Source organism: Dioscorea cayenensis, chromosome 4, assembly GCF_009730915.1.
Source record: "Dioscorea cayenensis subsp. rotundata cultivar TDr96_F1 chromosome 4, TDr96_F1_v2_PseudoChromosome.rev07_lg8_w22 25.fasta, whole genome shotgun sequence".
NCBI classification, from domain to species: domain Eukaryota; kingdom Viridiplantae; phylum Streptophyta; class Magnoliopsida; order Dioscoreales; family Dioscoreaceae; genus Dioscorea; species Dioscorea cayenensis.
Genome location: NC_052474.1, coordinates 21,907,567 through 21,978,869, shown reverse-complemented (window position 1 = coordinate 21,978,869; position 71,303 = coordinate 21,907,567). Strand labels below are relative to the sequence as shown.

The window sequence follows — 71,303 nt, the reverse complement described above, 5'->3', positions numbered from 1 at the left end:
GGCTAAAATGTGTTGTTTCTTTAGAAGGTTTGTGCTACATTCTACATTAAAGAATTTTGGGGGAATGATACTAGTTCATAATACAGTAACACTTGCATGACCTGGTTTGACTCAGATGGCTGATTGTATGTCAGCAAGCTATACGTGGATGCTAATTAAGAATTGTTTCAAAAAATTATTATCAATTAACCACAAGATGATTGTAGCATCCAGTGAAGTCATTCATGTCTGATAACTTGGGAATGCTTGGTGAACTGTGAATCCTTCAATTGCTGTTTGAAATGAAATTGGTCTCTAGTGTTATTATTATTTCATTGTCTTCAGGTTGCATCAAGTGCATTGGGTTTGGGACCTCACACAGCAATGCAACTAGCTGAGCGGTTGTACACTCAAGGTTTTGTCAGGTCTTCATCTCACTCAGTAACTAGTATACTATCGCTTCAGCTGCCTGTCTGATTTAAATGCTTTTTCAGTTTTCAAGTATCAATATTGAAAAAATTCACATTTTAAGATATGGCCTAGGAGTTGCATACATAGGCACAAAAATCTTCCTTTCAGCTCTTTTTTTTCAGAATTTTGCCCACATGAAGGTCCTGTTGGATATCAAAAAACACATAAAATATGTGAATTTTTTTGTGTTGCTTCTATGTTTAAAGTTTTCTTTCTTTTCACAAGAATCAAAGCAGCAAATTTCTAATTTGTACAACTTTTTTATGTAACTATCTGCCGAATTTGTGTGAGCAGGATACCTTTAATTTGAATGTCTAATCTTCATATAATACCATTTTTTTGAGTTCCCCACTATTGTTTGGCTCATAGTAAGTTGTGAATTGTCTAAATTCTTGACTGTTTTGTGTCTTGGTTTGAAGTGATCTTGGTCTTAAACTTACACTTTCTCTTCTGGGATGACATCTTTAGTTATCCACGTACAGAGAGCACAGCATATCCTGCTTCATTTGACTATAGAGCCACTCTTGGAGCGCTACAAAACAATCTTTTATGGGGCAGTGATGTGCGTGCACTACTAGCTGATGGTTTCCATAAGCCACGATCAGGTTCTGATGCAGGTGACCATCCTCCCATTACTCCAATGAGGTCAGCAACTGAAGATATGCTTGGAGGTGACTCTTGGAGGCTTTACCAGTATATTTGTCAGCATTTCATTGGTAGCTTAAGTCCTGATTGCAAGTACACAAGGTTATTTCTGTTTCTTCACCTGCACAATATTAGATTACTTTACAAATATCTGCAATGTTTCTTAATTGTCACAACTACTCTGATTCTTTTGGGTTATTCTCTGTCCATTGTTGTTATTTTTCTATTTAGTTGCCTGTACCATCCACACAAATTAGTCAAATCTAAATTCGTAGCATGACATGTGAATTAAGTTGAGTAGGGTACTGTCGTGCTCATAACTGACCATGATTATCAATAACTTCTTTTATGTAGATTGATTGTTGAAGGCTCATATCCAACAGAACCTGTTATTAAGAAAGCAATAAAAAAATCATAATTATCAGTGTTTGAGGCATGTGAGGGATTGAATACAGTAAAATCACATCATGCATGCTATTGGTCTACCAAATATTTTGGTATCTTTCTGATTTTTCTGTATGAGGAAAACACTTTTAACGAACCTCAAAATGTAGTTGCCCGTTCAATCTCCCAAGCTTGTTTCTTTATTTTTCCTTTGCCCTTTCTTGACTTCTCGTACCTATTTGCACGATTGCGAAATCTTTGCACCTAAAAAGAGAATTGGATCCCATTCAAGTGAATATGAGTAGGATTTAGGGATCTTCATATTCAGCAAGAAGAACTTAAATGCAATAGTTGGATGCTTTAAACCACAACTATAATCTAGGAAATCTGGCATATTCCAATAGAAAAACGATGACCAACAGAATCTAAAAACAAAAAAAGAGATTTCTAGCTGGGTACATCTGAACATAAAAATAAATTATCATTCTCATTTTAACAGTTTTCAAGACTTATTTTGCAGACCCATACCTTTCTAGACAAGGAATGTTAAATTGGGAGTTTATTTCGACTAATGAAGACTAAATTGACTTATTTGTTAAAAATCTCATTAACCAATTGATTGACATATCAGGAACAATCCAAACCTTTAAAGAATTATCTTTTTTTCAAATATTTACTACTGGACATATTCCAATCCTCTTCCCCAGACCAAGAAAACTTTGCTAACAAGATGAAAGATCAGTATGTATCATAAGTTGTTGGATTGAAGTGATGAAAATCTGAAATTAGATTATTTGTATACCTGTATCCAATTCTTTCTTATATTTTTGAGGTTTTTCCTCTGATATTTTACAAGTCTAATTCCTTGTAGCAAGAAAATGTTCATCATGTTGTTGATGTCATACACCTTCTTTTGGCACTTCTGATAGTTGGTGGTAGCCTCGTCCATAATCACCTCTAATCTGCATGCATTGTGAGAACTAATATCCTTATGTTAGTTTTAGGGATGATGCTAAGTTTATATTGGTCATTATTCAAGATAGTTTTCATTTAAACTCCATGAATATTATGAGTATGTCTTGAAAATTGTTTGTTTATTGTCCAAATCTAGTATGAACATGGCAAACTGCTAGGCCAATACAGGTTACTGTAGCTTTGGATTTGTGACAACATCAAAGGTAATTGAATTATGGTGTGTTAACATTAAGAACTAACAGCAAATTTCACTGCAAACAAAATCACATTCCATGTTAGCACCTTTCTTTTCCTCATATTGTCAAAAAAATTGCTTAAACATTGATTAATAAACCATTGGTTTGAGAATGGCAGGCTCTAGACAACTTTATGCTGTTACCCTTTAGTAGGTTTTCTGATGGATAAATTTAACACCACCCCGATAACATCTTGTTGTTAGTTTAATATAAAGGGAATATCTCTCTATCAATGTAATATGGTAGTGCAACTTGCATCTGTGTTGTTCCAAGAGTAGCCTTTTAATTGTTCATTGTCATGGTTCGAATTTTTTGTCCTGGAAACTATTCATTAACATCTTCTGTTTCACATGAGATTACATCTTTTATGATTATTTTAGGACAAAAGTAGAGTTTTCAGCCGGTGGAGAGCTGTTCCATTGCATTGGGCAGCATGTTACATCTAAAGGATTCACATCAATCATGCCTTGGATGGCAGTTAGTGAGAAACTTATACCTCGATTCACGGTGGGTGAGAAAATTGGTATCATAAAAGTTGAAATATATGAGGTAGATCTTCCAACTTTCTGTTTATGCATGGCCTTCTCCTTCAGCTTGAGCATTAATATTTCTAATTATCATGACTGTCTCTTCCAGGGAATGACGAGCCCCCCAGATTACCTTAGCGAGAGTGAGCTAATCTCTCTTATGGAAAAGAATGGTATTGGCACAGATGCATCCATTCCTGTACACATCAATAATATCTGTGAACGGAACTATGTTCAGGTTGTAAAATATGTGCTACTGGGAGTTCATATGTTAAATAAAGATGATTTATGAAACTTGGCTATAACCATTTAAATGTGCATTCATTTTGTTGGTTTAACGTAACCTTTTTATCTTTCATTTGCTCTTGAAGGTCAATTCTGGGCGGAGACTGGTTCCAACTGCCCTTGGAACCACACTGATTCGTGGGTATCAGTGCATTGATCCTGACCTTTGTTTGCCGGACATACGTGGCTTTATTGAACAGCAAATCACCCTAATAGCTAAAGGTCAGGCAGATAATACTCGGGTTGTGCAACATGTTCTTCGGCAGTTTACTGAAAAATACTCTTATTTTGTCAAACAGGTAATTGCCTTTAATTTGTGCGTGTAGTATCTATATTATTAACTCTATGCTTCTCAAGCTATGATTTAAAAACTTTCATACCCACTGAGAAGATTTTAGTGAGTAGATATTGGTAACTGAGCAAGCTTTGATTACTCAGTCTAAGTTTCAAGGCTTAGGAATGTGTATAAACAAAAGAGCATAACTACATGGAAGTTGCTTTTATAGAGTGCAGACGTCCTAGTATGCATGTGCAATATTATTCGCTACAAATGTGATGCATGGTATGCAAGTCCCTTGTAAGTTCAAGAAAATATCTTCTTTTATCCTATATTCTCCTTGCATTGATAGCTCATAGCAGCTCTCTTGAATTTGAAGTGAATGTCTATGGTTGGTTCATTCCATGTGACCAGAGAGCAAAGCTCTTATTACCCCTTAGTCATTTTTATTTGTTTAACTTAAAAAGAAAAGTAATTTATAGCCATCAGATAATGGAAGACTTAAACCATTTGGTCAGTTTGGATTTTAGTTGTAGTTCATTATTAGTGGGCAGGTTTTAATCTCCAATTTCATTCTCTTTCTTGACACTAATACTATTTATTTCACTTTTAGTCCTTTATTTTCATCTATCTTACCAACCAAAGATTATACCTATTATTTTTATTATTAATACAAAAATTTATGTTGCAGATTGAGAACATGGATGCGTTGTTTGAAGCACAATTCTCACCTTTAGCGGACTCAGGCCGTCTCCTAAGCAAATGCGGAAAATGCAGTCGGTACATGAAATACATTTCCACTCAACCAACACGATTATATTGTGTCACCTGTGAGGAGGTTTATTGCCTTCCCCAAAATGGCACCATCAAGGTAATTAATTAACTTTTAATAGCAATTCGTATTTTTCTGCTTCCATGTCTTTCCCATTTGTTCAGATGCATCAATATGCATTATCTGTTACCAATAGATGTGCATAATCTATATATATATCTATATATGTTGTTGTGCTTTTTTGAATGTGCTGCCATTGATTCTGGGTATCTTTCGTCTGCAAATTTAGTCATCTAATTTTTCTTTTATCTCTCAAATTATACAATTTTATTAAGATAGTAAATGATATCATTTCTTGTTTTGTGTGTGGGTATACTTATCACCTCATAAATAATGTTGAAATTTTACTTATCAGCCAAGCTTTTTTCATGCAGTAATTTGAGTATTTTTCTCTTAACGTTTTTTTATTTATTGTGAGATATTATCATTTTGCAGCCCTAAAGCTCTCATGAGCATAGGATGTCATTTTTAACAAATGTTGGAATAATTTCTAACTTTTGTCTCAAATTAAAATATGGAAATGAAGGGCATGCAGGGCAAAGATCTTATAATGCTGTTCTTTTTTCTATTTTTTGTCCTGCAGCTTTACAAGGAACTCACATGCCCTCTAGATGGCTTTGAGCTTCTACTCTTCTCCATGTCCGGCTCCGACGCAAAGTCATTCCCGCTTTGCCCTTACTGCTACAACAGCCCTCCATTCGAAGGGATTGACACTCTATTCGGCGCTTTCAAGGGCGGAAATTCTGTTAAGTTAGGTAAGGGAGCAGGCATGCCCTGCTTTCTTTGCCCTCATCCAACATGCCGACATTCTCTGATAACGCAAGGGGTCTGCGCATGTCCCGAGTGCAGCGGCACACTCGTACTCGACCCGGTCAGTGCCCCGAAATGGAGAATCTATTGCAACATGTGCAACTGTGTAGTCCTGCTTCCTCAAGGCGCTCATCGGATCTCAACCACTAATAAGAGGTGCCCGGAATGTGATTCAGCAATCATCGAAGTGGACTTCAACAAGAAGACAACACCACTTCCCGACGGTTCTACGCTGCATGCTGGTTGCATTTTGTGTGATGAATTACTGCATTCTCTGATAGAGATGAAGCACGGGAAGTCTTTTTACCGTGGTCGAGGTAGAGGACGTGGCAGAGGTCGGGGAAGGGGTGGCAGGGCAAGGGGCCGAGGCGGACCTAGAAACTCTGACCCGAAAATGAGCTTCCGGGATTTCTAATCAGGCTTCTCTTTCTCTACCAAGCATTTTTCTTAGTTGATGTAGATTATTCAACCCTTCATTACATTAAATATCTAACAGTAAGTATGTACATTATTCCAAACTAAATTTGTTATTGGTTTAAATGTCCTGATCACTTTCATATGTAATGTGGCTTTATATTTGATTGTAATGTTCATTTTGTTTCCTGTATTTTTAAAATACTCAATACAGCCTTGGTTATATGATTATAATTTGGCATGGACCATAATTGGAAAATGTTTGATCATGACAGAAAGCCTAGTCTGCATTGATCTAATAATCAGAAATTTCACAAACAAAACTAGCTATACTTTTATTTATCATAAAATTCTCAGTGAATGCCTGAACACATTGGTGAAGATAATAACTAGTTTCATGTGCTAGTTAAACAAACAAAGAAGGTTCCAAAATCCGGTTTCAGCTTAACATTAAAATAAACATCACATCTCAATATTTCAGGTGCTAAGAACATCAGTCCAACTATAAAATGCCAGCTTAATACAGTACCCTTGAAAACTTAGACAATGGCTCAAAACTATGAAAAGAATAGCTTCTGAAAAAGAAAATAAAAGGCAAGAAACAACAGAAGCCATTAAAGAGCAGTTCACTCATCCTCCTGGCTGCGCAGCCTGGCAAGCTTGTTGGTGACGACTATGTCAAGTTGAGCAGCTCGCTCTACGATCTCCTTACGTTTCTTTGTGGAGACATTGTGCGCAATTTCAGCACAGTAAGTCCTGGATTTTGTTCTTAATTAGAAGAGTATGATGTAAAAACCAACTGCGTTGTGATTGGGTAAGAGATGATAAACCTGTTATGCATCATGAGTAATTCCAACTCAGACACGTTGTGGACGACGAAACTTCTTGAAACGGTTTGGCAGATAGTGACGGGTTTTCTTGTCAGAACCATAACCAATATTGGGCATCAAAGTGCACCCCTTAAACTTCCGCCTAACTCGTGAATCAATACCCTTTGGTCGGCGCCAGCTTGGCTACAACAAGAGAGTTAAAGAAGAGGTTTATTATACACTGTGTGAATGCTTCCACAAAGCAAATGAGTGATAAAATTTTACATGATAAAATGTGATATAATGAAAGAATAATGCTATTTGTACAAACTAGCTTTTCCAAATGGACTTCCCAACTTAGTAAGTTGGGAAGTCCAGTTTGAAACAGATAGCATTACTCAAAATGAATCAACTAAAAATTTGGAAAACAATGTCTTAATAAGCCATACCCAAGCTGACATTTCACTAAATAAAAAAAACTGAACATTGGGATTATTACCCACATCTAACACAATTTAGTTGGTCAATAATGGAACTCTCGTACCACCATCAATTATGTCCGTTCTTCTCTTTTGATCAATGATGATGACCAGAAATAAGATCTTCATCCAATATCTGATTATTTTCGGCTGAGCCTAAAATGATGGGCAAAAACCGGGGATTCCTAATATCATGGTACAGAGGAGATAAACTAAATCTAAGTATTCCAAACCACTGATGCTCAGATGAATGACTCGACTTCTCACAGTCACAGCTCAGAAAGAAGCGAAGGACATGAATAATTTTCATAACTAATACCTGCCATACTATATGAGACTACTCATTCTGAAACAATTGATTCTTCTCCTCAACTACCAACAATTCACTCTTCTATTTTAATCTTTTCACTGAGCTTCAATATAACAGTACATCATCTGGCATAGCAACTTAAATCCTAAGAATATGATTCTTTCCACAACAATAAGAAATAAATTTCTCAATGAAACAAATGATTCTACTCAAGAAGTTTGCATTTGAAGGATGCCACTTTTTTCTCTAACTTTCACAAATCATAACTTCATATGCAAATTCACATTCCACCATCAAACAATTAGCATGCATTACCCTAAAGAGACAAAATCATACTGCTATAGATTGGATTGAGCAAAACCAAAAGAACAATCAATAAAATACTAAAATGAATGCAGCACTTTCTTCATCTGATGTTCCTAATAGAACCTCAATGAAGGGCACAAATTTGAGAATTTGAAAACAATCAACTACAATTGAAAAAAAAATGTAAATATAAAACAGTGAAATCATACATCTCATGCAACATTAATCAAGAATATACACATAAATCTAATCATGAAACACAACACATAAAAATCACAACTTGAAGTAAGAACAAACCTTGACGCAGATCTTGCGATCGCTCTGCGGCCTTTTGAACTTCTTCACCCTCTTCTTCACAATCTTCTTGGTGAGAAGTGGCACGGCCATCTCTCCTTCACAAAACCACACCAAACAAACATAAAAAAAAATTTAAAAAAAAAAAAAAGACAAATTTGAGAAATAAAACCTATAACAAACACAGATAATCTCAAGAACAAGGAATTAGGGTTCGAAGAAGATACCTCAATTGGGTGTTGAGAGCGCTGCGGTGAGATGAGAAGAAGATGGGCTCGTGCGGGGACTAGGGTTTTAAGGCCTTCGAGTGTTTGCGTGGTGTGCGATCCCAAATGACGGCCGTTGGATTCATGATCTGACGGTTCATAATTGGAGATAAAGAAATCCACGTGGAAGCATCATAGCCGTTCAATTCCTTAGCTTTTATCTGGATATTGGGTCCATTGGTGATTATTGTTTACGAATTCTTGTATTTATTCATTTAAAAACTTCCTAAAATTATTTTTAATGAGGAAAATACCTTTTACATTCACTTAAAAACCTCAAAATTTTATGTCACAACTGTCACTGTTAGATGTATAATTATAATAACTTGATGAATACTTTATTTTTATAAATAAAAATTATGAAAATAAATATATAATCAATATAGTTATTTGTAAAATATCAAATAATATACATACAAATTATATAAAAGATAATATATTTATTTCTAATTATTATTAATTGATGATAAGTAGTGTGGATGATTGGTGAAGTGAAATTAAAATTAAATTTATTTGTAATTTATAAATTTTCCGTTACTATATATATATATGTATAATAATAATATAATTTTTTTTGGATATTTTTCCTAGGGTCTGTAAGTAAGACGAAAAAAAAATACTCAGAAAAGATGAGGAGAGAGTGGACAAAAGCACCGAGTACAAATCAAAGTTGAACACTCTTGATTCATTGTATTATAGTTGTGAAACTATTGCTATTGTAAACACTGTTTATATAAATAGAGGGATGTCTATAGAATTATTATTTACGAACCGTCTCTAGATTTGTTATCTACAAAATATTCCTGGATTGGTTCTTTCTATACTTATATATACATATATATATATATATATATTGGCTCTGACCGTATACAAGTTCATTTTAGCCTCAACATTAGACAAAGATACACGACATATTTACATTAAAATTCATATAAAATAGAGGGACTAAAATAAATAAAATTGTATAACTGGGACTAAAATGATGTTTTATATTTGGACCACAAATAATAATTTAAAGCTTAGGGACTATTGTGATTATATATATATATATATATAAATGAAAACCAGTGAAGCGCGGTCGATAAAAGGGTCACAATTTGGAAAGCCCTCAACATAGAGAAGAGGGGGAGATGGAGGGGATCTGGGATTCCGGCCGGCGAGCGAGCCGGAATCTCCGCCGGAGCATGAGCAGGGAGATGAAGATGGGGGCGTGGGGAATGGAAGAGGTATTTGCGAGGAGGATGGTGGGAGATCGGCGTCATGGAGGTCCGATGAGGCTGACGACGAGGAGGCTCTTCGTTGGGCGGCGATCGAGAAGCTTCCGACCTACGATCGCCTTCGAACTGGGTTATTGAAGCGGATTGTGAAGGCTGATGATGAGGATGAAGATCAAAGGAGAAGAAGGAGGAGGATGATGAGGTATGAGCACAAGGAGGTGGATGTTCGGAAATTGGGAGAGGATGAGAAGAAGGAGTTCATTGATAGGGTTTTCAAGGTCGCTGAGCTTGATAATCTTCGCTTCTTGAACAAGCTTCGCAACCGCATCGATAGGTCTCTCTTCATCTCCTCTTCCTTCTCATCTCTCTCTCTCTCTCTCTCTCTCTCTCTCTCCTTCTTCGTTTCTTATTTTTGGAGATTTTTTTTTCTTTCATATTTTAACATACTGTTATACATTTATACAAATGTAACTATATTTACTAAAAAGGTGTAAATAGTAATAATCAGCTGGATTTAAGTTAGTTTATAATTTTTTTTTTTAGTATTTTTTTGATTGATAACCTGTTTTTTGAGAATTAGGTTTAAACTATTATAAGCTAAAATAATCTGTTTGTTTTGGTTCTCTCTCACTGCTGGTGGGTCTGTGTTTCAGTGTTGTTGTACCATTGACTTTTTAATAAATGTAATTTATCTATTTTTATAAATAATAATAATAATAATAATAATAATTGAAGTAGGCCGTATTTGTAAATATATATATATATATATATATTTGAATTTAAAACTATTTGTTTCAGTTATTTAAATTTAAATTTTTATTATTTTGATAAACTCTCATGATTTTTATAATTTTAGTTTATTAGGAGAAATGGTGGCAGTTTTTTTAATATATATATATATATTGGTAAGTTTACTGGATCTTATAGTGTTGATAATATACTGTTTTCCAGCGGGGCAGGAAGTTGTATGATTTCATATAAAGAAGACTTTTTTCAAGATTCAATTTGTGTTTATTTTAATTCAATTTGGTTGCTTACAGCGCCTACTGATTTCATCGGATCATTTTAATAATTTTATAAATATTATATATATGTGTTTGGAAACTTTCAAATATATTTATTTATTTATTTTGTAGATATATTGTTTGACAAATTCAATAAAAGAATTGGAATAAATTTTTAACTTTAATTTTTTTTTATAAACTATATGTTTTTAGAGCCAAATTAAAGTATAATTTGTTTGATTAAATGATTATTATTATTATTAATTTATATACTGATATACAGGGTTGGAGTCCAGTTACCGACAATGGAGGTGAGATTTGAGAACGTAACAGTGCATGCAAAGTGCCACGTCGGCAATAGAGCAATGCCTACTTTAACCAACACGGCCCGTGATATATTTGAATCAATATTGGGCTATTTCGGTGTGAATCTTAGTAAGAGAATGAAACTCACCATTTTAAATAATGTTTCAGGGATGATAAAACCAGCAAGGTATATATATATATTTATGTAAATTTATAAATATATATATTTTTTTTTAATTGTGTCAAATTTTAAATTAAGTAATTAATAATTTTTTATATGAATGGTTTTAGGATGACGTTGCTATTGGGCCCGCCATCTTCTGGGAAAACGACTCTGTTACTAGCTTTAGCTGGGAAGCTGGACTCTTCTTTGAAGGTGCGCAATATTAAATTACTTACATACCCTTGTTAATATAATTTTATAAAATATATTTATTTTATTTATATATGTATGGTATTACAGTTAAAAGTTAACTTACAAATCTAATAATACATGCATATATATATATATATATTATTATTATTAAACATCATGAAAGAGACGGATCAGATTAGGATTTAGAGAGAGCATAAAGAAACGATGTCTATAGAATACATGAGATATATATATATATATATATATAAAATTTTGAAACAAAAAATTATTGTTCAAAGACCAAAAATCTCTCTATATATAAATTTTTAAAATGATTAAATACACAAATTTTTAATTTATTTTTTTAATCAAAGGTATATTAGCAAATAAGTTGATTTATAAAAAAATATGTATTAATAATTATCTATTTTTACTGGGTATGTAAATAAAAAAAATTATTTATTACTAATGAATTAATTTTAGCAGATGTATGGAGACATAACATACAATGGGTACGGACTGAATGAGTTTGTCGCCCAAAAAACGGCTGCTTACATCAGTCAAAACGATGTCCACGTGGCTGAGATGACTGTGAGAGAAACCCTTGACTTCTCTGCCAGGTGTCAAGGTGTGGGCCCTAAGTATGGTACGTACCCTACCTTTGATTTGATGATGTTTGGTTACAATTAACAATATAAATATTTGAATGAGTTAGGTTTCAGTAGGGTTGTAAACGAGCCGAGCCGGGTATTACCATGCTCGAGCTTGGGTTGAGTATATTATTTGAAAGCTCGAGTTCAGTTCGAGCTCGTTCGAGCTATTTTTTTTGTGCTTGAGCTCGGCTCGTTTAAGTTCGAGTTAGGATAATATATATATATATATATATATGTAAGTAATTTAATATAGTTATATAATTATATATTTTTGTAATTAAATATAAATAATTTAATATTATATATATATGCTCGTTTAGGCTCACGAACTGAGTATATTTGGGTTCGAGCTCGGCTCGGCTTGTGAAAAATCGAATCGAATTCGAGCACTGACTTAGCCAATCTCGAGTAGCTCATGAGTAGTTTGGCTCATTTACACCTCTAGGTTTCAGGTTTGGTTATTTAAATTTATTTTGAAGAATTTTTTTTGCATGATATTAATACGTTTTAAATATAAACTAATAAATATAAATTTATTTTTATTAAAAATTTTGTAAATATATTTTCACGAAAATCATATTTATTTATATAATTTATTTCAATCAAATTACCATGCAGATCGCTATGAATATAATAATAAATATAAAATAACAATGATAATGTAGAGCTTCTATCTGAGTTAGCGAAGAGGGAAAAGGAAGCAGGAATCTTCCCAGAAGCTGAAGTGGATCTCTTCATGAAGGTAATGCAGACTAATCTTTTGTTATTCTTATTTTAATTTAATTTAATTTATTTATATTAATAATTAAAAAAAATTCAGGCAACTGCAATGGAAGGGATGGAGAGCAGCTTGCAAACCAATTACACACTCAGAGTAGGTATCCAACCGTTGACTTTTCAATTTTTATTTTCTCCAAGCCTGTTTGTCACGTTGACATTGAAAAAGTCAGCGTTTGGTACTGTTTCACAGCATCTGCTGCGCGTTGACATAGGCCCTACCCTACTTAATCTGTTAGGTTCAACTCCCATTTACACCACTAAATATTAATTTTTTTAATATATATATATATATATGTGTGTATCAACCCCACATGGCCACATATAATATTTAAATATATTATATTATGTAAATATTTATTTGTTATAATAATAATAATAGAATTTCATTTAAATTTCTAAACTATCTCTAACAATGTTAATTTTTATTGAGGAGTAATAAATAAAAATTAGTTTATTTTTTTTTTAAAGTATATTGACTCAATTACAATTTTGAAATTTTTAAGATTTAAATTTAATGAATAAAATGAGTTTTTTTAGAGGTATATATGGAAAAACATTAATGATCATTAGAAAAATTTTAAGAGTATATATGGATATTTTTTTATTATTTAATATGTAGTAATATATTTAAATGGTGTAAATGTGATTAAGGAGTATATATACAAACAAATCAAAATTTAAGGGTTATAGATGGTGTTTGGCTTTATTGAAAGTTATACACGCAATTATGCAAATATTTAGGTTAGGGCTATACATGCAAGAAAAAAAAACTCTATATATAATTAGTAATTTTAAAAATAAATTTAAACTTGATTTTTTTGTGCAACAAATTGGTAAAAAAAAATCCATATGTTACTAAGAAATATATTTAATTATGACAGATAAATTAAATTAAAAAATGGTTTGGTAAATATTTTAGCTATTTTTGGTGAGTAAACGCCTCACCCATTTATTTAGTAATTTATAAGTGAAGAATTATTGATTAATTAATGGTGTTTCAGATACTCGGGTTGGATATTTGCGCAAACACAATAGTTGGCGACGAGTTGCAACGAGGCATCTCCGGAGGACAAAAGAAACGTGTCACTACGGGTAATTTAATTTTTTTTATAAATTATTTTTTTATTCTTTTATTTCCGAGATACTTATTTTATAAAATTATATCAAATAAGAAAAAAAAAAATACTAAAACCACAAAAAACTATAGAAAATACAGCATCATATTGCAGGGTATTTTCTCTGTATATTCTGAAATGTTCTTTCAATTGTCTATTATTATTATTATTCATAAATGTAGGAAAACTATGACCCTTGTCCCTTGTTATTTGATTTTTGTCCATGTCCAAAATTTTCTTTTATACGTACCATTAACTTTTAATATAATAGTGTTTGAAAATTATATAAAAAGAAAAAAATGGGTGTTAACAACAATAGGATTTAGACCAAATGGTACCATGTTAACAAATGGTGTCCTACAATGCAGGAGAGATGATTGTAGGACCAACAAAGACACTCTTCATGGATGAAATATCAACTGGACTTGATAGCTCTACCACTTTCCAAATTGTCAAGTGTTTGCAGCAAATTGTCCATTTGGGGGAGGCAACAATTCTCATGTCTCTCCTCCAACCTGCCCCCGAAACATTCGATCTTTTCGACGACATTATTCTTATTTCCGAAGGTCACATTGTTTACCAAGGGCCGAGGGAATACGTCCTCGACTTCTTCAATGCATGTGGTTTCCAGTGTCCGGATCGCAAAGGCACTGCAGATTTCTTACAAGAGGTTCTTTACAATATTTCTTATTAGTTTAAGTTTTTGGGTTGAATTTAAGTAGTAACATAAGTGTACGTTTAAATAGGTAACTTCGAAGAAGGATCAAAAGCAATACTGGGCTGATAGAACTAAGCCTTATACCTACATTCCTGTGTCTGAATTTGCTGATCTCTTTAAAAGATTTCATGCCGGGCTTCGTCTGGAGAATGAGCTCTCTGTACCTTTCAACAAGTCTCAAAGTCACAAAGCAGCTCTCATATTTTCCAAGCAATCAGTCCAAATCTCTGACCTCCTCAAAGCCTCTTTTGCTAAGGAATTACTCCTCCTCAAGAGAAACTCTTTTGTCTACATTTTCAAGACAATTCAGGTACTTCTTTTCCTATCAACTTAAGGGGTAGTTTACTAGTTTAGATTTATTTAAGAAAATAAATGCTTAGCTCATGTTTTTTAGAAGTGTTTCTACCAAGTGCTTTTGTTTCTCTAGTTTATGGAACAAAAGAAACCAAAATTACATATAAAAATGATTTATTTATTTTTTTTCAAAATAAGTGAAACATTTTTTAGTTAAAAAAATTGAATACAAACAGTGAAACAGCTATAAACTTTTATGTTGGATTGAGCAAACCATCTTATAGTTTTTGTTTCTCTTGCATGTTGTTTGATCAAAGATCATCATCATGGCAATTGTGGGATCAACAGTGTTTATTAGGACAAGAATGCATACAAATAGCGAAGATGATGGTGCTAAGTACATTGGAGCACTACTCTTCGGATTGATAGTGAACATGTTCAACGGTTTTTTAGAGGTGCCTCTTAGCATCACAAGACTCCCAGTGTTTTACAAGCACAGGGACCTCCTCTTTTATCCTGCATGGGTCTTCACACTCCCTAATGCACTTCTCCGAATCCCCATTTCGATATTCGAGTCTCTTATTTGGGTTGGCATAACTTACTATGTCATCGGCTATGCACCTGAACCAGCCAGGTGATTATTCAACTCATTGATGGAGTGTTTTGATTATAAACGAGAGTAGATTGATTTTTTTGGGGATGTTTGTTCTTATCGGTTTTGCAGGTTCTTCAAACATATGCTACTTGTTTTCTTGATCCAGCAAATGGCAGCAGGTGTGTTCAGGGCTACTGCAGGATTCTGCAGATCAATGATAATTGCTAGCACTGGAGGGGCTATTGCTATTCTCAGCATGTTTGTTCTCGGAGGTTTTGTATTACCAAGAGGTAAGTTTCTCATTGATTTTTTTTCCGGAGTATATTACCTTCTCTCCCAAGGCTCTATTGTGAAATGGAAAAGGATCTAGGGTTATAACAAATCTTGTATTCTCTTTTATCTAAGTAGGCAACATTTTTGATGTATCAAATTCCAAAATGATTGACAAGAAATTTCTAAGTTTCATCGTTATCATACATACTCGCTATTTTTTCCTTTTATAGATCATTCTCTTGTGGCACTATTCTCAAATAAATCATGATCTTCAGTTCATAACAAATCTCATGTTCACTTTTATGCATCACTTTGCTAGTGCAACACAACATTCTGTAGGAATAAAAGACCAAAATGATGCATGTAGTTTACTAAGTGTTGCACTTAACATGAACTTTTGGTTTATAACAAGTCATGTAGTCTCTTTTCCCTCATTTTGCTTATCTGACAAAACAATATAACCAACTGATAAAATTCCAAAATGGTCTCAGATGAAACATGATCTCCATTTCATAATAAACCATGCATTCTCTTCACAACTTTGCTGACAGGTGAAATTCCAAAATGGTGTATTTGGGGTTACTGGGCTTCACCTCTATCATATGCATACAATGCTTTAGCTGTCAATGAATTCTTGGCTCCAAGATGGATGAACACAATGGTAAGCTTCCTCTTCCCTTGTTTTCTACAAATCAATCTGTTGATCTCATTCGTGAACTAAAAGATTATTGGCAGGTGACCAGACCAGATGGTACCACAAAGATTTTAGGAATAGCAGTGCTAGAGAATGTCCAAGTATTTCATGAGAACAAGTGGTATTGGATTGGAGTTGGTGCTCTTTTAGGATTTAGCATCCTCTTCAATGTTCTTTTTACCCTTTCTCTTATGTACCTAAACCGTAAGTTTTTCATAATTCTTGTTAAATCATGACGGGCATGGTTGTTGTCGATGCACACTTAACCTTTTTGCTTTATACCGGTTGATGATAGCTCTTGGAAAACCACAAGCTGTAATATCTGAAGTCAGAGACTCTGAAATCACAGCCGCAAGAAGTGAATCAAACAAATCTTCAAGGATCAATCAGGGTATGATACATTGGCATTCCTGTCACCAAATTTGCAATCAAATGGTTCATCATCAAACATATCTCTACAAATGCAGCTAATGGCGTTGCTCGCACGGGGAGAATGGTTCTTCCGTTTGTGCCTCTTGCTATGTCCTTTAATGAAGTAAATTACTTTGTCGACATGCCCGCGGTAAGTTCATGTCATCTTTGAAAAATAGAGAAAAGAATATTTCAATCTGCATCGCCATTTATCATGCAGGAAATGAAAGAACAAGGAGCTGCTGAAGATAGACTTCAGCTGCTAAGGGAAGTAACAGGCGCTTTCCAGCCTGGTGTTTTGACTGCCCTTATGGGTGTCAGTGGTGCAGGAAAGACAACTCTAATGGATGTCTTGGCAGGTAGAAAGACTGGTGGCTACATTGAAGGTGATATCCATATCTCTGGTTACCCAAAGGACCAAGCCACATTTGCAAGAATATCCGGTTATTGTGAACAGAATGATATCCATTCTCCCCAAGTCACTGTCAGGGAATCCTTGATATTCTCCGCCTTTCTCCGTCTGCCAAATGAAGTCACCTATGACGAGAAGATGGTGAGTTCATATTGCTCCTCTCGGTTTCACAAGAGGATAATAATTGAGATTTTGATGTTTCCTCTCTTGCCAAAAGAGATTTGTTGATGAAGTGATGGAGCTGGTAGAGCTTGATAATATCAAAGACGCAATTGTGGGACTTCCAGGAGTTACCGGGCTGTCGACAGAGCAAAGAAAGAGATTGACAATAGCTGTAGAGCTTGTTGCTAACCCTTCGATTATCTTCATGGATGAGCCAACATCAGGTCTTGATGCAAGGGCAGCAGCTATTGTCATGAGAACTGTGAGGAACACGGTCAATACTGGAAGAACTGTTGTTTGCACCATTCACCAACCCAGTATCGACATATTTGAAGCCTTTGATGAGGTAGCATAACACTTAGTTTTCTTATAATTTGTCGTCAATTGGTGTATATGCTAAAGAACTTCCGGCTTACAGCTGCTGCTGATGAAGAGAGGAGGCCAAGTAATATACTCTGGACCATTGGGCCGGCATTCCCAAAACATAATTGAATATTTCGAGGTGATATTTTCTAACATTGTCATTGAAGTCACTAGTTGCACAATTTCGATGAAACAGAATTTTCCAACTGATCATGAATGATGCTATCCTCCAGGCAATTCCAGGAGTCTCAAAAATCAAAGATAAATGCAATCCTGCGACTTGGATGTTAGAAGTAAGCTCAATGGCTGCTGAAGTTCAACTAGGAATTGATTTTGCTGAGTATTATAGATCTTCTTCATTACACCAGTAAGTAGGACAAAATGTCTCATTGTTACAAATCCTCCATTTCTGCTTTCTTGGTGATCAACTTTTTACTCATGATCACTAATTGTAGGCATAACAAGGCGCTTGTAAATGCACTGAGCAATCCAGCACCAGGAACAAATGATCTCTACTTCCGGACAAAGTACTCTCAATCTACTATTGGCCAGTTCAAAGCCTGTCTTTGGAAGCAGTGGTGGACTTACTGGAGAAGCCCTGATTACAACCTCGTTCGATACTCCTTCACTCTCTTCACTGCTTTATTGCTTGGGACCATCTTTTGGAAAATTGGCCAGAATAGGTATGTATATTCCTCTGCAGATAATAATCATCAACTGCCTAAAGCAAGGGTGAGTTTCATGCCATTGCAGGAACAGTGCTACTGATCTTAAAACCATCATCGGTTCAATGTATGCATCTGTACTCTTCATAGGTATCAACAACTGTTCCACTGTACAACCAGTTGTCTCAATTGAACGAACAGTTTTCTATCGAGAAAGAGCTGCCGGAATGTACTCTGCTTTGCCATATGCAATTGCTCAGGTAGGCTTAAGCATGTCGTCAATCCATAAGCTTTTATGCCACATTGGTCTAATCTAACAGTTCCAGTTAACCAACAACTGCTGCAGGTGGTGATGGAAATTCCATATGTATTCATCCAGGGAATGTACTTCACTGTAATAGTGTACTCCATGATGGGTTTCCCATGGACAGCAGTGAAGTTTCTGTGGTTCTTCTTCATATCGTTCTTCTCATTCTTGTACTTCACCTACTATGGAATGATGACCGTTTCAATTTCACCAAACCATCAAGTTGCAGCAATCTTCGCTGGGACATTCTATTCGATCTTCAACCTCTTCTCCGGCTTCTTCATTGCCAAGCCTGTAAAATACCTTCTCCTCTATGCTCATTGAATATAACTAAAATGTTCCATTTGCTGATAGTTTGTTTTGGGTGTTTGGTGCTCAGAAAATTCCCCATTGGTGGGTCTGGTACTACTGGATATGCCCATTGGCATGGACAGTGTACGGGCTTATCGTGACACAGTACGGGGATCTGGAGGACACGATTCAGGTGCCAGGTGAGGAAAGACAGAAAATCAAAGACTATGTGAAGCACTACTATGGGTACCACACTGATTTCATTGGTGTCGTAGCTGCAGTTCTGGTTGGTTTTTCTGTCTTTTTCGCAGTCATGTTTGCATATTGCATCAAGAAACTAAATTTCCAGCAGAGATAGCAACCAGCAAGGCAAGTACCAAGAATTTCATTCATACTAACAACTCTTGTTGTCTCCTCCTAGTTTTTTTTGTGCATAAATTAAGGTCTATGAAGACAATGAGTATACTTGTATAAACACATCATTGTTTACAGTTATTTTACATGAACATGTACACGTAGAAACATAAAATGCAAAACAAAAAAGTTATCATGCCTTCTCAATTGCCAATACTTTTCTAGTTTGTCCCTGGAATGAATGCTTATTATTGTGCATTGCAGAATGGTTGTACATTTTTTTTCGGTCCAGGAGAGATTATTTGCTTGCCCAAACTTAGTAACTTTACATAACAGAACAACATCACCAATTAATCTAATTAAATATAGAGGTGAAATCGACAAGATCATTGATTGCAAGTAATTTAGCAGGAAGCAAAATTACATGAAAATTTACTTAGGTGCTGTGTCTAAACAATGCTGCTGCTCCCATGAAACTGTTGGCAAAACACTAGGAAAATCTCCCATGCAGATTAATATAGCATCTGCATTGCATATGGTCTGGTAACAGCTTCTGTTCTCAAGAAATAAGTGAGCCATGTCAATCATTGAGCACCTCCGACCAAAACTACGAGATTGGCAAATACCTACCAGTCAACGAGGTGAAGAATTAAATTTCCTTCTCCGTGCATTTGATCATTTGACATTTAAAGAGCTCTATCCAAACATAGTTGTGTTGTCATGACATACTTAAAGTGTTGCTATTCTTCCTGGTCAATATTCAGCTGATTCATAAACTGACTTTGATGTGGAATAAACATTCTCAGATAAAGAACTTGCCTTAGGAACATCCAGAAATAAACTGAATGCAATGCCTTCAATGTGTTGAACCAAATCTCCAACATTACTGCAGCCAATAATTTTGCCCTCTGGCTTAAAAATGCGGCAGCAATGCCCACCAAAATTTAGAAATAACTTGTAAAATGAACCCGTTGCCAACTCTGCACGCACATTCTAGAGCTGGTATCATAAACCCAGAGGCCAGATCGCACTTGGCGTTCCAGTTTCCTCTTCCTCCCACTGATCCAGTTGTTATGAAGGACAATGCAACCTTGCTTCACACAGGCTGATGTCACATTATGCTTCTCCCATAAACCTTTGTAAGCTCCATTTGGAAACCGATTTCTATCCAGAAAATGCACAGTGAGATTTGTAGAGGGTTCAAGGCACTGATTATCACCAATACGGTAAAGGCCACCCTCACCGCATAAAACATCATAGAAGCTTGGCTGTTCGGATAAGTCTGAAATTGAGGCATGTTTCACCACCTTTTCCATTGCAGCTATGGTGGAAGGATCAGAGTTAACAAAGTAAAAACCCGAGTTCAGCCGCCGTGGTAGATTTATGGGCACTGATACACAAAGAATCCAGGTGAAAGCAAGTACAAGTTAACCTGAAAGCTGAAGTTGATGATAACTTTCAAAGAGAATGACACAATTTCATATACATGACAAATAATATCGGTTAGCATATATCTTTCTTAGTTTAGTTGGCCTTATCCTAGCTCTAATAAAGCCTATATATATTGATACATTTTGTAACTATGTCCTTCATTAGCATATATGGTGGGGGTAGTTTTCTCCAACTCAAGTTACATTATCTGCAAGATTATTTATATATCCTGTAACTGTGTTTTACAGTGGGGAAAATTTTACACTATATAAATCTTAAACTATGTTATGCTTGGGATAGTTTCCTTGAAATTGTTGGCTTCATTATCTACAAAGTTATCAACACTAAATTTTACATTTATTTCATTCAAGCATAGTATCTTATGATATACAAGAAGCCTTTGCGGTCAATACTTATAGATCCACCATTATTATTAGAATGAGTCTCTACAAGAATCTAAATGTGCTTGTAGGAGGATACAGATGTGCTTGTAGGAGGATACGTTGTGTTTAAACGATTACGATTAGAGAGAGGATTTTGTCATAAATGCGACAATCTAACATCTGTGAACAAGGATGAAAGTTTGCATGAATTTAATAGCTTTACAGTGAAAATACAAACCTAGCTTGTGCCATCAATGTTTCTTTTCAACCAAAATAGGCTGCAATTTATCATGGTGCATGGAGGACAGACATGCAAATCAGTAAATAGAATATCTGAACTCTGTGGTTGATGTCAAAAATTAGGTTTCTTTCAATCAGCCAACAAGGATGATAATTCAGTGGAACAATTTGAAATAGTTAGATGTTAGCATGCTGAAATGTTACCGTTTAGTACAAGTACTCTATTAAGGTAGGGTGAGTAAATTATGAATAAGTTGTGATATGATAAATAAAAAATTCCTTTCTCATTAAAAATGCCATAAAAACTGCAGACATGGAAAAACAACCCTTGCATCAGGATGACAATTAGAAAGACATTATGTCAAGTAATGAAGTATCCTGAAAACTGTGTTAAGGATTACCTGTCTCATTGTATTCATCTGACTGTGCCACCAATGTAGCAGAACCAAAGGAGTACAAAAAAGGCAATGGATTCTCAAACCAATACACATCCACATCACTCAACAACACATTGTATCCCAATTTTAGTATCTGTAGAACAATTCGAGATTTTACTTTAGTCACTCTCTGAAAGCATTCAGTGCCAAAGTGACAGTCATCGAAACTGATATTACTCGGAGCAAGTGTGTCCATGAAGACTGGCAGTCCCTACAAATCCAAATCGCCTTTTATCAAATTATACACTAATGTAAAGCAGAGAAAAGAAAAATTTTCTTACAACTATGCACAATGAATGAAAGCAAAAGAGAAACAGCATACCTGCAATATTGAGAACTTGTAAGTCTCAATGTCAAGGGCACAGACTATAAAATTTGTGACCAGCAAATGCCGTAAACGACACACCCAATTCATAAGCATGTCCTTATAATTGTCTCCAGAAACTGCAAGGACAACAGATTTATTCTGGTCTGCAACAAGCTGAAGGAGGGATTCTAGAGAATAGGGAAAATGTAAGTGGCTTGACCTTGCCGATGAATCCTTGCATAGCTTCATGGAGGTTGTACTAACAGTGTCCAATTTATCACTACCCCCAGTAGTAATCAATTTTTCCTCTTGTGTGATCAATTGAAACCTTGGAAACAACTGTAAAATTCCCTGCTTTTGACCGGACACTAGTTTCAAGTGCTGATATGCATGTCTATGAAATCCTTGGACAGAATAAAGGATGTCTTTCTCTGGATTAATGAAAACATATCTCCCGGAATGTTTCACGAGTTTAGCTATGTTATTAGATATATTTTTCGGTCGGCAACAAAGAGATCCATAAAGCAATGCTTGCTCACAATTTCCACTATATTCCCAATCTATTCCGTCAACATTACCATTAGTCATCCGAAATTCATGAGACCATTCCCCCAATTGTTCAGGATAGAAACTAGATATGACCTCGCTGGCATCAAACACAAACCTAAATTCTGACGACAACACCTCATTTAAAAGCCATTCATTGTGCAAACCTTGCAAGTAATGGAAAGGTGGAAGAACACCAGCATGTAGTGAAAGATCTCCAGAGTTCCACGCAATAAGAAGTCTCCCACTGCCATTTCTGTGTTCCTGTTCTTGAACCACAAAATCCTGCAGCTGGTTTAAGATGTGAAACAGTAGTTAGTCTATCATAACATTCATATGATTTGCAAGGTTTCTGAAATAATGAATACCTACATACATACCTTCTCGATGTTTACCTTGTCACCATCATATTCTAACCAGTAATTTCCACCATCATCTAAATGATAAGGGAAGTAAGAAATGTATGTTGAAATTGATACCAAGAACCAATCATGGTTAAGTGTGCTTGTAACACACAATGTGGTTAAAATATTTGGTAGAAGAATAATCTCAGGATCCACAAAAATAGAAATTCCAGGCATAGTTTGAGATCTTGCAACCATAGAGTGAAAGAATGGGGTATCAAGGAACCTAAAATGACATTGCATCAAAAACAAGATTTCACCAAAGTATCATTCATGCTAGTAAATTTTCACTAGTGTCAATTGTTTGATTTTTTTTTTAAAAAACTACAGCACACAATGATACTGATAAAGTGAAATGTTCCCCTCTTGAAATGTGAAAGTTAAGCATGAAATTCATGGCATCTGGGTGTATTTTAAGTTTTTAACATACATCAATGTTCCCCAAAAAATTTATGATGGTTAGTAATTTTAGGGGAAATTCATACTGTTACCCTTTTATCAATAAATCAGTTGATCACAGAAATTATTCATCAACGAATTGAACTGCTGATTTCAAGTGTTGAACAACCAAGAGTACATTTAGTTTTAAAACTGGTAAAAAATGACTCACAGTCATGACAGAGATAAATTTGGCAGATAAAGATAGATAAAAAGGAAATCATGTGAATATATTAAATTTAAGAGGTTATCCAAAATACCAAATTCTATTGTGTGCTTACTCTGTTTCTTATATTTGAGACCTAAACAAATCATAGCCACAGGTAATAAATACTGCAGTTAGCTCCATAATCCTACAACACCGTTCCTACTAAGTTCCTTCACAATTCTCCCATATAGTAAAATCTTTTTTCCATCTTGCATCAAACCAATCCAAAAGCATATTTAACATGAAGGAAATAAGCCTCAAACTAAGTTCCTTAAATCTTACAATCTCTAGTCCCTTCACAATCCTTTGAGGACATCTCCATCTCAATACCATTACTTTCTTTTGCTTATGAGTTCTCGCTTATTTAGTCTCCATCTTCCGAGAATAAGAAAGCAAAACCATGGCCAATGTTTCTTAAACATATAAAAACTAGCCAACATTTATCACTACAATACCTTTCAAAACACTCACTCAAACCATACAAATCACCCACGAGTTCATTTCACTTACGGTCACAAATATTCATACTTTATAACGCGGTGGCCACAAAACTTTTTTTTTATAACACAAAAGCCACTTATTTTTTCTCCAGTTGCACCTGTGGCCATAATGGCTTGGTTTAAGGCTGTTTCCGATGCCATATCAGCTCCACATCAGCAAGCTCACTGGAAACAACTTTAAAATAGGCCATTATGGCCACATGTGCAACCCAAAAAAAGTTAAGTGGTGTTTGTTTTATAACAAAATGTTTTGTGGCCACGGCGTTATAAAATGCAAACATTTGCGGCCAGGAATGAAATGAACCCCATCACTCACAAGTAGAACAAATTCAAACCCTCTCAGCTACAACTAAACAAAACCACATTGCTTAAATTACTTAACTTCAGAACAGCCAAGGAAATCAGAGATTCACAGTAAAGAAAGAAAGCATGAAGCATTTCAACAAACACCTGAAGCTCAATATCCAGAACCAATTCATTTCCACCAGAAAAAAAAAAAGAGCAAGTTTGACATACGTGAAGTCTATTTGGGATTCAACAGCAACTCTGGAACCAAGCTTTGCAGCAAAAGCAAAGATTGAAGGATGATGGCCAAAGAGAACAACATCCACATCTGAAGACAATGCCAGCCATGACCGAACAGCCAGCTCCTGCCTCTCTCCCACCAAATCACCCCCATTCTTCAAGGGTTTCGGCGCAGAGAAAATGGTTATCCTCCCCATCCTCTCTCCATCCCAACAACTCCTCCAATCCTTGTTTCTTTCCCATTGAATGGACCCAAACCCAACAAGCATGGCAAATCCAAGCATCCATACAAAGAACAAGAACAATCCCAGCATCATCTGAAGAAGAAGAAGAAGAAGAAGAGATCAAGAGATAAGAATCAGAGATTGAATCAATGGAGAAAAGAGGATGAATACCATGAGCTTGGAGAGGAAATGGAGGAATTTAGCATCCTTGATCTTGATACTAAGCTTGGTAGCCATTGCTGTGATCGAATGAGCTGAAGATTTGAGAGAAATTTGGAAAAAGTTTCGATTTTTATTTGAATTTTTTTATTTATAGATTCAGTGAAGAACACGCGGAAAGCGATGGAAAACGGAAAAAAGAGTGTTTTCCGGTATTTGTGCACTTTCTTGGATTCGTCAAAAGTCAACGATTTGAATTAAAGCCCATTTATTTTAATATAAATTAATAAATAAACAATTTTAATATTGAGCCATTTGCATTTATACCCCTTGAATAAATTAAAATTTGTGTGCATACCCCTTAATATTGAGGCACTTGTGTATATATATACTATTTGAATATCTACAAGTCCACGTAGTTATAAAGCCAACGATTGTTTGGTCTAAGTGCATTGGGTCTTCTGTATAGAATGTTTATATTTTTGAAGAGGTGATTTAAATCACAGATTGCGTAAGTGAAAAATGTAAGTATTGTAAAATTTAATTTTTATATGTCTGTTTTTGACATGTGATTTGCCCATATTTATAAAATAAAAAAAAATAGTTATAAAAGACAAAAATATAACCCACTAGGAAAAGTCCTATCTTTTTCTCAATGCTTTTAGTATATGATAAAAACTAGTTTAGTGATTAGTACTTACAATCGAGTCTTTTGTTTTTAATGCTTCCCTTGATTTAATTAGCATGAGGGTGTATATATATGTGTGTAATTTTTTCTAAGGGTATATATGTAAATTCTCCTAAAAATATTTCGAATGTGTGAAGAGTGTGCCACATCATTGACGATGCATCAAAGTTATATTTTCAATTTTTAAAGATCATGTTTTAAGTTGTTTTATTTGTTTTGTCCGTATTTTTTTAATTAATGAGAATAAAAAGTTGTATCATATATAATCCCAAAGAAATGAAAAATAGTTTTTGTGTATGTATGTTAATTGTTAAAATTATATTTTAGTCTATTTTCAGTGGATATTAGAAAAAATAAATGTAAGCCAATGAAAATAAAAAATTTCATTTTATATTTTTAAAATTTTACTTTAACAAATAAATGACTAGCTTTTATCATATTTTTTTAAATAATGATCACAATATGTATATATATATATATATATTAAGAAAGAATTCAATAAAGTTTTATTTTCTTCTAAATTTATTCATCATTTCTTTATTTATTTAAGATCCTCAAAAAATCATGCCTTTTATTTTAGGTAAAATAAATGGAAATAGTTAAAACTTTTCCTTTTTATCATGCTTTACCAAATCATTAATTGATGATTGATGATTAAAGATTGTTACTTGATTTATCCCAAGAAAAATGAATATATCAGAAAAAATTTTGAGAAATGAACACTTATTTTTAGTAAAGACAAAAAGGCAATGTTTTATAATATGTGTATATGTATATATATATATATTGTCTTGGTCAGTTGTCGATCATATTAACTACCAAAAAGAAAAAAAAATAAATAAAAAAATAAATTCTAACATACTCCTCAATGTGTGTCACGTTGAGAATTTTGAGATGAATGCCATAAATTATTAGAAATAACAAATTAATGGATGAATTTATCTCAATAATAATTTTTTAATTATCAATTAAGATGATGCGGGTATATCTTTAAAAAGTCGATAGATGTTTTATAGAAAACAATGGAAAGCTCTTCAAATGAGGTGTCATACATTAAAAAAAGGTATATTAAAAACGTTTAATAAAAATCTTACGAAAAAGATATATTTGAACTTGGTTTATTTATATTTTTTGTACGTTGAAAAAACAACATAAAAATAATAATTTATGTAGTTATTATTGTTATTGAATATGACATCTTTATGTGTTGCCACATCAAAACAGTAAAATCAATATAATATATTATTTAAGTTCTTCCTGAAATTCATACATCAAATAAATTATTTTTTTATTCTTAAATTAAAATAAATATAATTTATATATTTTTAAAAAAAAATTATAATATATATAGTTTATAACTAGAAATTATACCAATCACTAGATTCTCATGATCTTAAGAATCACAAGAGACAAGAAAATAAAAACTTTATCCCATCTGAATTGGTCATTCTAATTTAATTTGTAATCTCACTTGTCCCATAAGTTACAAATTTATAAAAAGGCACATTGAATGAACCTTGATATTGTTGCATGTTAAGACTCATTCCACAAAATTTAAAAATAATAATAATATCAAATCAAATAAAAATTGCAAAGCATGTGGACAACCACAAAAAGCACATGAAAAGTTACGTTCAATTAATTTTTTTTAATTTTTTATAATTAATAAAAGAAAGAAACAATGGGGCATTTGCATCCACACAAAACATTTAAAAAATGAGACAAAGGCATTGGATTTGTAAAATCCAAAGAAACTTCTCACTTTGGAAATGGGTGTTTCATGTTTTGTATTTTTGTGATGTTTTTATTTTGTTAAAAACATTTGATAGTGACCAACAAGGAACAAAAGTTTCACACCAAACTCAATGCTTCAATCATTTCAATATTGTGACATCATTTTTTCCTAAAATAAATAAATAAATAAACCTATTTTTAATTATAGTTTTTTTTTTGTGTTCCAATCATTATTTTCAAAAATTTATCAAAATACCCCAATAGTACTGTTCCCCGTACTGTTCATACACTGTTTATTCGGGATTCTTATACTATTTTTATACTGTAAATATTGTACATCCGGGTTCCAGTACTACTGTTTATATTCATAAAAAAAAGCGCTTGTCGTCTATTATTCAAAAAAAAAATTATCAAAATATTTCTGTAATAAATTAAATTATTTCATATTTGAATAATTATACAAAGACATCAGATATATTTTTATATATTATAATAATATTAAACAAGTATATGAGTAAAAAAAAATTATATTAATTATAATTTTTTAATAAATTCTAGTAAAAACTAGAGTTGATACAAATGGTACTAAACACTTAGAGATCATTTTAAGCAAAAGAGTTTACATATTTTTGTATATATTAAAAATCACCTGCCAAAAAGATATATATTTTTTTACAAAATTTTCAGTACATTTTTTTGCACTGATTTAGACTTTAGAGTTTACAATCTATCGTTTCTAGAATTTAATGAAAGGAAAAAAAAAATCAAAATATAAGAAGAAATTCAAAGGCAAGCAACAAAGTCACCCCCCTCAAGACTCATAGCAAAATTTATTAAAAAAAATAAAAAATAAAATAAATTATCAAAAAAGAAAACAAAAGTTAATGATCTTTCTTTAAAAATAAGCAAAATTTCAGGGTGATATTCGCAAAAAAGAAAAAAAAAAGTATAATATCAATAATTAAAAGGGTACCAATCGAAAGTGAGAAGACAAAACACCGACGTCGTCGTCTTCTTCGTCTTTCTCCGTCCCCTTCGCTCGGAGCTCCAGGTCCGTTTCTCCATCGATTCCTCCTCTTCTTTGGCGTTCTTGGATCGCCTCTAATGGCGTTATCCTCTTCTTGAACCCTTCTCTCCCTAGTCCCATGGCTGCTGCTATCCCCAACCCCAAGAATCTCATCAATGGCGCCGCTAGCGCCATCGCCATCGGAGTTGGATCTTCTCTCCAGAATCATCCCCATTTGAGTGGAGTTCGAGAAGATAGTGCTTGCGCTTCGGCTCATATGAAGTGTGCTGGTGTTCTTCAAGATTCGATGGATGATCCCCCTTTTGAGGGGCGGATCGGCTCTTCCGATCGCGTGCAGGAGGCTTCTCCTTCGACTAGCATGTGCTACCAGACCGCCATTAGTGAGAGCTTTTGTAGTGAGCCCCAGTTCACGGAAGCGAAGGATAGTTTTGTTACGGCTAGGGCCAGTGATGGGATCGTTGGTGTGGGGATCGGAAAGGTTAGGGATCTCGGTGGGGGGAGGAATAGCAGTAGCGTCTGCAGGGCTGGAAGCACGGGCAGTGACGCGAGCGATGAGAGTAGCTCGTATAGCCTCGGCGGCAGCGTGAACAAACCGCATAAAGGGAATGACCCGCGGTGGGAGGCCATTAGCGCCGTGAGGTCTCGGGACGGAGCGCTGGGGCTGAGCCACTTCAGGCTTTTGAAGAGGCTCGGTTGCGGGGACATTGGGAGTGTGTACCTCTCGGAGTTAGACGGGACGAGGGCGTGCTTCGCCATGAAGTTGATGGACAAGGCTCTGCTGGCGAGCAGGAAGAAACTCGCGAGGGCTCAGACGGAGAGGGAGATTCTTCAGTGCCTTGATCACCCGTTCCTGCCCACCCTTTACACGCACTTTGAGACTGAGAAGTTCTCTTGCCTGGTGATGGAGTTCTGCCCTGGTGGAGACCTTCATGCACTGCGCCAAAGGCAGTCGGGAAAGTATTTTACTGAGCAGGCAGCCAGGTGAGTTTGCAGCTTATCTTGCTCTTGTTTTAATCTATCTTTTACATGTCTATCTCGTATTGTAAATAATTGATGTATCCATTTCTTTATAAATTATGCATGAAAGATGTGATCTTGTTTTGAAGTTTGCAATCCTGGTTGAATTCAATTTAAAACTGGTTTTTTTTTCCTATGGGAGAGATGTGGATAAATGCAAGATAAATATTGTAAAAGTTTGTGCGATCAGTGATTGATATGAGGATTTATAGTTTTATGTTCTGTTGAAACTGGCGCAAGCAGTGATGAGGATGAACTATTGGAGATAAACAAGAATAATAAGACACAAAAGCAACGATTCCATAGGCAAATTGTATTAGGACAACTTTCGGGAAATCTGGATTGAAATTATGAACTAGTTGCCAAGTCAAACAGAATGGATTAGACTATGGAGGCAGTAGCATTTTATTATTTATTTGATTCCTTTGTCAAGAAAATACGTTTCCTTTAACAAAGTTGTTCGACTCGTGCTTAGAATTTAATGTTACCAATTTTTTATGTTAATTGTAGTATTTACTTGACCTTGTACTTAGAGTGATGTAGGCAGAATAAGTGCTAGTTCTGTTGTTTTCTAACTAAAATGCTTGAATTAGAAGAATTATGACTTTTACCACCTTTGACTTTTCCTTGATCCTGTTTGGTCTTCCTATCCTTTCTTCCGCCCTTTTCACTTTGAAATCTCTTTCTTACCTTCTTTCAGTTGCATGCAGTAACAAGCAACTTAAAGAAATCAACAAGTATTTTGGAGGTGGTTTTCTTTCTTTCTTGTGCATTGATACTTTTTTCACTCTGCTCTACTTTAATCTACTATAAAGGTATTCTTCAGAATTTAGTTTTGCTGATTCGTCGAATTTTAGTGCACATGTAACATGATGGGGGTGCAAGTTTCTAGTACTTCATGTTGCCAACTTTAATGAAGTCTATGATTGCGAGGCTCTCAATTTTACAATGAGCACGATAGTCATACCTGATGCTAGAATGAGTTGTTGCACCTCATGGGTGGTTTTGTATTGGAGAAAATTGTCACATACAAAAAGAGGTCTCATATCAAGGATTCTTATTCTTTATTGATGAGTTGTTGGGGTGATATGTTAGGGAAAATCTCGTAATGTTGTTGGGGTTTATATTTTTTTTTATCTTCATCTGAAATCATTGAAAGACTTGATGGTTTTCAAAGCCAAAAACGAATAATAGTCTTGGTTTGTGCCAGTTCTTATGGTATAGTTCTTATCTAGTGCCAAAATTTTCTTATGGTATAGTTTATTCATAAATCCAAGGTGGATATATTGTTCAACTTGTTGATTCTTTACTGTCCACAAAGAATGTGAGGTAATTGTAATGATCTTCAAAAGATACCCTCAATTGGTGACAATAAAGAATAAGTGATAAGATGTTTCATCCTCATGTCATTCACTCATTCACCAAGGTTTGTTTTGCGTAATACTTAAATTGGAGGAGATTGATGGAACTTTTGCCACAACGTATTTGGAGAATTTTTTGGTGCAAAATTGGAACATTTGGAGTAGAGAAAAAGGTCATGTGATATTCGTAGTTAACTTTATTGTACTTACATGCCTTCTAGTTTTGCTATACCTAACAAAACTGGTAGCATAAATAATGATAAGGGTACCATGATTAGTTCAAATATGTGCTTAAGGAGTTTTTTGCAACTTTCAGTAGGATAGTGGTGTGTAATTTAAGACCCAAACAATCATTTTAAATTTAGATCTAATCAGCAAAGACAAACTAAAAGTTAGAACCAAAGCACCTAAGCTTCTCACACAAGTATGTAGATCATCTGGGTAAGAATTTTCACCATGTCTTGCGCGGCGTTCCATAGAGAAACGAGAATCTTCAAAGTTTATTTTCATCCTGAGAGGTTGTCAGATAAGCTACTATTATCTAGTTTCCATTATCCTGATTTAGTAATTTAGCGGGAAAGAAATTGTTGTCATTAACACACTTGAAGACCTTGAGATGCAGAAACCTGTGAGGTATGGGAGCCATTATCTGAATACTATAAATTTTGTATGGCTATATGTATATTTATGTATATTTATATAAATAGATATATATTTCTTATAACTCCCACCAATGTGTTTATTTCTGTTTTCAGACCTGCCGTATCTGTATTTGGCAAAGGACATTTCGTTATCCTCTTTTGTTGCAAATAGGTCCCCTCTGTCAATTGGACTAAGGAGAACAATGTCAAATCACTGAAGATAACACCAACTCTTTTACATATGTTATCTTCTTCTTCTTCATTAAAGCCCTGGTTCTACTTTTCATTTTGATCATTATGTAAAGCAATATTTGCATTAAGGTACTTTGAGAAATGTAGTTGAATGTGTGATGTGTTTGTGTTATGTTAATTAATTAGTTTAATGTGTCATTTGTTGTTTATAATTTTTATAATTAAGGATAGTTTGGGTGTTTGGAATAACAATAATTGATTGGTTATTGTACTCCTTGGACGGTATTGGGATGCATACAAAGGTCGCTATTAGCAACACTGGAGGATAAAGGAAGTTATTTTTTATTAAGATTGGTATTTAGATGGTGCTTTGTCACGCTCTTTCCAAAGTAATATTTTAAACTTCTGATTTTGTTCTGCTTGGACAATCTTTTATTTCTGGAGTTTTGATGGTGTTTCCTTGAGTTAAAATCTATGGCTAGAGGATTTGGTTACCATCAGTGAATGAATTATATACTTTGTATATTTACTCAATGCATATCTTTCTGTAGATGTGAAAGCTGATGTATTTACATTACCAGTGCTACCTATTGCTTCACTTGGATGACAATCATTAGTTTAAAGAACAATATTATTTTCTTTACTTTATGAAGTTTGATTTGTGATGGATTATGTTCAGGTTTTACGTAGCTGAAGTCCTCCTTGCATTGGAGTACTTGCACATGCTTGGGATTATATACAGAGATCTAAAACCAGAGAATGTTTTGGTGAGAGATGATGGCCATATCATGCTCTCCGATTTTGACCTCTCTTTGCGGTGTGCAGTCTCCCCAACCTTAGTCAAATCATCAAAACTGGACTTCAATTCCAAGAACTCTGGATATTGTGCTCAACCTGCCTGTGTTGAACCCAGTTGCATACAGCCCTCTTGTATTCAACCAACTTGTTTCTCGCCACGCTTATTGCTTAGCAGATCAAAAAAAGGCAAGAAATCCGACCAAGGAAACAAGCCCAAAGTTGATGTTTACAATCAAGTGCTCCCTCTCCCAGAGCTCATCGCAGAGCCCACAAATGCACGGTCAATGTCCTTTGTAGGAACTCACGAGTACCTTGCCCCTGAGATCATCAAAGGTGAAGGCCATGGAAGTCCAGTAGACTGGTGGACATTCGGAATCTTTTCTCTATGAGCTTTTGTTTGGCAAAACACCATTCAAAGGATCAGGGAATCGCGCCACATTGTTCAATGTGGTAGGAGAATCTCTCAAGTTCCCCGAGACTCCAACCGTCAGCTTTGCGGCGAAGGACTTGATCCGAGGTTTGCTAGTGAAAGAACCTCAGCAAAGGATCGGATACAGGCGTGGTGCAACTGAGGTAAAACAGCATCCTTTCTTCCAGAGTATTAACTGGGCTCTAATAAGGTGCACAACTCCACCTGATGTTCCAAAGCCATTCAAAAATGAATTGACTGCAGGTAAGCTGGTTGATTCCACCCCATCAACATCTGGAGATGTGTCTTTGGGGCTTGATGTCAAACCATCTGATAAATATTTGGACATGGATTTCTTCTGATCTTGGTCTTATATCTTCTATTCTTGTCGTTCTTCTTCTTCATCATATTGTGCTGTTCTCACATACTTTGAACTTTGAAATTCAATTCAATTGCACTGAAAGAAGATTACTGTTTCTCCATTGTTTGCATTTCAAATTCCTAGGTTTTATACATGCATACAGATATCAGCTACTAAATATTAACATGTTCTAGAGGGAAGACAATGACATTGTCTAGCAAAGAATCAGTAAATCCTTCTCGCGCGCGGTGTTGCTGAATCATCAGTCGACAACGATGACAAGTGTCGGGCCTTGTGCAAGAACTCATCAAACAAACCTTGAAGGTAATCTTGGTACTCTTCATTGAGGTTATTCTCATTCTGATTATGAACTGTCAAAGTGTTCCTTGTTTGATCGATCATGTCAACCTCATTGAATGCATAAGGGTAGTTTTGAATTTGTGGATGACTTGATCTTGTAGTAGGTTTAAATGTGGGAATGGAATGATGATGATGATGATGATGATGAGGATGATGACTTGATTGCAGTGGGACTGGAGGATGGTGATATGGAGGGAAAGGAAATTGTGGCATTGAAACATGTTGTTGTGGAATGATAGCTGGGAGTTTACTGCCCATGTCTCCTTCCAAAATCCTTAGCACCTGTAAAATATGTGTTTATTTGTTAGTGACTATAGTTTTAACACCTTAATGTTGGTTCATTTGAATCTTTCTAGGTTGGATTTAGTTTTTTCAAGGTTTCAAGACATCGGCGGACATTTAAGTGAGGGCGTTGTTTGTTTTTGCTCTATGAAGGAACAACATGATCATTTTTATTGGGGTAACTAGTAGTTTCATATTGGTTAATTTGAAAAATATAGATAGAAAGACATAACCAAATAATACAGTTTCATTTTGTATCTAACATAGTATAAGAGTTCAGTTTGTTTGGTTTATTTACAACATGATGAGTTAAAAATAGATTAGCGAACATCAAGGGGCTTATTTAGAGCATTGGAGTAAGTAATACTCTTACGTCAATTAATTTGAAAAATATATATTTAAATATATAAGCTAGGGTATTATCAAGTAGTATTTTTGATTTGACTGTTGAGTTAAATAGAAATATTAGTGTTTGGTCCCTATGGTTAATATAAACACATGAAAATGTCACATGATTTTGACACATAATTTACAATGTAAGCTTATTCATGATTTATTCATATGAACTAATGCAATGTTAGAAATGATTAAAATTTTGTTTATTAAAAAACAAATTATTCATGTTTTTTTAGGAGGAAAAAAAAAGAGAGAGAGAAAGAGAAACAAACAAACAAACCTTAGACATGCGAGGCCTCATTTCAGGATCAGACAAGAGACATAAACTCGAGGCATAAATCATGCATTCAACCTCCCACTTTACATAGTTTCCATTCAATCTTGGATCAATCAGCTCATGTATCATGTTCATCTCCATCAATGGCCTTGCCTGTTTTTCATTTTAATTTTTTTTAATTAATAAATCCATTTCTTCTCAATAATAAATAGCATTATTTCATTAGCATCATTCCAATCATATCTCAATATCACATATTCACAATATTATTATATACCTATAGTTTCCATATATACATGCCTAAATTCATATCATGTATATGAAAGGAAATGTAGATATATAAATCCTATTATTGTTCACAATAAAACATGCAAGTTATAAAACCATTTATCTTTTTGTGATATTTTTATTCAAATTATATATATATATAGAAACTCAAATCAAGGTTACAAGTATTAATATTTTTGTTATATATATATTTAATATATATATATATATATATAAAAGAGGAGTTAAAGGCATACCCATTGAGGTAGATACTGTTGACCAGTGCCTCTTGCTAAATCAATAGCCTTAACACCACTAATCAACTCCAATAACAACACTCCAAATGCATACACATCTGCCTTCTCTGTTATTTGCCCTGTTTGTGTGTACTCTGGTGCCAAATATCTAATAAAAAAAATTAAGAAATAAAACAACATTTTACCATCAATATTATCACTTTATAAAATTAAACAAATTTTCTTTTAATATTATATATATATATATTCACCCAAATGTTCCGACAATACGAGTTTCTTCGGCCGATTGCCCGTTTGCTTGCCACCTTGCAAGCCCAAAATCTCCGACCTAAAATTTAATTTCTCACATTAATAATCTTCGAGTAATAAATTTTCAGTTAATTTATTAATTAAAATTTTTTAACCATAATAAAAAAAATTTAATGAATTCATAAAGAAAAACAAAAACAAACCATGGGCTCAAAATCATGGGTGAGAAGAATGTTATTAGGCCTTAGATCTCTATGGATTATACATCCAACTCTACAATCTTCATGTAAATATCTCAATCCTCTTGCTGCTCCCATTGCCACCTTTTGTCTATGATGCCATGGCATTACCTCCTTTGCTTGAATCCCTGCACATATATATATATATATACATTGCCATCAAAAAACATATTACATAAATATTACTTTGAATATATATAGATCTCTTGCTCTTTCACATTTATTTTACATAATTGTATTCAAAGATACATGATTGATTGTTTTTTACTACCTCTATGCTTTCTATGCTTTCTATTAGAATCTAATGAAAAATTTATGTTCATATTCAATTCTTAATATGACGTTGAATATATAAGTCTGGGTTTCTCATTTTTACTCACCGTAAAGATGTTTATCGAGCGAGCCATTGCAAGCATACTCGTAAACAAGAAGCCAATCATCGTCCATGCAATATCCCACAAGCATTACCAAATTCCGGTGTTGTGCACAACTTAGCACTTCCACCTCCGAGCAAAACTCCGCCGCGCCTTGAGCACTCGCCTTCTTATGCTTCTTCACTGCCACCACCTGCCCGTCCTCCAGAACTCCCCTATACACCGGCCCGAACCCCCCTTCGGCCAAATAATTCGCCGGAGAAAACACATTTGTCGCCTTTTGTATATCTTCATAACTAAATTTCCTCGGCGGTTTACCAAAAACCGGCGCCGCGTGTTTGCAGACTGAACAAAGTGGCGGTGGAGTGTGCGGTTGCTTGATCGAAAGAGATATATGCCGTCGAATGCTGGAAGTTCTATCGATTGAAGCCCGAGTTTTTAGTGTTGATGAAGGTCTTTGTTGTATCTTAGAACCATCCCTGAAAGTCCTACAAGAGATACCACCAGCCCATGGTTGTTGTCTTGAAATTTCAGTAGGTCTCTCTGGTGATAAAATTTGATTGTTTACTTGTGTTCTTGAGTCCACTGATAACCTCCTTGCTGCAGGTGGAGTGCTTGTTGATCTGTTTGTGTTCATCTTCTTCGACAAAACTTCACCTGTTGTACAATCAGATGTCGATAAATAACTGAATTATGAACTAATTATAGTAACTACCTGTGCATTTCATATGTCTGTGTATGGACATACAACCTGAAACCATTGGAAGAGATGGCTTGTTTGTGTTAGTGTTTGTGTTTATGTTGAGCTTTTCTTGGAGAGTGTCTTCAAGAATATTCTTCTTGTTGGTTCCTGCTGCACAGATGAATCAAGAGTTTAGGAAAATTCAAACTTTAACTTCAAGTCTTATAAACTATAAATTGTTTTCTATAGTGGTGTGCATTCAATTAACTCAATTAAAATCCAAAACTGAACTGAGAAAAGGATAAGAATATTGAAAAAATTTCATTGAACACAAACCTGTGACAGATGAAACAGAAGGCTTGGTGTAAAATTGATGATGATGATGGTGATGGTGATGGTGATGATCCATGTTGTGTTTAGGCCTGAATAGCTGCTGAGATTGAGATAGCCTTGAATAAGGAGGATGAGGAGTGTTACTTGTGCTAGTATCTTTCTCACTAGTGTTTGAGCTTAATGATGTTACAGTACTAGTGCTTGAACTTCTAAAGCTTTCAGTGCTTTGACTGCTTGTTACTGATAAACTATCATCAAAGTTACTCTGATTTCTCTCTGATTTCACTTCTTCTATTCCCTTCACTTGTTTTTTTAGTTGCAAAATCTTTGGGATTGCATGATCAATCAGTATTATGTTGCTGTCTAATCTCTTCAAACAATTCTCACTCTCCCTCTTCAACCTCCTGCAAAAGACCATTTTTAATCTTTGAAACTCAAACAAAAACATTTTTTTCTTTTTCATTTCAGAAAATCAAACTGAAGCATCCCAATGCAATCCAAAGATCAAAACTTGCAAGTAAATTAAATATATGTGTATATATATATATATATATAGACACAAACCTGTCAAGAATGACCCAGTTAGCTTGATGTTCTTCAGCAGAATCAGCAACAGTGCAAAACAGAGGCTGTGGAATGAGCTTCACCAGTATCTGAACATGCTTTACATTGTTCTGTGAACACAACTCATTCATCATCTCTGCACATTTCTCATTCACTCTTCCAATCTCAATGAGCTCCTGCATTGAACTCTCCTTATTATTACTACCACTACTACCAACTCCATTCCCAATTGCCCCACTTCTTAAACAAAGCTAAACAACAACAACAACAACAACAACAACAACAAACAAACAAAGAAAATAAAAAATCAAATCAAGAACAAAATGAAGAAGAAATTAACAGATAAGCAGAAAGAAAGAAAAGGAAATACATGAGAAGAAGTGAGGAAGAACAGTGGACTGGTTATTGAGAGAAGACAAGGAAACAAGAGCTAAGAGAATGAGTGTGTCCTGTGGTTGAACAACATTTCTGACAGCCCATTCAAGTGCATGGCCTATGATTTCTTTAGTCCCTTCCACTGCAACAAGCACCACTGCTTTCTCCTCAACTTCTTCCTCTTCTTCTCTTTTCCTCCATTTCTTCATCTCTGTTTTCTTTTGCTTTTGATTTTGGTTTCACAAAATGAAGTAGTACTAGTATGAGAAGAGAAGAAACAAATTAAAGGAGTTGTTGTGATGATGTGAATGAATGACATGAATTATTTGATTTATTGCATTTGTTTGGTTTGGTGTTGGAATTGGAAGAGTTCTTTGAATGCTTGAGAATGTTACATTGGGCAGGCTTTTGTGAGCTGCTGGCTTGGTCACATTCTTTAGACTATGTTGAGGAAAATCAAACATTAATTTAAGTGTATTTGTTTGTAATGTGTATATATTTTGTTTATAGATTAATGGAAGAGGTCAACCAATTGTAGTATTGAATGGAGGTTGACTGTCACATTGGTGCAGTGTTAGAATCTCTGAGCCGTTTTTTATTTTATTTTATTTTCATAAAGGCAACAATTACCGTAAAAAAAATAAATAAATATCGAGAAAAAAATATTGTTCATTCTACAAAGAACCTATATAAACATTAGCAAACAGTATTGATGAACAATATTGGACCCATAATGTATGGTTCTGTGAGAGTAAGATTTTAAACACTCGCTTTCTTGTGTGTTTTATGGTGAATTATCACTAAACTATTAGTAGTTTTTTTTTTTTCTATGAGCTGAGTTTTGTTAAATTTAACTAAAAAAATTTATGTGTAATTTTTATCAAAATAACCACTGATATCATTAAAAGTTTTATATGATTTTTATTAAAAAAAAAATAGGTGATCTTAAAAGTCATTACTCAAACTAAATTCAAATTATATTAACTTGTTGTCCAGATTTTATTATAGTCAAAATTACTTTGGTAAACCATGCTGGCAGTATTTAACTTAGTTTTCAGCATATTGGAATTATCTCCCTTTTTTTCCTTGATTTTAATTTTTTTTTCATATATAAATTTGTGTGTTACATGTTTTAATTTTTCTTTGCTCAATATGTTAATTATTTCTTACATTTGGATTAGTAGATGAGATAATCCTATTGAAGTTGAATACCTTCTAAACTTTTGAATTTTAATTAAAAGTACTTGTTTGCCAATATTAATATTTGTTTAAAAAAATATATTAAGTGTAGTTATTCAACTAATTATAAAGCTTGATTAGTTAAATCATTAATTTGTGAAGAAAGATTCATTCAACTATTTTTCCTTGAGTACATTACACATATTAAACATTAATATTTTCTTTTATAGATAACCATTACAATAAACAACTTATGTTATTGTTTTTGAGTGGTATTAATTGAGTAATAAAAAAAATTATTTAAATTTTCCTCTTAGAATTTTTCTCGAGCTAAATTAAAGTTGTTCTCCAAGCAACTATATTATTTATTTATATGCTTCATTAAATAAATTATATATATATATATAAGAAACCAATTGTAAAACATTTGTCCGGCCATGCAAGTGCTTTTCATATACCTTTTCAATGTGTTTGGATTTTACAAAAAACAATAAATAATAAAATAGAAAAATGATTAAAACAAATTGAGGAAAATTCATTGAATAAGTTTCTTCGGATATTCCACCAAACACATGAGAACATTGTCTTTGTTCTTATTTTTAATTTTTCTAACTCTAGTATTTTACCATCAATCCAAACATACCTTGAGAGCAAAATGTTATCTTATGTTTGGTTATATGAATGTGAATGGTTTTTTTTGTTTATTTTCCATCATTTTCATTTTTGACAGTAGGTGATAAGTGCCTTTCAATTGTACCAGTTACAATTGCTTATCGATCGATTTTTTAAGAACTTATTAGCTTGGACAAATGTTATATGAGGCAATAAAAATTTACCATGTACATGTCTAAAAAATTTACATGAATTATATTGAGCTAATAATTCTCTCTATTATAAAAACGATACAACTCTTCTGGCAGGGATTCACCCAGGAGCATTGTATGAACAATATTATAAATAATACTATAAATATAGAGTTTAAACTCACATGTACTCATGTTGTCAAGTGTTTTTGTCATTGGACTAAGCAAGTATTCGCTTCTCTTTCTTTCATTTTGTACTCGTTTTAATTAATATTTTTCTCATTTTCCATCGTTTTAAATGGATTGACGGGTCTGTTTGTAATGAAAAAACTTTCCCATATATATATATATATACATATCCTTGTTAAAATATCTTCTTCATTGTAAGTGAGTGTTATAATAATAACAATAATTTTTGTATTTTAATAATTTTTGTATGTCTTTGAATTCGATATATGGGCATATTCCATGGCCACTAATATTCAATGCGGTTATTTTTCATTTACAAATATATCATTACAAATTAGTCACCATTAATATTATTTTAAACTCAATGGAATGTTTTTTTTAATATATGCATCATTTATTTTGACAAATAGTAAATTCAATAGTAATTATCAATGGTGATTATTAATAATGTTATCAACAGTATTATAAACAGTGAAAATAGGATAAACAGTGAAAAAAAAGGATAAACAATGCTATAAAACAATTGTAAAGTACAAAGTAAAGATATACGATACTCTCATCTTAACCATTTGATCGTTATCTGCAATAGTAATACAATGAATCACAAGTGCTCAAGTTAATTTGTACAGTACAACACTCAGGGCACTATTCTTTGGTAATGTTGTCCAATCTCTCTTCGCCTTGTTCTTTGTGTTTCTATTTTGATTTCCTTCACTTATTTTTGTCTTTTCTGTGAACTATTTGCGAATGTCGCGAAAGAATGAATATAAACACATGAATGTATATTTACATATGTATGTATTTATCTTTGTATGTATGTATCAATGTATGTGTTAAAAATTTGCACTAAACTAAACTAATCAAACATTAACATTGATCAATATTTTTAAATAAATATTAGGTTGGTATTAAGCATCTTGTTTTACTTGGTTAATACTCCTCTTGATGAAATTTTTTTTCTCCAATTAAAATTCAAAAATTTATTTTCTTATTAATGAAATATAGTATTAACTTTTTTGGCACAAAAATTTATTTTATCCAACTACCATCTAACAAAGACATTATAGGATTAATTAAGCACAATATATATAATTTATCTGTATTAAAATAAACATTTATATCTAATTTTAATATTTTATAATGACTTGTCCAAACCGAAACTATTTAATTTATAGTAACTTAAAAAATAATTAAAATTAGGTTATCAAATGATTAATTTTTTAATTGAATTAATAAAGTTAATAACTTTCCTTACAATTTACTATAATTGCAAACATGATCCGATTTGGGCCCGCTTTTATTGTTTAATCACACTCTAAGACATATCATTACAGCCGTCCATATCTCCTCGAGATCAGTACCATACTCGAGATAACATCACAACCGTCAGTTATGCCTCGAGATTAGATCCTTAACCTTACCTTAAAATCTCACCTTTTAAATAAAGAAATGGGGGTAAATTTCACCTAACTCCCTAAATATTACTATAATTGCAAATTGCCCCTCAAGGCAAATAATCACACATAACCCCCGGAGGTTCATGTTAATTAAAGTAACCACTAAATCTAATTAACACAATTTTCACAGTATAAATTTTTGTGTATCCTAAAAATACAAAATTTTGCTTCATATCAATCTATATAAAAATTAATAATATTAGTTTCATTTTTAATATATACTGAATATCTTTATTAATATTTAGGGAAAAATAAAATGAAATTTTGGATATAAAATAAAGAAGGAAAGATAATTTTAGAAGCAACCCTATATATTTTGAAAAATTAAGTAAAAATGGGAAGAATATATAAAAATGGGAAATATCAGGGGGTTGTATGTAACGTTTTGAAAAAAATGAAACATTATAACCAGTAAAGCTTGGATTTCAAATTTCCAAAGCCCGCTCGTCTTCTTGTCCACAGTTTGAAGATCAAGAACTCGGTTTGAAACCCTAACCCTAACCCTAACCCTAATTCGCGAAGGTGGAGGAATTCGAGGAGAGGGAGCTTCGATTTGCCCCAATTTGCGCTGGATTTGGTTCTCCGGATTCAATTTATCGCGTTCATTCCTTCCTTGGATCGCACTCCAAGGTCCCACCCACCACCCTAACCGACAGCTTCACTCCTCCAAACCCTTACCTTCGACCTAATTCGAAGCTTTTTCTCCTTTTGTAGAATCCCTGTGGGAGATGTCCTCAAGGAATCAGAACAAGCCTCCACGAAGCCCTTCAAATGTAAGGTTTGATCTTTCTGCTCCCCTTTCTTCTCCGGATTTAGGGTTTTGATCTCTTAGGGTTTTAATTTTCACCGTTTGTTTCTGTGTTTTGGATCTTTGATGTTGGTTTTTGGGTGGGTGATTGATTGAATGGGTGTAGAAGAAGGAAAATGTATTAGATGAGGCCCCGCTGGATAAGCGAAGGAAGATCGTGATAGGGAAGATGGTGGCACCGTCGACGAATCTCCGTAGTCGCTCTGTCCTTTCTACTGTCAATGCTGGGCCTAATCTAGGGCATGGAGCAGATCAAAAGGCTGCTGCTGTTGCGGGATCGGATGGCGGAAGCAGCGGAGGTGGGATTGAGTTCAATTCGCGGGAGGATGTGGAGAGGCTCTTGAGTGAGAAGATGAAAGGAAAGAACAAGAATGACTATAAGGTGGTTTGCCTAACTTGTTGTGTGTGTGTGTGTGTGTGTGTGTTTTTAAAAACATTGTTTTTTGTTTTGGTAAATTAAAGCTCAGTTTCAGTGTGTTGACGGGTTTTCCGTGGTGGAATTTGGGGGTTTTTCAGGGAAGAGTGAACAGATGATAGAGTACATTAGAAAGCTGAGGACTTGCATCAAGTGGTTTATGGATCTTGAGGATGGGCATTTGTCTGAGCTGGAGAAGCTGCGGGGTACTGTGGAATTTCAAGAGAAGAGGGCACACCGAACTCGGTAAATTCTGGTTTTCCTACTTGAAGGGTCTGAAAAATTGGTTTTTGTTTCTGTTTTGAAAGATATTGTTTGTGGATTTCACTGATTTGTTTGTTGATAATGCTTTTCTAGAGACTCAGATGAGGAAAAGAGAGGAGGAACTAAATATGACTGTTGAACAGCTTGAGACGAAGTTGGCTTCTTCACTGGAGAGCTTTCAGAAGGAGGAAGCCCTCAAATTGGTTGGTTATTTGTCTGTTTTTCTATATGGTAAGATCTCGTAAATCTGTTGTTCTGATTGATTTTGAAGAATTTAGGCTGCACTCAAGTCATATGAGAAAGAAGCTGAAGCAAGAGTTGCTTCTGAGGCTTCACGTGCTGCCCTATCTGAGGATCTTGAAAGAGCTAACCATGAGGCAAAACGCAGCAATGACCAGGTAACTTCTTGCATAACATGATTGCTTTTGTGGATAGAATGGGGCATCATTGGAACTTATTCCAAAGTGTCATATCAGATTAAAATGTTGCAAGAGACCAACAAAAGATTGCAAGAGTATAACACCAGCTTGCAGCAGTACAATAGTAATCTTCAGTCTGATGCAGTAAAAAATGGTGAGACAATCTCAAAGTTACAGAAGGAAAAGAATGCTATGATGGACTCCCTGACTTCTTTAAGGGATCACTCCAACTCACTCAAGAATCAGTTGGATTCATCTAGGGTGAGCTTGCTTGATTTTTTTGTTACCTTGCTTGCCACAAAATGACATGCCATATAGAACTGGACATCTATTACCTCTTTATATTATACAAAATTCTATGTTCGCTATGCTTTTATGTTGAATGATAGTGCAACTTCTGTATATCTTCCTGGATGTTCACTCTAAACCTAAAACTCAGACTGATTGATATACATGGACAGCTGTTTGAGTTTCTGCTATTGCTATTTATTTTTGTCTTCATTGGTTATATTCTGCTACAATGTACTTATCGGATCTTTTGTTTTCCACTATTACTGTTTTCCATTTCCCTTATTGGATTGTCTTTTCATTTATCTGAGCTTTGCATCAAAATGATCTGAATGCAATGATGTTTGGAGTTTCTTATTATCTCAATACTCATCTAATCCATGATGAATTAGCGGTTGAATGACACCTTTTCATGAATTTTCTCATTTTAGGGGTTTGACAAATTTTTATAGTCATAAGATGAATAATCTTGATTCCAAGTTAAAGTCAGTAAGAGTTCGAAAAATGAACTTAAGGATTGATTAGTCTAGTTCTGTCAACTTAAAGATTATGTCTGAAATCTATTCTTTGTGTCGGTTTGTATTTTATCTGTGTAAATTTTTTGGAGAATCTGCAGAACTTTTGAATGATTTCATGTTTTTGAACTTGAAGAAGCAACTCCTTTTTTTTGTATATCATGTACTGATGATGTGTCTTTTCTCAGACTTCTCTTCAAGATGCTCTGAAACAGAAAGAAGACTTAAAGAAGGAGGTCTATTTCCTTAGAAGTGAATTGCAACAGGTGAGAGATGACCGTGAGAATCAATTGGCACAGGTGCAGACCTTGACTTCTGAGATTGCTAACTATAAAGAGCTGACTGGAAAATCTTCTAAAGAACTGGACAACATTATGGCAAAAACCAATGCCCTTGAGGTTTGTTGCCTTGTGCTGTAATTCTTGACACTTCCATTTACAAACTAATATGGCTTGACAATTGTGTCATTATTTTCAGGAAACTTGCTCATCACAGAGAGTGCAGATTCAGTCATTGCAGCATCAACTTGCAGCTGCAAATGAAAAGTTGAAGGTTATTATGGATTCATATCTTCTCTGATTTGTATTTTAAGTTTTATGAAACAAAAATAAAAAATAAAAAATAAAAAAACAACCTTCTATTGTAGAAGACTACATGTTTTCTTTTGGAGTTTTATTTTAACAATATTACTGCTTCACTTAAACCTTCTTCATTTTCAGATGGCCGATTTAACAGCAAGTGAGACGATGTCTGAGTATTTACAGCAAAAGAGAACTCTTAATGATCTGCAGATTCGTGTTGCTGAACAAGAATTACAGATTTTGGAAGCAGAAAAACTACGGAAAAAGCTACACAACACTATTTTGGTATGAGTCATATATATTATATTGGCACATGACTAAGAAGGATGGTGGATATTCTCAACATGCTTCTTCATTTTACAGGAACTAAAAGGCAACATCAGGGTATTTTGCAGAGTGCGACCCCTTCTGCCTGAAAAGGGAATCTAACACCACAGAAGGAGCAATTGTGTCTTATCCAACATCTACTGAATTTCTTGGACGGGGCATTGACTTGATGCATCATGGTAGATCTGGAGCATGTTTAATAGCATACTCTATTAGAATTGTAACACACTTATGCCAAAAATCTGTTTTTTGTCATTACAAACAGCTCAGACGTATTCATTCACATTTGATAAAGTATTCAATCATGAAGCTTCACAAGATGATGTGTTTGTTGAAATCTCACAACTGGTGCAGAGTGCACTTGATGGATATAAGGTGGTTTACTTTGTGTTTTGTTATGAATTGTTTTGCTTATTATTCATAAAGTGTGAAACAAGTGAACTCCTGCTTTTGTATGTCTGGTAGATTTGGCATTATGTCTGCTTTGTTAACAGGTGAAGCAAAGTAGTGGAGATATCTCAATCAAGGAATAAAATAATGTCCAACTGCTTTTGCTCTGCTTATCCATTTTTTTCATCCTATTAAAATTCTGCGCCAGTTTAGATATGTGTGTTTCCATGTTTCTAGGAAAAAGTTTAACTTTTTGATAAAAATGACAGGTTTGCATTTTTGCATACGGGCAAACTGGTTCTGGTAAAACTTATACTATGATGGGTAGGCCAGAAGCTGACGAAGAAAAAGGGCTTATACCAAGATCCTTGGAGCAAATTTTTCAAACCAGTCAAGCTCTGCAATGTCAGGGTTGGAAGTACAAGATGCAGGTATGCTTTAGTTCTTTAGGGCCTCTACATCTTGTAGTATCATTTTTAGCATCTATGAGGAAATATTAAAAATTGTCATCTAACCATGTGCAGGCATCAATGCTGGAAATATATAATGAGACTATCCGGGATTTGCTATCCCCTGTACGTCCAGGCAGCAATTTTGATGCCAATGTGAAACAATATGCCATTAAACATGATTTAAATGGTAACACACATGTTTCTGACCTTACAATCATAGATGTCTGCAGCATTAATGAGGTTTCATTCCTCCTCCAGCAGGCTGCACAGAGCAGGTAGTTATTTTAGTACTTAAGAAAAAGCACAAAATTGTCCTTTTTTATTTGGCAGATTTAATATAATATGGTTCCAATGCTTCTTATGATCATGCTACTTAACTATTTGGTTCTCTTTGATTCTGAGTTTTTGCTGATTTTTCTATAAGGTGCTTTGGCATTTTACACAACTGTTCTCATTTTTGTGCGTTACATTTTACATGTCACTGTTATGAGCTCAGCCGTTGTTTTTTTGTCAATTCCACATCGTGTCATTAAATGTTGCTTTATATTGTTTTTCAATTGTTTAGCTTGCTAAAACTGTGTCCTAGAATTGATTGTAATAATGGAGGATTTGATTCTATTTTTATCCTGTGCCCTTTCAACTGTTGTTACAGTTATTTGAAACTTACATCCGAATTTACTATTTTTTAAATAAAAAGTGATTCATAATGCTGTTGGATTGCTTATCCCTAAACTGTTGGTTTGCTGATGTTAGGTTCTGTAAAACTCATTTGAGGCTTGAGCCTAGTTGTTTGTTCCCTGAAATATGTTGCCATTAAAATCTTGACCTAAAACATTGATTCATGTGTCTGACTGAAGATGTTTGTATTTTGCTCTTCATTTTTTGATGTTTTAGTAGTTGAAAATTATGATAAAATGTAGAGTCCCTTAATTATTTTATTAATTTTTATTATTATTTGTATGAAAGTTGGAAACTAATCCTTAGTTACAATTTGAATTGTCAGATCTGTTGGTCGAACACAAATGAATGAGCAATCGTCAAGAAGCCACTTTGTCTTCACTCTACGAATATCTGGGGTCAATGAGGTGTCTGAATTTTACCTATTGTGGTCTTTCTTGTTTTTCTTTCTTTCATTTATTTTTTTTAAAGGTTCACTGATGACTATATTTTAATGGGTTATTGATCTCCAGAGCACAGAACAACAGGTTCAAGGAATACTCAATTTAATTGATCTTGCCGGTAGTGAGCGACTTGCCAAGAGTGGCTCTACTGGAGATCGCTTAAAGGAAACTCAAGTAATAACCTCTCCTAACTGTAAAAATTTACACTAAGAGTTCCTCAAGTTCTCATCATGGACTATAAAGTTTACTTGCATTTTATGGCAATGATTGCAGGCAATTAATAAAAGTTTATCAGCCTTGAGTGATGTAATCTTCTCAATTGCAAAGAAAGAAGATCATGTGCCTTTCAGGAATTCCAAGCTTACATATCTGCTTCAGGTGAGCTCAGTTTTTGAATTTTCTATTCCCGGTTTAAATACTAAGTAACACATTCAACATTCTGATCAACTTCATTGTTTTGTGACACAAAAAAAAAGCCTTGTCTTGGAGGAGATTCAAAGACATTGATGTTTGTAAACATATCTCCTGAGTCAACCTCAGCTCAGGAGTCAATCTGCTCGCTTCGTTTCGCAGCCAGGGTCAATTCATGCGAGATTGGAATCCCTCGACGACAGACTCAGACGCGCACGTCTGACTCTCGTCTGAGCTATGGCTGAGATTTTGGTATCTGATTTACCACAACTTTGACTTGTTTGTTCTTAGCATATTTAACAACTTCCGACTTATAACATTGCCTCGATGCAATTTGTATCGGAAGGAAAAATGAAAATGAAAAATGAAAATCATGTTGTCTGTCGAATTTGTATCAGTGAGCTTCTGTGTCTGTATCTCATTCCTTATTTGAAGAGAGTAATTTGTGTATTACACTTGAATACCTTTATAAGATCAACTATTCCTGTTTAGATTCATATAGCTCTATGTCTATAAAGACATGGATTGATAAAATGTGGTTACTAATTGAGCTATGTTGTAATGGGACATACCTCCCACTGCTCTTTATTATATCCAGGTTATGTAAACATGATATATATATATATATATATATATAAGTGTGTATTGTATTCTTTAAATTACATTATTTATTTATTTATTTATTCAATCTCCTGCTATTTTGAAGTAGTAAATTATCTGCTTAATAAATTATTTTAGTTTTTAATTCAGTTAAAATTATGCAGTTCAAAATTTTAAATCATAATCTTTGGAATTCAAGAAACAAAATTTTAAATCAAAATTATGTAGTTTTTAATTGACAATGCTGATGCTGATGTGCTTTCTCTGGTTCCTTCTCATCTTTCCCAGTTAATGATAAATCATCCCTTTGTTTTACAATTTTTTCTCATCCAATGGGCAAGTCAAGTTGATGGTTTTTCTTAGCCTATTCTAACTTAAAGCTTTTAACTAAAAAGCAATGTGAACAACTGTTAAGCTTGTTGATTAGTATAAGAGCCGGAGGATTTTGATCATTATTATTATTATATGTTAAAAGAGTATCATTCCAAATGGTTTCATTTAAGAGGGCAACAAAAACCATCCGGATTGAAGCATTAGCTCCCTCACTAATTTTTGTTTAATTTGAATTCTGTGTGACAAACGGCAACAGTACATAAGAATAAGAATACAATCATTTATTTCAAAGATTGTCAACCACTAATCCAGACAAACACAGGCAAAAGAAAAGTGATCAGATTTAACATTATGATATCTTCTGTTGCATAAATATATTATATAAAAGTTGAAATATAAAAAGCCAAAATTTTGATGCTTTAATCATATGGCAGCAGAAACCGTTTATAAGTCTAAACAATGCAATTCTCAATTAAGCTGGATTTTGAGCAGCACAGTTCTTTGCCAAATGCAATGATAAATCTGCAACACTGAAAAACAATTTGTGGGTTAGAGCTAGTCAACATGGAACCAATTATGTTATTGAAATCATCAGATTCTCAAAATATGAAGCTTCACCTTAAAATACTGCATTAAATCTTTTCCTGCAGTGCTAATTGGTCTTCTTCCGTAGGTAGTCTTTGGGCCGTCTAACTTGTGTGATGTGTCGGAACGCTCAAGTAAAATTTAGTGTTCTTAAAGTCATCTAGAAGCGGGTTGTATCCACTCTTTGTCCTTGTCTTTGTCGGCAGTCCAAATTCTTCCATGAACGCAGCTGTATCAAGCTAAAGGAAAAAAGAGATGTCTAAAGAGCAAGACAACATCCTAAAAATTAAAAATTTAAGAGCAAAGACCAATGTCTACAGAAATTTGATGCGTAAAACATGCAAGGCTGTCAGAGTCCATTGGAAAAATGGCATCAAATGAAAGAAGCAACACATTTAAACAATTACTCGCTATAATCAATCTACTACTACATATTAAATATGTACTGGGCTGCATTTTCTGGAATTTAAATCCCTACTTTTTCTTGCAATAATATAAGTGCACAACTTACAGTTATGGTTCTTCTCTTTTTCACAGCCTTTGATGATCTAGATTCCCGGTGCTCGTTTGACCATCCAGAGCAGTAATGATCTATTTTCTCCAACAGCCAGAAATCTGTTGGGAAGAAGATATCAGCATCACCCTGGCATGTATGAAGACTGTCTGAGAACTTTGTTCAATATTGTAGACAATGGATTGGGTTTAAGTTACAGGACAACAAAAAGTTGAGTTAATATTATTGTAGAAACAAATGGTAAATTCAATAGTGACTCTTCCAAGCTTCATTACTTACAAATGCACTAACAGCTTATATTCACAATTATTTCGCCAGATGCTATTCAAGCAGTTGAAAGAAGTTCAATAAAAACAGAATACGCTACCATGGTTGAAATTACTATCTCAGAAAGAACTCAAGGGTTGTGATAAATTCATAAATGCATTTACAAAACCAAATGGCCAAATTAAAGCTGCTGTCAGAATATCACTAGGAGTGAGCCATAAAAATAATTAGCCATCTTATCTCAACTACTGCAAGGATGGATTCATAGGCAAGTATACCAAAGTTTCATCTCCCTTGTTTGGTCCATTTCCTTAGTTTATGTAACTATAGTTCCACAGATATTAATCTACCAATTTGCAGACGGGGTTCCATGAGAGGCAACTTCAAGTGTTGGCTTCACATGTTGATGTTATACAGTTTTTTTTTTGGCCTAATTCAACTTAATTAAGTAAAGAGAAAAGAAGTCTTGTGAACATAAAAGTAGTTGATGCTTTCATGTAGTACTGTCAATCAATTGAAGAAGTATTTTCTAACCTGTGACTCTAATACTTTAGTTGCTGAGCCAGGAAAAAAAAAATGAAGTGTTGAAACATTGACTTCAACATTTGCAAAGATAACATGAAGTATATCTTATAGTGCCAATAAGAAGGTAATCATAAATTGCAGTTAATTGAAAGAAACATCTTTTTAGAAGTTGACAGTGGAGCAGAAGAGTTTTCAAGAAAAGGCACATAGTAAGCTATTACTTGGAAACCGAAGGCTAACAGACCTTTCAAGATTTGGGTGTTCTTTTGCATTGGGAAATGAAACATAAATTATAATAGCATAATAGCTAGCGCTTATTTGATTGAATTTTATGTGAGTCAAACTGCACAAAGATTTCCAAGTCAGCCACAGAAGTTGGACAAAATAAGTCATAGTCTTCAAACATTTACAGAAAGCAAATAGTACTTCAAGAGAAGCAGAATCGAAGTAATTCATTGTCATACATATTACAACCATAATTAAACATCTGGATTAAAAAGGAAATATAATGGCTGACAGCTCAGAAATACTCTGGTAAGCTTGTATGCCCTAACTTAAAATGGTCTATGCGAGCTATCATCAAGGAAGAAATGAACCTGGGTTCAAAATCGGAGACAGGGCAATGTTGATATTTATGTAAGAGACATGGCTATTTTTCTACGTTAATCTTTTGCATACTTCGCAATATTTGTGAAGGTTGTAAATTTTACGATGACAAACTTCAACATGACCACTCATGTAGGGAAAACAAAATATAGTGAGTTCATACCTTTGCATCAAGATAGTTGCTATGATCTTTTGTTCTGCCACTTTTCTGAAGAAACAAAAAGGTGGCTGTCATCATGTGATAATATTTGACAGAAGGGCTAGGGAAAATTGCAAATTACTGAAAAACAAATTAACAACTTGATTTAGTTTTTATGACAATATCTTGTAGAGAGACATAAATATCTGAGTTTATGTATGTGCTCGCATGTGTGTATATATACATATACATATACATATACATATATAGGCAGTCCATGTAGAGAGACAACATTATCTGTGTATGTGGATCGCATGCATATACATAGCAAGCCTATAAGGACTAAAAAAAGTTGCCTTTTCAAAAACATGCATGGATTTTAATCAAAATTATACAATGTTTAACATTAAGTGAAGGAAACTTACAGATATGCATATATTTAATGGAAGCATAAATAGTATTAAAATAAACATTACAGATGAATTTTTAAGTTATGAGAAGAATTTAATGAATTTGAATAGCTCATACAAAGGTGGAATATCTATGACAATTCTTATACCATACACAAAATCTCTTGAGCTTAGGGCACCCAGCCACTAAGCAAAGGGTTAAATCTTTTGATATACCATATTGAGTTTCAGTTTAAGTAAATTTTCATCACAGACAAATCTTCCTATGACTGTATTGTTGCTTTAGCCAAAAGGCAAAAATTTCATAGATCAAATAGCATCAAAGTTGACACTTCCTCATCAATTTACAAATGACCTTCAATGTACCATCATCAATATCACATCCAGAACAACTTCATTTATGTTAAGTGCTATGAACATGGAATAAGCTGATGATGATATACAATCATGGAAAGGCTAAAGATATAGAGAACTTAGTTCTAACAAAAAGATTTTTATGGTTTGGAAAAGAACTATGAGCAGCAGGGGGGTAGAAGTAATGAATGGAAAACGCAGAATTATGGTTTAGATTCTGCATTTATTAATTAAATACATGCAACTTATTGTTTAATAGTTTTCAATGTAATTATTTGACTCTTGCACTTGCTGTGAAAGAAAGAATTCATGTTTCATATTCCATTTCCGATATCTTATATGTTCATGACTAACAAAAACAAGATTCCACAATTCATGCAAGATATATATCACTTTGAAGGGATGAATAATCTCAACATCATGTAGAAATTAAAATAATGTCACCTTTGTGGAAACTAAGGGTGCTCGATCCCCAGAAACTGTGATATCAGGCAGATAGCTAAAGTCAGAAGCAATAAGAGACATCTTCGGCAGGGCCCAGTGTAAAACCTCCAGCAGTTGCTGAATATTTATGCACAGATATTATAAATGTTAAATGTGTATATTGGTTTGCTTTGCAGATGCAGCACGTGAATTGAGATATTCTCCTACCAAGCAGCCCGTAGGCATCCAAGATCTTCGAGGCTTTGGAAATGCTTTAGACCATATTTGTTTAGCTGCTGCAACTAAACTGCTTCTCTTGACTGCTTGGTCTTCATCCATGCCGATAATCTTGGAACACTTGGAAATTAGTGGATCTTGTATGGGCTTATACACCTCTGAGATTTGAAGGCTTACTTGTTGAAGGGCGAAAAGAGAAAACAGGAAGTTGATTAGTACAGACATCATTAGATTAAAAAATGTATCTCGCATAGTGATTGAAAAAAAAAGAAGAAAATAAGGATTTATAATTCACTCAACTTTATATACAAGAATTTAAGTTTAGAAATAACAGAACAAGTGATGACCTTGATATCAAAAATGCTTCTAAAGTTCTGTTCACTTGAGAATCTAAAGAAACAGTGTGCAAAATTCATTTGACCAACTTCTCAAGGATATAAATCAACAATACAGGCCACATTTTCACTTTGAGGTCTTTGTACCTCTCCCAGGCAAGATATAATTCAGCCAAGCATGTGATTAAATAAGTTGCACTTGACTAACAAGAACCTAACGGAAACTCTTGTGAACCCTAGCAGCTGCATAGTCAACTTGAGATAAGCTTTAAAAATATAATTAATGTCCAAAAGGTCAGAATTTGTCTTTAGATTAGGCTATATATAAGAGGGTTAAGGTAGGTTGCAGATGGTTGAAAATAACAGGAGTAACATAGAAGATATTCTTATCACCTAAACTTTGAAGGCTGATAAGCAACAGAAGCCAAGAGCCCTAGCAAGAATATTACAATAGCAACTGACACCTGGTACAAAGCTCCAATTTACAACATTCTTGCTTGTACTATCAACCTTGTCCTACCAAACAGCAATCAACAAACAGCACCTATCGCTGCTTTTACATGCCTAACAAGCAAAGATCTTGGTCAATCGAAAGATTAAAAAAGGCTTTTGCATGCAGATGCCAACAACTAAAGACATTTTTCTGTGAACCCTTGAAAAAGTTGAATATGCACCTATAAAACTGTCATTATTTGTGTGTATTACCCATCAGCTATGTCATTGCAAGCCGTGTATAAACGGAAAGCAAAAAAATTCCCCAAACATGCGTAAATTTTTTCGTGAATACCCACAAAGAACTCTTTTAAAAGACATAAAAGCAAATAGTGGAAAGCCTATTAACTTAAGGACAGGCACTCATTTAAAGGATGTTTTCACAGGTGTATATGTTGTGTGCAAAAAGGGGTTAAATTGAAGGGAAGGGAACAATTACATATTAAAATAATTGTGGGATCTTCCAACCTTCTTTTTTAACAAAAATTAAAGTAAATATATAGTTTACTTGGAACAAGCATTCCTGATTATACCGTGGATAACCTCAAAGTATGAAATGAAATCCAACAGGGCAATAGATTGATATCTTGCAAACCTGTCATGATTTTGTTCAAGCCAAACCTCCATCCATGGTGAAGATTGATTCGGTGAGAAGACAAGATCATGAGGAAGATTATCAAGGACCTAAAAAGGTGAAAGCAGGAGTTCAATAAGGAAAGATAGGATGCATCAAGAACAAAGAAATGCTTTTGTTGAGAAGTTTCTATTCAAGAAACCACTGCACTTTACACATTCAAAATTTAACACATAAAAGAAGATGGGATGAAAAAATTATTACCAAAACATATAAGATTATTTACATAACCTTGCAATTGATCAATCATAATACCTTCTTCCCAAAACATCTACTATTCATTTTGTAGAATACCATCCTTAGTTAAGAAAGAGAAGAATTTCATATCAAATTTATTGCACACTTTGTAGAGAAGCAGTAACCAAAGAAAACAGCAGATCCCTTTGATGTGATGGTATCATTATCTAAGAAACCAAACTTAGATATAAAATTTCCACACAAACATCAAGGCTGATGAATAGTGTATATATATATATATACTCCCTTCAGTCAAGTGTGTATATATAAATATTCCCTTCAGTCTTAAGATTGAACCTACAAGTGTTATTATCAAACAGGGACTTCCACTTAATCAAAAGCAAGTGACACTGCTTATGCATTCTAAATTGAGCACAAGATATTAGCCCTTGAAAATTTTACCTCAAGCATTATAACCCAACATGGATGAGAGTTCACATGCCCTGTATAAGTCAAGTAGGCAATTAGAAATGCAAGATCTTGAATTAACATATTAAGTGCATTTATATGCATCACATTTTCTTCAACAGAGCATGTCATGCAAACTACCAGCCAGAATTTTAACATCAATCATGTAATGAACATGTTCAGCTATAGGATGCTCTTTAAAGTTGCCAGTTTAAAAAGAAAAAAAAGAAAGAAGATCCCAATAAAATTGACTTCCTACATAGAATAAGCTAATAAAGTCCATGACAAGTGTAGCATTTATCTTAAAAGATGGTTCACCAAATAACATGGAGTCAGCCATTTCTCATATAGTTTACCATGTCCCATGCTGATATATGTTTTAATTTGTAATGAGGTATCACAAAACACTATAACACATATTTGATCAAGGCGGAAAGCAAAATGATAGAAAGCTAACTTTTACAGGGTATTATTTTCTGAAGATTTCCTTCTTTTAATTTCAATTATGATTAATGTGTCACGGTCACCCATATAATAAGTGAACAAAATTTAAAAATTCACTAATATGCAATCCTATGATGCAAGGTTTTTAAATATAAACCAATGTAGTTCATATTAAGGACCAGATTTATTTAAAAATGCTCAACTTACCCCACCCATTCTTATCAGTGGCATCTCGACATTCCACCTTGAACCTTGAAAAATGGCTCTGAACCTCCCCAACAGTTTCCAACTGCTTTTCAGCAAGAGATGAACTGATTTCTACTGATCTATGAATGGAAAGAAAATAAGTCTAGCAGATTGTGTTAGAAAATATAAAAAGACAAATGCACTTAAAAATGGTATTCTAAAAGACAAAGACACCATGTGGAAAATCTAATAGTGCCTTTTTGGGTGCCTATAAATTCATGAAGCTTATGATTGCATCCTTATTAATAGGGTAGCTTTCAAAGGGTGGAAAATCTAGAGATCAAAACACATTACCAACAAAAATATATACCAAGAGAGATTCTAAAAATTCAACAATGTTGGGAAATACATGATGGGCCATCCCACTGGAAAGTCAAACCTATATAATTTCATTTATACACCTCAAAACACATGCAGATTAAATTTCAGTTGATTTTGAAACCTATATAATGCATTCTTTTGCATCACTCATAGCCAACATTTTTTGAGAGAAGGTTTATTATGAGGGATGTGCAAAATAACTCCAAAATTGTTATTTTTATTTCTAGCCATTTTTTTTATCAAGCAGATTAAGGTAAATGATGATAATTTCTTCTCAGGGTCATAAAATGTAGATTAAACTATGTATACAAAGTAAATGATATGAAAGCAAGATCAATCTATGTAGTTAGGTCCAATTTCTCCCATAGCGGAAGTCGCTGACATTGCAGGTCTAGTCTATTTAGCTAGTGTCAAGAAAATCTACACTTAATTTAAAATTTATGACCACTTTTGGTCTAAAATACCATGGCAAACACCATGTACACAAACTAGTGAAGAAGAAGAAGAAGAAATGAAAGCAAGATCAATCTATGTAGTTAGGCCCAATTTCTTCCATAGTGGAAGTCGCTAACATTGCAGGTCTAGTCTATTTAGCTAGTGTCAAGAAAATCTACACTTGATTTAAAATTTATGACCACTTTTGGTCTAAAATACCAAGGCAAACACCATGTACACAAAGAAGAAGAAGAAGAAGAAGCATATACACAAAAGCCACAAGAAATTTCAGAATAGCAACAGTACCAATCAACACCTCTGGGAAACTATTTTTCTTTACATAGCCTCCTTATGAATTTTCTATTATCCAGGAGTTCACAAACAAAGATGTCTCCACACTTGCAAAGAATAGCATAGTCTAAAACATGCCAGAATACAGAAAAACAGATTAAACATATCACTTCAAGAGAAGTATAACTGCTTCTTCTTCCATATCATTATTGCATTCTCTGCATTTGCTTATCATATTTCAGCAATTATCCTGCTCTGATATATATGACAAGAATAACAAAATAACCATCATACATATGTCCTCAAAGTTTATCATAAATGTGATGATGATTCCAATATCAAGCCTATACAATTGGAAGGAATTAGAAGCCAATAGAATGCAAAACCTCCAATATGCAATTCTATTACAAAAAATGTTCTAAAAAAATAATTTCAAAAACCAGGTACTACATTTATCATTTCTTATTGGAATTCAGTTGCAACATATTTCATATAAGATTAATATTTTTAATAAAATTTTAATACAATCCCATAAACTTTCATGATAAAATCTTTTTTAAGACTAGAAAAGAATATAATGACTTATTTTGTGAGTTTAGAAAGACATTGCTTTTGCCCTTGAATATTAGATGCAGGCTGAGACAATCAATTTTCATCAAGAATCCAAGGCAAAAGAGAGTTTTCTACTATGAACTTTGAACTATTTATAGACAAGTCCTAAAAAATTAGTTCTAGACAGCTGAAGTGAGCACTAAACAAAAGTACATAGAAGCAAGAAAATTGCCATACGTGTATATCATATTATTGTAAACTCTCGGTGGCGCATTCAACATTATGTAATCCATTATGCACTTTGCACATGTTCCTGATCCACCACCAATTTCATATATCTAAGCAAAGACAAAAAGAAGTCATGATATAACTTTAAAAGAAAATTCAATTCATGAAATGACAATTGAAATCCTAGTTAAGAAAGATAAATGAGCATGAAAGACAATATAAACAAAGACATCTAGGAGGTTGACTAAACAAGAGATTTGTAGTTAACAAGTACTGACTCACAAATTTGAAAGTAAAAAGGTAACGGTGATCTCCAACAAGAGAGATTTATTCAAATTAATAGGATTCAAGCATTTTGGATAAGTCTTAAGCAAATTAAAGTAGAAATAGCATAATAATCTAGTTTATATAAGTGAAAATAATTAACTGGAACATCATACACCAGCAAAGTCGATACCACTATTGACCACAATATCACAATAAGTGACATATCGGGCAACTAAAAATCACCTCATGAATATTCTACTTTTTCTAGCTAAACAGAATACAGCATCTGCCCTATCAGCCAAACTTAACTTATACCTACCTCATAAAGCCAATAAAACATCTATAATACACAATATATATATATTGATAATACACGGTCTACATAAACATAAACTAAGGAAGCAATATATTACAGATAAGGGGTTATTTTCCTCTTTAACATCTGTAAAAAAAAAAGGTGCAAAGAGAGAAGATATAGTGTACCTTCAATGGAATTGAAAGGTCAGCAGTGCGCATTATCGCTTCAGCAATACCATGTGCATACCAAGGCTGCATGGACAAAAGCCAAAGGAAGTTAAATGAGAATCTATATTTATTATACAATGATATTCAAATTTATTCAAGCAATGGATAAACAAACAAAAATATTTGTAAAGATTTTAAGGATTAAAGAAAACAAAGACACGAGTTCCTGTTTATGTGCATTTACAAAGGATTTGAGAATGAAACAACAATCAGAAGCACTCCAATTGTGTCTACGCCTCATTATACAATGAACTATACCAAATACAGTAAACATAATAGAAATGAGCAAAAAGAGCAAGTGTTTTTACTAGTTTGTTTGTTTGTCTGTTTGCTCATGATCAAGGAAAATGTAGAATTTTCCTCAACCGTTTTTAATCAAGTTACCAGGAGTCCATCATCAAGTAACAACTGTCAGTTTAAAATTCTATCAAGATAGTCACACCAATCAAGGAAAATGAACATTTTCCAACTTTGATTGATGATAAATTTAAGAAGATCAACTTAAACGATGGAAATGGAACCCATTACGCTCAAAGCCAGTTAACCTTGATTCTTAACTAAATCAAGCATGGCAAGATATGTTTTTCCATGTCATCATTTAAATTTCTCCAAATTTCATCAGTCTCTCAATGGTCTATCATCCGCTCTCTTTCTTATAGGCAAAATATCTCTATGCCCATATAAAATATTTGCATTTTATATAGTTAACAAGTATACTGATTTACAACCATGCTCAAAGGACAAAAAAGTTATGGTAATTTCGCAGATCAAAGAATGTCCAACAATTAATTGTAATTACTAAGGTGGCACGAGTTAGGTTTGCTTATAAATGACTGCCTCAATAAAGGTTTAGCGAGATCAATGCAATGTCTACCAAGTGTAGAGTGCAAACCACCAATCTGTCACTTCCTTGTGGCTTGAAAACTTAACAGTTGCTTAAAACTTCCTAACATCAATCATTTGCGATAAAAATAGATCAATTGTAGATAGTGCCGAATACTATTTTTTTTTTTTAATTGTAACAAATATCTCCAATTTTAGTTGTCTTGAGTTATAGTTAATTGCATGTAGAGTAACTAGATTCCAGCCAAATATACTAGTTTAGCCAAATGAGGAATACATGTCAAAAGAGATAAAGGACAATGTCCTAACAGAAACAATTCTACAAAAGAAATTCAATAGAAAGAAGAGAAACTGGTTTAATTGCTCATAGTGACGCTTTAGTAAAAGACCTACCATGCGATAGTAATCAAGCATGTTACATATACTGACAGGACGGTGTTTTACCTTGAAAAGCTCCACTGGGGTGAACCATGCAATGTCATGTTGCTTGTATAGTTTATCCAAGAGTTTCATGTATGCAACACGGCCTACAAGGCACAAATGATCACCAATGCAAAGTCGTACGCATCAATTAACCACATTAAAAAAAATCTAAAAAAAACACTCAAATTGATAAAGATAGAATTCAATTATAGACCACAAAAGGGATTGATAAACTTAGAAGCAGGTAGACTCTCTTAAACATAGAGGTGCTTCCAAGAATTTGCCATTCCTTTACCAATAACATGAAGATTTTTTTTTTTTATTTGGTTTACACTTTTAGTATAAAATATGCGTAAAGGTTTGTGGGGCACCAAAGTTCTCAGAATTAACCTGTATAGGGCCTAAATTTCAGAGATCAAGGGTGCCATTCATTTTAATTTTCAAAGAGATCCAATCAATAATCATCAGAAGGCTGACAGTCATCTTGGGAGATCTTAGCTACAACTCAAAAGGCACAGGCAAATGGATCTTCTCTGCTTTCCAACAATCATACCCTCAAAATACTCATCAGAGAAGTTTCAAGCCATTGCCACATATCTGAAAGTTTCACAAACTTTTATTTGAACCGATGACGCATACAAGTAGCTTTAGCAGGTGTTTGCTAACAAATTAACTTGATCTTATTTTTCACCAGTTCCATAAATCTCCCTATTATCGTAACTATTCTAAACAGCAATCAGGTAAAATCATCAATTCACCTGAAACTATATTTTGGATCCCAACATTCTACTTCCAAATGAAATCCAGAGAAATTAAACATGAGTTCATGCATCACCAAACAAATCCCAACAAAATCTGACAACAAGATCGCACCTTGGAGCTGATTGAACCGGATACTTTTGTCAAGAAACCCCACAGAACCCGCGAGCTTTGAAAAGTACCCATTTTCAGGATCATACAATGCGGAGCGAATGAAATCCCTAACCTTGATCCAAACCAAATCCCTAAAATTAGACAGAATCAAAAGGAGAACGAAGAAACCCAAAGAGACCACATAAGAGAACTCACAAGAACAGGATCATCACCAACGAAGCTGGTAGAGTAGAAGGCCAAAGACGTCGCCCACCTGGAGCTGCTTCCTGCCAATATCTGCAAGGGTTTTCAATGAGAGAGAGAGTGAAGGGAAGGTAGGTGAAGGGAGAAAGATGAAGAGCGTACAAGTAGATGCACGAAGAGCAATCCGCAGAGGAATTCTCGAGCTCACGGACGCCATTGTTGAGCTTCGATGGAGCTTGTCGCTCTTCGGAGAGTGAACCCTGTGGCTTGCGGCCGCGGTTTTACCCCTTTTTATAGAACAATATAGTTATTATTTAATAAATGAATTTTTAAAATTATTATTTAATAAAAAAATTCTAAAAAATATGACTACTTTATATATAAACTTTATATAAAAACATATTAAAAATAAAAAAATAAGAAATAAAAATAATTTAGTAGTTGAATGATTTGAGCTCATATATGTCTTTATATATTTATATATTTATATATAATTAGAATTGTTTTTTAAATTTCCAAAATGAGTTTTTGATAAGAAATAAATAAAACAAAGTTATTTTTTTTTAATGAGTAGAGTGTCATATCTTTTAATGGAGTTGGCTTTTTTAACAAAAATGAATAAATAACTTGAGATGATATGTAGTAAAGGAAATATGAATTTTTTTATACAAATTGCTTGATTAAATTTATATTATTTTTAGTTTATACCTTGTTATCTTGTTCATTACATATACCTATACAACTCCATAAAACCAATAAAATAATGTTATTAAAGTGACAAATTGCTTCTTTCGTCTTTCAGTTTCTTTTTCTCATTTAATTAATAAATTACACCCAATCTATGATTAAAAAAAAAAAACTTTATTATGAAATATGTTTTCTTCAACTATTTTGATATTCCAGAGTTGATATACATACTATATTATTTTATTTTATTTTCAAATGAATTATTGAGATTTTGAAACATGCACACGTCAAAGAGATTTGTGCCATACTTTTCATAGATAAAAGTTATATATATATATATATATATATATGCATATATAATGCATGAAATTATAGTTTTTGTACACACATACACGCACACATACATACATGCATGGTACCACACAAAGTATATATATATATATAACAATACAGTAAATACTCTACTTTGACACACAACAAGCAACAGGAGGTAAAAAGGACCCTTCACAACCACCAAAATCATTATTAGTTATTTTTATTTTATTATTTATTTATTTACTGTGGTACCAAATGTTAGCCACCCTGTCAGCAATAATATTATGTGATCCTCAATCTACTCCTCCTCCTCCTGCCTATATATATATATATATATACATACATACAGACATACATTTTACCTAATTATAAGACCAAACCTCTGCCATCCATTTCTTCTTACGTTTCATCTATAAATTCATTCCTTCAACCTAGCTTTTCCTTCATCCATTCATTAATTCATTGAAATTCAGTATCATTGTATCAAGATGGAAGCAACTTTGAAGATGAAGCTCTTCTCTCTCATGGTGGTTTTCATGGCCTTGTCATCCATGGTGGAGGGAGCTACAACCACTGCTACACAGTCTCCGGCTCCCGGCCCCACTTCCGGTGCTGCCGTCTCCTCCATGGTCACTGCCGGAGTTGCATCTTTCATCTCCCTCCTCTTTGGCTTCCTTCTCTGCTAAAATAATGGAACTGATGTACGTACGTACGTACCTCTTGCATGCATGCATGCATGCATGCAAGCGATATCTCTAGTTTTACGTGTAAGAAGAGATATATATTGTGAGGTGTGAGAGATTAAGAAATTTCTCTAGTTTTACGTGTGTATTTGTGTTTATATAAAGTCCTCCTTGTTATGGTGAGGTGTGATCAGAGATTAAGAAATTTCTCATGTATTTCTTTCTTACAAATAAAGAGATTAATTTTATTACAAATTTGTTTGTGTGTATATATATCTATTCAATTTTAGTGCTTTGTGCTAGTTAACTTGGTTATGTTTCTTTGAATAAAACCAACAAGATGCAGGTGGAAGGAAACCGTGGCGGACCCAAAAATTTAGTACAACCCGGGCTTAAATAAAAATCAATCTTCATAATAAACAAACTATGTCCCAACCACGGTTTTACCCTGGGCTTCCTTTTCCTTAGCCCAGATTTAAACCTTATCGGATGGAGTTTTTCTAAGGTTTTTCGGCCAGCCAGCCGGGGCTTCAGCCCGGGCTGTGGCCCATGTGAGTCCGCCACCTGGAAGGAAAAGCAGTTGGTTATTTTGATAAATCTATAAATAAAAATCATAAAATAAAAAAAACAAATGCTTGATGTAATATAATAATGCTGTTAGATTATGGGAAAGAATTATTAATGGGACGTGAAAGTCTCACCTCTAAAAATATTTATATCCAGTGGAGGAATGACTTTGATATTATTGATTTCTACTCTATATAATATTTCCAAACATTAATTATGCTTGGCATTAGGAAATTAACCAACCTAATTTAGTCATATTTTCTAATATGTATAGAAATCCTTAAGCATTGGAAATGATGAAATAATTTAATAATTTACAAAATGATGGTCATTTATAATTTTGAGCTTTGAGGTAATTTTCAGTATCATTGATTGTTGATATATTATGTATTGTCTTGGCTAGAATTCAAGTAAATTCTACCACTAACTCTGAGGTAGCTAGCCTCATTATCACCGGTTGTTTTATGCACCGTATTGGCTAAGATGCAAGTAGCTAGCATGGAAGAATTTCCCAATTGAGTTTACTCATGATCAAGTCTGAATTTATATACATGCAAACTGTATTAATATATATATATATATATACATACATACGGAAGTTTGGTTTGAAGAAGTCTACTCCTCTTTGGCAATCTTAAAAGATATCTTTCTAATTTTTTTAAATATATAATATCCATAAAAATGTGTATAAATTTTGGGCATCTTCTATTATTTTTTGGTAAAATATAATACAATAAGGATGATAATATATATATATATATATATATTGAGCTTAGAACACAGTGTTTTTAATTTATTGTCATCAATAATTATTATTTATATATAGTTGTGACAAAACACACAAAGAATTAATTTCTCTCTAATTTGTAGGTAATGCCCCTTCTTAATTATAATCAATTGTTGTTTATGTACTATATTGAGATCAACGCATATGTATCAAAACAAATGATTCAAAGGTTTGTGCCAAATTCGGAAGAATGAGCCGGTGACTCATAGGCAGTGGCTTAGTTAAAGAACCCACTAAAGCAGTAGCGAAAGCAAGTCTTCATTATATAGTAATATATATATGGAAGTTAGATTCAAAAAAGTATGATAATCTTTCTTAATATATCTACTACCATTCATTAGGAAATCTATTTTAATCTTTTAAGACGTGATGGTAGTTTTCTATTATGAACTTAAAGATCACTAGTGTCCTTATTGTCAACGATTATTATTATAAATAGTTTTGACCAAATATAAGTAATTACTATTTGTAACTTTAAGACAATGCTCTTCGTTTATTTCCCGGACTAAGGTGCAAATAAGTTATATATACATATATATATATATATATATATTCAAGGTAGTCTCCCCCCCCCCTATGTCTTGATTGATACAAGCAGATGTAGATTAAAAATTTATTGGGTGATAATTACTTTTCAATTTTGAACTTTGGTACACATTATTATTGCTATAATCAATATTATAGTTTATGCACAATCTTGGTCATGATACTAATAACTCTTTATTTCTAACTTTGAGGCAATGTCTGTCGTTGTCATAAATTGTTGTTTAGATACAGTTTTGACCAAGATGTCAGTAATTGCTATCATTAACTTTGAGGTACTGTCTCATTATCATCGGTTATGGTTTATGAACAGTTTTGACCAACATACCAATAACTCATGTCACTAACTTTGAGGTACTGCCTCGTTATCATCGGTTACGATTTATGAACAGTTTTGACCAACATATCAGTAACTCCTGTCACTAATTTTGAGGTATTGCCTCGTTATCATCGATTACAGTTTATGAACAGTTTTGACCAAGATATCAGTAATTCCATCACTAACTTTTAGGTACTGCCTCGTTATCATCGGTTACGGTTTATGAACAGTTTTGACCAAGATGTCAGTAACTCCTGTCACTAACTTTGAGGTACTGCCTCGTTATCATCGGTTACGGTTTATGAACAGTTTTGACCAAGATATCAGTAATTCCTGTCACTAACTTTGAGGTACTGTTTCATTATCATCAGTTACGGTTTATAAATAGTTTTGACCAACATGTCAGTAACTCCTGTCACTAACTTTGAGGTACTGTCTCATTATCATCAGTTAAGGTTTATGAACAGCTTGTCAGTAACTCTTGTAACTAACTTTGAGGTATTGCGCCCTCCTTATCATTGATTACATTTTATGAACAGTTTTAACCAACATGTAAGTAACTCCTGTCACTAACTTTGAGGTATTGCCTCGTTATCATCGGTTACGGTTTATGAACAGTTTTGATCAAGATACTAGTAACTTCTGCCACTAACTTTGAGGTACTGCCCCGTTATCATCGGTTACGGTTTATGAACAGTTTTGATCAAGATGTCAGTAACTCCTGTCACTAACTTTGAGGTACTGCCTCGTTATCATCGGTTATGGTTTATGAACAGTTTTGACCAAAATGTTAGTAACTCATGTCACTAACTTTGAGATACTGCCTCGTTATCATCGCTTATAGTTTATGAATAGTTTTGATGAAGATGTCAGTAACTCCTGTCACTAACTTTGAGGTACTGTCTCGTTATCATCGGTTACGGTTTATGAACAGTTTTGACCAAAATGTTAGTAACTCCTGTCACTAACTATGAGATACTGCCTCGTTATCATCAGTTACGGTTTATGAACAGTTTTGACCAACATGTCAGTAACTCCTGTCACGAACTTTGAGGTATTGCCTCATTATCATCAGTTACGGTTTATGAACTGTTTTGACCAAGATGTCAGTAATTCCAGTCACTAACTTTGAGGTACTGCCTCGTTATCATCGGTTACAGTTTATGAACAGTGTTGACCAACATGTCAGTAACTCTTGTCACTAACTTTGAGGTACTGCGCCATCGTTATCATCGATTACGGTTTATGAACAAATTTGACCAAGATGTCAGTAACTTCTGTTACTAACTTTGAGGTACTGCCTCATTATCATCAGTTACGGTTTATGAACAGGTTTGTCCAACATGTCAGTAACTCCTGTCACTAACTTTGAGGTACTGTCTCGTTATCATCAAGTTACGGTTTATGAACAGTTTTGACCAACATGTCAGTAACTCTTGTAACTAACTTTGAGGTACTGCGCCCTCCTTATCATTGATTACGGTTTATGAACAGTTTTAACCAACATGTCAGTAACTCCTATCACTAACTTTGAGGTACTACGCACTCGTTATCATCGATGACGGTTTATGAACAGTTTTGACCAACATGTCAGTAACTCTTGTAACTAACTTTGGAGGTACTACCTTATTATCAATTGTTGTTATTTATGAATAGTTTTGATCAACATATCAAGTAACTTCTATCACTGACTTTAAGGTATCACCTCATTATTATCGATTGTCGTTTATGTCTAGTATTGCCCAATATGCAAGTAGCATGAAAAACTACCAAACTGAATTGTTCTTGACCAAGTATTAAAGTTATGCCTACGAAAATAACTATATTTGTAATTATATATATTGGGGTTTGGTTCAAAGAAAGTCAATCTTCCTCCATCAGCTACGATATCCTTCTCATCCTTTAGATATATGATATATATAGATAAATAAAAATTTTTTGAACATAGTTTATTTTTTTAAGTAAAAAATGAAGAAAAATAATTTGTGAAATGATAGTCAATTTTTATTTTCTGACTTTACAACAATTCCCTCATTATCATTGATATATATAGTTTTTATCCAAAAACAACATTGATGTCATCAATTGTCATTTTTATACCGTCTTGACCAATATGCAAACAATATAAGAAAGCTACACAATCAGCCAAGCTACGATTAACATCTCAATTTTGGTTTTTCTAACACATTTAAAGCGAGAACAAATTAAAATTGAGCTAATATTTCAAACATAATTAGCAAAAATATATAAATTTGAATAAAATTTATTTTTATTTAAATAAATATAATTTAAAAAATATACTTTTAATGGATAACGGATCTTGCCATTGAAAAAAATCCGAGATCCAATACCAGTTCCAAAACCAGAAACCACCACCCTACCCGCCCACTGCGCGTCACATCCACAACACCACAAAAAAATAAAAAAATAAAAAAATTAAAATAAAAATTAAATAAATAAAAAAGCCAGAAAAGAAAACCCCAAAAGCACGCCACGTGTCACTGCAGTCCAAAACAGAAGAGGACACCTGGTCCTATTCATCCAATAAACCCATTCCCCAAGCCCAATCCGGTCCATTCACTTCACTCCTTCTCCATCCTCGAGATCAACACTTTTCAATCACACCAAAAACCAACGGCCAGATCCATCCCTCCAAAATTTTGCCACCGCTTAGTAACCAGAGAGACACGTGTTCGCCGTTTGTTTTGACCAATGAAACGAGATGGCTTTCGTCAGAGAAAACCCACTTCCCTCCTCTTCCCTCTTCCAAGCCTGGCACCATCCCATTTATCACGCACTCCCACTGGAAAAAAAACCACCTTCCAAATGCCATTGGCCACTTCCCAAACCGCTTCCCCCACTCCTTTCCACTTCCTCTTCTCTTTTTCAATCTAACTCCATCTTAATTTTTCCATTTCTCATCCTGAAATAATTTATAATTTAATTTAACAAACATGTATATACTGTACAGATATCTCTGTAATTGTGTATTTTCTGTTTTTTCGGTCATTGTAATATTTTTAGGTACAATTAAGTTTTTAAATTTAGTTAAATTAAGTCATTTTAATCCACTGTATAAATGGACAAGTATAAATTACAAGAACTTAACTATATCTAAAAAAATTACTGTGACTAGAATGACCCAATTTAATTAAATATAAAAATTTAATTATACTTAAAAAATATATAATTATAGGACTTATACAACAATTGAACCATATATGTATAATGAAATTCTTGCCTTTATAAATGGTGTAGAGAAAAGGAAGAAAGAGTCGCTTTCTTTGCTCCCTTGGAAGAGGGCAGGGGGTTTCTCTTTCATTCTCTCAACCCCACCCCTCAACCAGGTTCTTTTTGTTGTATTTTTTTTTTATTAAAAATTAGAATTAATATTTATTAAAATTAATTATTAGTATTTGTTTCCTTTGGTGTTGTCTTTAGTGGAAGAGAGATAAACACAAAACAAAAACTAGTTTCTACTTTCTTCTCAAATCTTTCCATTCAAGGTCTTGTGAGAGAAGGAAAAAAAAAATGGCGGAGAGTGAGAAGATGTGGATTGAAGAAAGAGGAGAAGAAGGAGGAAATGGAGGTGGTTTGATTTTAGGGATGGATGGAGAAGATCTCATCTTCTCCGACGAGGCATTCGCGGCGTTGCCGGACTTCCCATACTTGTCATCTCCGACGACGTCGTCTCCTTCGCCTTCATCAGCTTCGAACGCGATCAAAACGACGTGCTCATCTTCATCTTCGTCTTCGTCTTCGTCTTCGTCTTGGGCTTTAGCGGCGGGAGACGGCGGGGTGGGGTTGGTGCCTGCGGCGGCGGAAGGGTCGTTGGATCATGATCAGCCGTTGGATATACTCGGAGATATGGACTTTCTAGACTCTTCGCTCTGGGACCCGTCCGTTTTCTTCTCCGACGATAACGTGATGGTGGACGAGACGGAGCCGGAGGCGGCGCCGGCGAGAGAGAGGGAGAGGGAGAGGGAGACGTCAAGTGAGGATCTAGCGAAAGTTTTCTTAGAGTGGTTGAAAAGCAACCGTGACTCGATCTCGCCGGAAGATCTCCGGAGCATCAAGTTGAAGAAGTCTACGATCGAGGCCGCCGCTCGCCGGCTCGGCGGCGGAACTCAGGGCATGATGCAACTCCTCAAGCTCATCCTCACTTGGGTCCAAAACCACCATCTTGAGAGGAAGAAGCGTTCTCAACGTGACCAATCTCCTTGCCCTCCTCTTAACCCTAACCCTAGTTACAACTATGAGCACGGGGTCACTTGGGTTCTCAACTCACCATACCAAATGGATCAATCTTCGTTTCCATGTTACGCTCATGTGCCTTCACCTGCTTTTCATTTCCAGAACACAACCGGAAACCAGCAGTTCTCGCCGGCGCCGGAGTTTCTTGATCCAGCCACTGCATGGCATGCTCATTTTGGTACTAGTCAAGCACATCATTATTCTCCATTGCCTCCAACTCCATTCACTGCAGTTCCAATTGCTGGTGGTTGTTTTCCAGTTCAGTTTCAAAGTAACCAGTTTTTTCAGCCAAGTGATCGACTAACACGAATGGCTTCGGCCACTAAAGAAGCTCGGAAGAAACGAATGGCTCGGCAACGCCGTGTTTCTGCACTACACCACCATCACCACCACCACCACCACAATAACCGTAATCGACAGCTTCATTCTCAGCCGAGTCGGTCTCTTCTTGATGGAGAATCTTCTCAACAATGCAATGTGAACTTTTCTTCTACTGATCATAAACGTCAGGTTTGATTTGTTTGTTAATACTGTTTTATATATTTGCTATAATGATTTGGTTTTTTATTTAATGGTTGATGTGTAGGACTGGAAACCAGAGAAGAACTTGAGGTTTTTACTGCAGAAAGTGCTGAAACAAAGTGATGTTGGTAGTCTTGGAAGGATTGTTCTCCCAAAAGTGAGATTTCATGGAGTAGATATATATATATATATATATATAATTGATCATGTGGAATCATATTATGTTCTTTATTTCTTTTTTGAAAGTTTGTTTTGATTGTTTCATGTGTTTGATGAATTGTATATATATATACACCAGAAGGAAGCTGAGCTTCATCTCCCAGAACTGGATGCTAGAGATGGCATCTCCATTGCCATGGAAGACATTGGATCATCTAAAGTCTGGAACATGCGTTACAGGTGAATATAATAATATATATATATAGTTATCAAAATGGTTTTCCATTAGTGATTGTTTTTTTTCTTCTTATTTTCTCTCTTTGACAATGTTAAAAAGCCAACAAATTCAGGTACTGGCCGAACAACAAAAGCCGAATGTATCTACTGGAGAACACAGGCAAGATCAATTAATTTCAAGATTACTGACTGATCATATATAATCATGATCATGAGTTTTAATATATATACTTTTTCATCTTTTTAATAACTGATTGATTAATTGGAATTGTGTTATTGCTTCAGGAGATTTTGTGAGAACAAATGGGCTTCAGGAAGGAGACTTCATAGTGATTTACTCTGATATCAAATGTGGGAAATATGTAATGCTCTTGGCTATATATATATATATATATATATATATATAAAAACTTAATTTATCATGAATGATTAATTAATCAAGATCCAAATAACTAAATCTTTGTTTCTGATTAATTACTTGATTGATATATATATGAACAAACAGATGATAAGAGGTGTGAAGGTGAGGCAGCCAGTTCAAGAGCTCAAAGGTTCAGGCAACAAGAGTTCAGGGAGAAAGAATAATGGGTCTAAATCCTCCAAGTGCTCTCTTTGCTGTGAAGCTGAACAGGCTGCTTCAACTTCAACTGCTGTTGCTGAAGATGCTGAATCTGCTTCATTGTCTCAGATGGATATTAATGCTTGATATATATATATATATATATATATTATAATATTATATATAGATATATAGTCATGAAAGCATGTGGAATTATTAGTAGTGACAGATCATGCAGGAACTGAAATTTGAAGGTCATATATATGTGTATTAATTTGTATTTGTGTTATCTGATCTTGCTTCTTTTTGGGATGTTGTAACTAAAACAGTCTGTAAGCATGGGAATTAAGAAGAACAACGAAGAAGTTGTGTGTCTTAATTGCATATCCAAAACTATGAAATGAAAAAAACCCCCCAAACATATCAAATGTTCAAGTGTTTTACATTTAAAACCCATTAACATCTTTAATTTGTATGCTGTATATATTAATTAATTTATAAGTTGTGTTATCATTTTGTGCATTGATGAGTTGTTATCTGAATTATGTTTCCTTGTTTAAATAACTTTAGTATTTTGATGCTTCATGCATGGTACTATTGTATTATATGTATTATGCATACTGCTTGAAAATGATATTTTATGTGCATAGATAAACTTACGGTCTTATGCATAATTTTGACCAATATATGCAAATAGCATTGAAAATCGGCAAGCTGCGGATCGATCCATTTTCTAAACAACTTGAGTTGTTTTTAAAACTCATTTCAGTTGAAAGGTGTTAACATTGAAAATGTTTCCATTAATCACTTTACAAAACTTTGGTCCGAGGACTGGATGGGTTTAACATTGATTTTTATAAAAATTTTTTTGGCATGATGTTCAAGATAAGTTATTTGAGGCTGTTAATCATTTCTTTCTTACTACTCTCTTGCCTAAATCTTGGAGTTTAACTTTCATTACTCTTATTTTTAAAGAGTAATCCTTAAAAAGGATAATCTCAAAAGAGTTTCTGATTATCACCCGATTTCTTTGTGAAATATATGTTATAAAATCATTGCTGAAATTCTCGCCAATGGATTGAAATTGTTTATTCCCAAGCTTATAGGTAGGGAACATACCGGTTTTATCCGAGGCAGATTTCCTGCTGACAATATTATCACGGTTTATACTTTAGATTAGGATTTTAGCTATCATCCTAGGATGATTGTCAAAATAGACATTGAGAAGGCTTATAATACCATTAGTTGAAAAGCTACTCTTGCTACCGGGCCAAAATGGGTTTTCCCACTATATGGCTATCTTGGATATATTTATGTGCTTGTATAGCAACATTACACAAGGTGACCCATTGTCTTCTTATCTTATTGT

The 71,303-nt window shown here is 34.0% G+C and overlaps 8 protein-coding genes and 1 pseudogene across 10 annotated transcripts in view; 5 read left to right on the top strand and 4 right to left on the bottom strand.

The window, feature by feature from the left end:
• Positions 1–6,423, top strand: part of LOC120258424 (DNA topoisomerase 3-beta) — a 13,774-nt gene extending 7,351 nt beyond the window's left edge. Inside the window, exons 9-15 of the mRNA XM_039265834.1 lie at positions 325–404; positions 919–1,197; positions 3,071–3,239; positions 3,327–3,455; positions 3,589–3,801; positions 4,471–4,650; positions 5,195–6,423. Of these exons, the coding sequence (XP_039121768.1) occupies positions 325–404; positions 919–1,197; positions 3,071–3,239; positions 3,327–3,455; positions 3,589–3,801; positions 4,471–4,650; positions 5,195–5,836 (1,692 nt within the window). The 3' untranslated portion in view covers positions 5,837–6,423. The remainder of the gene's footprint in view (positions 1–324; positions 405–918; positions 1,198–3,070; positions 3,240–3,326; positions 3,456–3,588; positions 3,802–4,470; positions 4,651–5,194) is intronic.
• LOC120258428 lies at positions 6,255–8,328 on the bottom strand (annotated as a pseudogene).
• A 1,064-nt stretch (positions 8,329–9,392) lies between these two features.
• On the top strand, positions 9,393–19,363 carry LOC120259119 (ABC transporter G family member 42-like). The gene is given in 24 exon segments (XM_039266656.1): positions 9,393–9,540; positions 9,543–9,850; positions 10,804–11,013; positions 11,118–11,202; positions 11,668–11,827; positions 12,500–12,576; positions 12,655–12,708; positions 13,616–13,706; positions 14,098–14,399; positions 14,476–14,757; positions 15,059–15,375; positions 15,466–15,626; positions 16,161–16,270; positions 16,345–16,507; positions 16,599–16,694; positions 16,771–16,865; positions 16,935–17,267; positions 17,344–17,634; positions 17,707–17,790; positions 17,885–18,018; positions 18,107–18,334; positions 18,405–18,576; positions 18,663–18,917; positions 19,003–19,363. Coding segments are annotated over 24 exon segments (4,389 nt in total). The 5' UTR covers positions 9,393–9,429; the 3' UTR covers positions 19,273–19,363.
• A 118-nt stretch (positions 19,364–19,481) lies between these two features.
• Positions 19,482–25,188, bottom strand: LOC120259120 (beta-arabinofuranosyltransferase RAY1). Its single transcript, XM_039266657.1, has 6 exons — positions 25,083–25,188; positions 24,679–25,004; positions 22,993–23,242; positions 22,082–22,903; positions 21,724–21,970; positions 19,482–20,658 (listed from the first exon to the last, which is right to left on the bottom strand). The coding sequence occupies exons 1-6, from the start codon at positions 25,146–25,148 to the stop codon at positions 20,213–20,215; spliced, it is 2,157 nt and encodes a 718-aa protein (XP_039122591.1). The 5' UTR covers positions 25,149–25,188; the 3' UTR covers positions 19,482–20,212.
• Positions 25,189–28,470: 3,282 nt separating this feature from the next.
• On the top strand, positions 28,471–33,419 carry LOC120259121 (serine/threonine-protein kinase D6PKL1-like). Its single transcript, XM_039266658.1, is given in 4 exon segments — positions 28,471–28,543; positions 28,634–29,500; positions 32,410–32,905; positions 32,907–33,419. Coding segments are annotated over 3 exon segments (1,752 nt in total). The 5' UTR covers positions 28,471–28,543; positions 28,634–28,637; the 3' UTR covers positions 33,300–33,419.
• A 77-nt stretch (positions 33,420–33,496) lies between these two features.
• On the bottom strand, positions 33,497–36,799 carry LOC120259123 (inactive protein kinase SELMODRAFT_444075-like). The gene is made up of 7 exons (XM_039266659.1): positions 36,751–36,799; positions 36,006–36,656; positions 35,590–35,753; positions 35,389–35,465; positions 35,138–35,285; positions 34,617–34,766; positions 33,497–33,940 (listed from the first exon to the last, which is right to left on the bottom strand). Exons 1-7 carry the CDS (start codon positions 36,758–36,760, stop codon positions 33,524–33,526), a joined length of 1,617 nt encoding a protein of 538 aa, XP_039122593.1. The 5' UTR covers positions 36,761–36,799; the 3' UTR covers positions 33,497–33,523.
• Positions 36,800–42,638: 5,839 nt separating this feature from the next.
• LOC120259041 (kinesin-like protein KIN-14N) lies at positions 42,639–48,062 on the top strand. Its single transcript, XM_039266574.1, is given in 17 exon segments — positions 42,639–42,771; positions 42,905–43,050; positions 43,162–43,271; positions 43,347–43,466; positions 43,545–43,748; positions 44,479–44,688; positions 44,768–44,842; positions 45,010–45,156; positions 45,235–45,291; positions 45,293–45,377; positions 45,464–45,573; positions 45,858–46,019; positions 46,113–46,315; positions 47,044–47,125; positions 47,231–47,335; positions 47,435–47,539; positions 47,638–48,062. Coding segments are annotated over 16 exon segments (2,028 nt in total). The 5' UTR covers positions 42,639–42,771; positions 42,905–42,977; the 3' UTR covers positions 47,818–48,062.
• A 766-nt stretch (positions 48,063–48,828) lies between these two features.
• Positions 48,829–60,550, bottom strand: LOC120258818 (protein arginine methyltransferase NDUFAF7 homolog, mitochondrial). 3 transcript variants are annotated; one of them, XM_039266251.1, is made up of 15 exons: positions 60,465–60,550; positions 60,315–60,395; positions 60,120–60,250; positions 59,268–59,350; positions 57,939–58,004; positions 57,198–57,298; positions 55,323–55,441; positions 54,666–54,706; positions 53,988–54,076; positions 52,557–52,737; positions 52,350–52,466; positions 51,166–51,210; positions 49,602–49,733; positions 49,124–49,329; positions 48,829–49,035 (listed from the first exon to the last, which is right to left on the bottom strand). In XM_039266251.1, the coding sequence occupies exons 2-14, from the start codon at positions 60,326–60,328 to the stop codon at positions 49,195–49,197; spliced, it is 1,254 nt and encodes a 417-aa protein (XP_039122185.1). In that variant the 5' UTR covers positions 60,329–60,395; positions 60,465–60,550; the 3' UTR covers positions 48,829–49,035; positions 49,124–49,194. The 3 variants fall into 3 exon arrangements, with proteins under 3 accessions (XP_039122185.1, XP_039122187.1, XP_039122186.1); XM_039266253.1 differs by having other exon boundaries at positions 60,120–60,231; XM_039266252.1 differs by having other exon boundaries at positions 60,120–60,226.
• A 7,184-nt stretch (positions 60,551–67,734) lies between these two features.
• Positions 67,735–70,081, top strand: LOC120258786 (B3 domain-containing transcription factor ABI3). The gene is made up of 6 exons (XM_039266221.1): positions 67,735–68,967; positions 69,044–69,136; positions 69,278–69,378; positions 69,489–69,535; positions 69,661–69,737; positions 69,881–70,081. Exons 1-6 carry the CDS (start codon positions 67,735–67,737, stop codon positions 70,079–70,081), a joined length of 1,752 nt encoding a protein of 583 aa, XP_039122155.1.
• The last annotated feature ends 1,222 nt before the right edge of the window (positions 70,082–71,303 follow it).

Bases quoted from the DNA above. Each gene is read 5' to 3' on its own strand.
- LOC120259123 (XM_039266659.1), bottom strand. The intron at 35,466-35,589 runs GTTTGTTTTTGT...ATTAAATTTTAG, and splicing joins CCCATGATTTTGAGCCCATG to GTCGGAGATTTTGGGCTTGC. The intron at 35,286-35,388 runs GTGAATATATAT...TTTTTTTATTAG, and splicing joins CGTATTGTCGGAACATTTGG to ATATTTGGCACCAGAGTACA.
- LOC120259120 (XM_039266657.1), bottom strand. From the start codon at position 25,148: ATGGCTACCAAGCTTAGTATCAAGATCAAGGATGCTAAATTCCTCCAT. The intron at 25,005-25,082 runs GTATTCATCCTC...CTTCTTCTTCAG, and splicing joins ATTTCCTCTCCAAGCTCATG to ATGATGCTGGGATTGTTCTT. The intron at 20,659-21,723 runs GTAATCCTTAAC...TTTGTGTATCAG, and splicing joins AGATGAATACAATGAGACAG to TGCCCATAAATCTACCACGG.
- LOC120258818 (XM_039266251.1), bottom strand. The intron at 57,299-57,938 runs GTACACTATATC...GTCTTTGCTTAG, and splicing joins ACCTTTCAATTCCATTGAAG to ATATATGAAATTGGTGGTGG. The intron at 54,707-55,322 runs GTAAGTTGAGCA...TGACTTATACAG, and splicing joins CACTGATAAGAATGGGTGGG to GGCATGTGAACTCTCATCCA.
- LOC120258786 (XM_039266221.1), top strand. From the start codon at position 67,735: ATGGCGGAGAGTGAGAAGATGTGGATTGAAGAAAGAGGAGAAGAAGGA. The intron at 69,137-69,277 runs GTGAGATTTCAT...TATATACACCAG, and splicing joins GAAGGATTGTTCTCCCAAAA to AAGGAAGCTGAGCTTCATCT. The intron at 69,379-69,488 runs GTGAATATAATA...CAACAAATTCAG, and splicing joins GTCTGGAACATGCGTTACAG to GTACTGGCCGAACAACAAAA.